A 65,383-nucleotide genomic window follows, 5' to 3' on the forward strand; every position below is an offset into this window, starting at 1 on the left:
ACGAAAACACTGGCGATCACACTCCTTGCCTTATTTGAGTCATCATACTTTTGCCGGCAGTGGTTTTCAGCCGTGAATGTGACATTCGTAACATTGACAGAAGACTAAATGTCAGCAAACATACAGCAGCAGAGGTCCCGCTAGCCATGTACAAAGAACATGTTCATTGTGGTCCTTTGCCATATTAGTGTAGTGTAGTTTAAGTTGTATTAATAAAAAATTGCCGCATTTAAAAATGTCCACTGATATAATTTCCCTCTACTAAAACGAAGGAGAAACGATAAGGCTCCTAACAAAGTATTGAGCAGATCAAACATCAAAACAGATCATTGATTGTGGCCCTTTAAAACCTAGAGCCTCCCGTACCATATAGGTAGCAAGAAACGTTCTTTTCAGTGAATTCTTCAAAGTGTCTAATCTTGCTTCTTTGATATCCCTTTCCTATAACTCTGAGGCTATCAATCTCAACAATGCTCTTTGTTACCTTTGTGATAAAAGTAAGCAATGGATTATATAGCAGTCAACCAAAACTTCTTTTTTGGAACAACCATCATCAGCAAAATTAATAAGTGAGAAAGTCTAACAAAACACACTGATTTTATTTTTACTTTCTTCACTGAATGCCAATTACTGAATGCCAATTTCTCATGCCAACTTTCATCATCATCATGTCTCTAGATTGCAAGCTCATTTGAGCAGGGCCCGCCTCGCCTGTTGTTTCTGTAAGTCTAACTGCTATGTTATATGCGAATCGTTATGGCCTGTTTACTCATTGTACAGCGCCACAGAATATGATGACACTATATAAAATAAAAAATCATATTAATCAGATTTTAGTGTGCAAAACCCCCACTGTCACTAATTCATTACCTCCAAACTATTATTAGATTCCAAGCTTGTTAATAAGTTGATGTTTTCCCATTGGCTATGGAATAATAATAATAATAATAATAATAATAATGGGGCAGAGGTTTCTAGCCCCCAATTGCAGAGATTACTCTCCCCATTTGTTGGGGGCACATTGCACGTTTCTATATATATTTTACGCTTGTGCTCCATAACACACTTATGCTTTGTGAGCCTTCTTTGTATACTCCCTGAAACCCATTTTCATTAAGTACCTCATGTAACCAAAGCAGTGTGTAGTTGGTTACCATTATGGAGATGACAAATTACCTCATAATGTTGTGGCAGATGGACGCAAGCCCATACAAGATGCTTACTGGGATAATTGGCATATCTGCCATTGGTACCTAAACACTAATACAGACGTAACAGTGTTCTGATTATTTTACATTTATGAAGTTTATCCACCAAAATGTTTAGCTCTGTACGCTCTCTACCTGGTTCTCCCCATTTTCAGGCAATCCCAGGCTAGCCCACCTTCTCCGACTCCCTACCGTTCGTTTATCATGAGCTGGTTGAAGGGGAGACCTTGGGGATCAAGCAGATGCCACATGACTAATGCCACAAGGACTTGCAATCAGTTACAAAACTCTGCGGTCATATATGGACCAATACTGTCTCCTTTGCTCTTCCTCTTTCTTTTCTTCCTCCAGCAAAGCAAATAAATAAAGGCTTAAGGCTTCTGCATTTTCATATTTAAATGAAATGTAAAAGAAGTCTATTCTTTTCAGTGCTCACATAAACAAGGACGGCTTCATATCTGATTAAAACAATGTCAACAAAAATCAGATTAAATCAAGAAGTGAATACATTACCGAACCTGAATCTGGCCAAGACCGGTGGAGCTTATCCAAAGTAAAAAAAAAACATGAGCAAATGTTATGATTAAATAATTAAAGATAATGCCAGGACTATTTCAGTGCCAGAAACTCATTCTTGTATGAGCTAAGCTTTTATCAACCACTATGTTGTAACATTTTATTAAGCGCTTCTTCCCCATAAAGCATCCAAATATACGAGCTGAATTCACTTCTCTATAATTCCATATTTTATGGTGCCGTTATACACTTTACACGGTCCTTCTAGTTACAAACAGGTTCAAAAACACCTGACTTTAAAAGCAAAAATGGATCCGTATGATTCGAGTATTGTAGAGACCCTATGTATTTTGATCCAGAGGAAGGCATAAAAAAATCTAGTAGTAATTTCAGGCAATGTTGTCCCAAACTAATAAATTGACTCTGAAGGCAATTTCCCTGGATTAAAAATTCCTAAGATTCAATTGTTAGAATCCTGAATATCTTTGTTTGCTGTTTGAACTCCATCTGCCAAATCTTCTTCACTTGGCAATGAGTTCCACATCTCAACTCTCCGGACCAGGCCCGGACCGGCCACTGGCTGGATATGCCCGGCCGCACGCTTCATGGGCATAAAAACATAGCATGCTGCTGCCCACATCTAGCCGTCGGCCACACTTATGTCATCAGATTGCTGCTGGCCTTAAAGTGCCAGGGTCGCCTCGTCATCTTTGGTCCAGTCCTGGCCCTCATTGTAAACCACCTTTCCTTTTGCTTAATTTTCTTATAACATCATTATTATTATTTATTTATTTTTTTACAATGGCATTCTCCATGGACATGGAGAATGACATTGTAAAAAATGAATCATTTTTTCCACATACACCATGGGTGGTAGAAAGGGCTTTTAAGATAATAGTGAATAATTTTATTTTAGTCAATAGGACTGCCAAGTAAATAAGTATCTTAGTTTTGGTGGAGGACATACAGTATGTGCTCACTTTTTTATGGATTTCCCTGTTCTGGTCCCACCATCGCTACTTACAAGCGATCCAGGTTTATTTTAAAGAGCTCCTGGCACGCAGTTGGTCTTTTAATATGCACGAGACATTGTTAATCATACATTGATGTTCTTAGGAGCAGCATGTAGGAGATGGACGTCACCAAAGGCAAGCACCTCCATACAGCTCGAATTCCCCAGTCCAGCTGCACCTCCTGTTGGTTCTTGGAGAAGGAAGAGGCTGTGGGTGGGTAATACATCCAGAAAGTTAATGTCACCTATGTCAATTGGGTAAAAGCCCTGGCTTTTTGTACAAATAGTACAATCATATTTAATAATAGTACAAATAATAGTTTTATATAAATCATACTTAAAATATTATTTTATTACATTGTTAAATATCTTTGGTGCATTTCATACACTTATTATTATTATACTTATTATTTCATAAAACACAATCAGTCAATTGCCCCCAAAAACCCTCACATTTAGACCGCCCCTACTAATCATTATTAATACCCAATTTCTATCATATATTTTCACATTGTGAGCCGGGCCCTCTTTACCTAATATGTCGGTTCATATTAGAATGTCAGTCCTAATTTTGTCAGAGCCTTTGACTGTAGGAACTATAAGAAGCGCTGCGGAAATTGTTGGCGCCATATAAATATAAAGTAGTAATAATAATAACAAAAGGAGGCAGACAGTACGTAGATACAGCTTTTTTTCCGCCCTGCATGCGATATTCAATTAAAACAATTTCTTCAGGAAATACTTTTTATCTAGGTAAACCAGAACAGATGTAGTTGTCACGAAAATGGACAATATAGTCAAAACATAGATAATACCTGTGGATACAGTATATCTGTGGAATTATATTTGCTTTCAGGTAGAAAATGAGCAATCAATTTATTTCCTGAAAAAGACGATACCGTTATCATCACTACTGATTACATTCCCAGAATTTACGCGTCAATGGTTCTAAAGAAGAAATGGCTTCTCCAAATATAGAAACATATTCACCTATATAAAGCATTTCGATCATTGGATGTGTATAATCCGGGAGATATTTACTTAACAAGCTGCAAAATGATGGTAAAATATACGGTTAATTAATTGCTTGTTTCTGAGATCCCTGTGCATTTAAATAAAAATACTTAGTATCAAAATGTATATGTCTGCCTGAATTAAAAGTATCTGAATTTAGCATTTGCATCCCAAAAAATTATTTTACTACAAAAATGTACAAATATTAGAGATATTAAATCATGGAACAAAAAATATTGATTAATCTTCCAAATGTCTGACAGGTGAATAAATATTTGCCTTCCATTACTTTGAAATTTGGTTTAAAAAAAAGTAGGTTAATTCATTACACACAATTTTATTAACTGGCGCAGTTATAAACATATGACAAGTGGTGATGGTTACTAATATTGCTTTGTGATCATGCTTCTTGTATAAATTAGCACAATAAAAGTGCAGACAGCAGAAATGATCACTTTGTTATCAGGGCTTAAGGGCTTTACCACTTCGCAAAATGGGGAGCTGCCCAGGGCCCAAACATCATCAGGGGCCCATGCTCAGCTACTACTTTCCCCCAGTGAGAGTATTTCAGTGATCTGTCTGACCCCTATGTTTCGTCAGACACATGGCTACAGGCAGAGAAACTTCTAGGAAATTCTGGTAAAATGGAGAGGAATACTTTCTACCTCCCCCACCTCCAGTGGTTTCTTCCACGAGCATTTCCTGATTCACGTTCGAGCAGGGAGTGCTTCCTGGTCTGTGTCTGTCAATGAGCAATGGAAAGGTTCCTTACTTTGTGAGATGCTCCTTTTTTTGTGTTCCAAAACAGGCGAATACGTGAGGGCATTTTCCTTTTTATAAATGTTCCTGACACATTCCTGGCTTGGTATTGTGATGGTAACATTTGTCCTGTTTGGGATGGCCAAAGTGAACAGGAACAGTTAATTGAATTAATCTGTAAATAACAATACAATTAGGCCTTTCCCAAGTCCCTGTGGATGTGATGTCACATCATTTCATTTGGGTTGAGGTCTGGACTTTGACTAGGCCCAGGGCCGGCCCGACAATGGAGCCGAGTGGGGCAACCGCTCCAGGTGGCACTTTTTAAGGGGCCGAGAAGAGAGAGAGGGCACCGAGTGGTTTTATCTTACCAAGTTATCAGTACTCGCTCGGCGCCCCTCACTCTCTCCTCTGTGAGCCCTCTAGCTCGGTTTCGGTGCCGGCTTGTAATGTTGAGCGCCGGAAGATGACGTCATTTCCGGTGCTCAGCATTACAAGCCGGCACCAAGACCGAGCAGGGAGACTCACCGCAGGACTGATGAAAGGTAAGTACGGGGGGGTAGATAATGGGACAATGGGGAGGGTGGCAGGGAGAGGAAGGGTAGCTAATGGTGGGGGCAGGTAGAGGAAGGGTAGATAATGGGGGGAGGGGCAGCATTTTAAACTTCGCCCCAGGCGGCATTTTTTCTTGGGCCGGCCCTGACTAGGCCATTGCAAAACCTTGATTCTTTTATTTCATCCATTTTGTTGTAGATTTGCTGATGTGCTTGTGATCATTGTTGTGTTGCATGACCCAATTTGGGCCAAGCTTTAACTGTCGGACAGATGGCTTCATATTTGACTCTATACAGAGGAGTTCATGGTCAAAAACAAGCCAAACTCATCACCCCTCCAGTTGGTATGAGGTGTTTGTACTTATATGCTGTGTTTGGTTTTCACCAAATGTGGCGCTGTGCATTATGGCCAAGCATCTCTACTTTGGCCTTGTCCAAAGCACATTTATCCAGAAGTCTTGTGGTTTGTTCAGATGTAACTTTGCTAACCTAAGCCATGCTGCTATGTACTTTTTTGAGAGAAGAGGCTTTCTCTGGGCAACCCTTCCAAAGAGACCATACTTTTTCGGTCTTTCTTTACTGTCATGAACTTTAACATTTAACATGCTAACCGAGGCCTGTCGAGTGATGTTTCTTTTGCAATTTCTCTGAGCCTTGCACAGTCTGACCTTGGGGTGAATTTGCTGGGATGTCCACTTGTGGGAAGATTGGCAACTGTCTTAAATGTTTTCCGCTTTTGCGTAATCTTTCTCACTGTGGAATGATGGGCTTGGCCTTATAACTCTTCCCAGATTGATGGGCAGCAACAATTGCTTCTCTAAGATTATTGCTGATGTCTTTCCTCTTTGATATAGTGTTAACACACAACTAAATGCTCGAGGACCACAAAAATACTAAAACGTTGGCTTTTACAGAGGTGGTCACACTGGAGAGCAGTTGATTAATAGCACATGTCTGCTACATAGCATCTTATGATAGCAGTACGGGTGTACTTAGTTTTTTCCACACATGGCTTCTCCATTTTGGCTTTATTTTTGTTAAATAAATCATGACACGTGTCAGGTGTTGTTGTTCATCTGAGGTTTTATTTACCTAATTTTTAGACCTGCTAAAGAACAGATGATTGTTATTATGTCTTGATATGTAAAACCATAGAATTCAAAGATTGTGTACTTTATTTTTCACGCCACTGTATGTACCTTCAAGGTCTGGATAGTATTCCCTGGCTGATTATATTTTTATAACTAAAATTTCTAGTATGAGGAGAAGCCTCAGAGTGGGATAAGTAACTTTTTAACCTTTTTGAAAAGAATTGGAGGTTTATTGAAAAAAAAACAAAACACCATGTAAATCAATTAGGTAGAACAGCATTCTTGAACTTACATGTTGGAAAATTTTTCACCTATTATCTCACAAGGCATAATGTGAAAGAATGAAAACATTGCAGAATGAACTCTTTATATGCCAGAGCAAGAAAACATTGACATAGTTAAACCTGTGCCCTGAAAACTGATCATAAACCACCAAGTAAGCAAATGGATAACAAAACATTGATACATCCTTCTCCAAAATAGTGCAGCGTCTAGTCTAGTTTTTGTTCATCCTATTTTGATTCTGGCCTATGGAAGGTCAATGACTCTTTGAAAAATAAGGAAAACATGGACTGAAGCCCAGCGCACATCCTGCTGATAAAGCAGTTCTCGGCAGCATTAACGTTGCTGAAACATTGATAGCAGTTTTCACAGAGGTCTGCAATCTTTTATTCTCAAATTGCTGGTACATTTAAATATCAAACTAGATATCAGGATCAGCAGACCAGAAAACATTTCTAAATATGCCTATTCTTACTTAACGACATAAAAGATTTTTTTTTAAAGGGGAAATCCCATCATAGTCTTTATACATTGTAGACATCTATAGCTGTTGTAATTAATGAAATTAATTTAATTAAGTTTTATTTTTGATATAGTACATTTAAATAAATACATTTTTAATCACTAGTGTATTATGTTAAATCACTTATTTGTCAATCAATTTAAGTTTTGTCATACCTTCTGAATGTATGTACTGTAAAAGTGCTGCGTATATTGTTGGCACTAAATAAATAAAAGTTAATAGTAATAATAATAATAATAATAATTGACAGTACAGGATCCCTGTACCCTGTGGTGATCCGGATACCCGGAGAAACTGCGATTTTCCCTACTCTCTAACTCTAAAGCCACATTTTGCATCTTTTTCGACAATACGTGGCTTGTGTAAAGACGTTGGATGCCATTTGTGGTATCTGTATTTACGTAACAACTTTGCATGTGACATAATCTCCAGGAGGCTACCAGGTCATGAGAAGAAGGAAAAAAATCCTAACCAGGCATGAAATTCACTGTACCTGATGTGCAAAAAGAGGCAATGTGCAGGACGGATGGTATTAAATGCCAGATGACACAGGACACAATCAGAGGGTCCCTCAGCTGGGTGGTAGTTAAGAAGATTTAAGGCACCATACCTAGGAGGCAACACCTACTACTGTGGAGTTGCCGCACTTCAATGTTGCATACCAGGTCATGAGAACCAGCTTTAAAATTTTAAGAGATTTGTGGGTAGATGAGTACTCACATGAAAATAAGTGATATTCCTTAGAATACCAACTAAGGTATCAACCACACTCCTCACTCCCTCGCCTGCATTTCAAAAGACAAAACGGGGATCCCTCAAAGCAAGCATCCTCGTTAATGCTTGTGACATAGCCCCATATTCACCAGTAGTGCCTACAACCCCGGGAGCTGGTTACATATAAGAACTTCTCGAACAATGACCTTGCGCAGTGTTATAGATGTTGCTCTTGGCAAATGATTTAATAAAAGCATACTGAAAAGTAGCAATTTCCAATTGTTAAAATGTCAGAAAAAAAAACACATTTCCTATGTCCTAATCTGCGCTGTTTACTATTGTATAAATTAGCAACCGTCTGTCTCCAATTACATTAATATTAAAACAAAACAGGAACCGATCAATTGTACATGTTAGCAGAATCGTCTTGTTTATATGTTTTATTATTAGATGCAAAGAAAATAAAGCTGAACAAAAGCGCATAAATCTGTTCCAAAGATCAAGTATCATCATGACTCATGATGCAGCAGATGAGCATTAACCGGAGAATGTGTAGGCAGTGGATGTTGCATCACCCTGATTTCTAATGTGTCTATCCTCTCTCCACTTGAAAGAGGTTGGTGAAAAGCTAATGCAAGGGCCATTTAATAAATCGCCTGTATTTATCGCCTTGATCATCTATTTAACCGTGCCAAAAGACATTGCAGAGTTTGAAGGCACTCTCCAGGAAGCCACCTTAAAACCAACGCACACGAAAATATGTGTTGCTCAAATGGGGGGGGGGGGGAAGGCAAAAAGCAGAGAAATAATCTCCAACTCTGCAGCAGCAGCAGCCCTCTTCCTCCTTGGGCCATAATTGTCATAAAATTACAGAACTCAAAGGTCTTAATTCTTCAAGTGGACAATCGGTCTAATGAGGGTGTCTGTCCTCAAAACTCAAGTGGCTCTACCACCGAGAACTTTGAATGGACTGTGCTAATAATAAAACATATAAACAAGACGATTCTGCTAACATGTACGAGTGATCTGTTCCTGTTTTGTTTTGATATTAATGTAATTGGAGAACACTAAATGTCTTTAATGTGTCCTGTTTTGGAGGAAAAGTCCCTCATTGGGAACCAAATCCCTCTGCCCCTTTTTTTTCTTCCTCTGATGTCCCTCATCTTTAGTAGGTCAGAATGATTGCATCATGTTCTGCAACAGCCCGAAATTCTTAACAATGTCTGTAGAAAAATGGATTATACATTCAGTTCTCTAAATAACATTTATTATTCTTCTAAATGCCTTATTTGGTTATATAAAAAAACTTTTGTTTTTCTCAATAAAGCCCTACCTGCTAGCCACAGCCCCAATACAAAAGTGTCCCCATTCAGTCGTCTAAGCTGTTGGAGATACAGAATGTCATATTGTACTCATTGTAATAAAATATTTTAATATTTTCTTTAATAATTAAAAGATTAATAAAAAAAATTTATTTGAGATAATGCTCTTAACATACAGAAATTGCGTATATATATATATATATATATATATATATATAATACATTTCCAAAAATCAGCTGTATGACACGTATGAGCCCTTCCAAACCCCACAGCACATAGTAGTCTAGTCTAATTCCGTAGTTAGTATTAACTTGTGACTCCCAAAGCCTTCAGACCAAGTCACACATCGGTAAATGTTATCATGAAAAGAAACAATTACAGTGCTATTCTCTAGCAATTAGTGCTATTCTCTGGGGGGGGGGGGTTAAATCCTTATAAACATGCTCCGATATATGAAAAAGTTGTTGGATGAGCAGCCATAACGGAATGGAGGTCAGTACTAAGCAGAAGACAGAAGGCAGGTAATGTAAGCGCAGGTGCTATGTCTTCGCCATAATGTTAAGAAGATATGAGAACATGGCTGTAAGGAAACATGGTCACCCCAGTGATTTCTTTGATATTTGTCCCTTGGACTTGTGGTCATACTCTGTTTGTTCAGCATCGGGAGTCATCACTTGCTGGGTGACCACTTACTTCTGTCCCTGTTGCTGCGACTAAAGCCCCGCCTGGTTAAATAAGTGCAAATACGGCGTTAATAACAGTGTCATGAGCTAACAAGGCTATACAACCTATATTTACTTAACAAGCCTCTTATAAGGGCAATGACTTCCAGTTTTAAAAGGCCAAGGTTACGCATTGAACAAAACAGATAGCCAATATGTTTCTATTATTTAACTCTTCGAGTGCTGTGAGTTTGGGCACATTTTCTGCCATCAGGAGCCTGGACAATTTGTTCTGAGTTTTGCTAAAGTTATATTTAGGTGACAACGCTATACACAGCTTGCCCCGCTATACACAGCTTGCCCCGCTATACACAGCTTGCCCCGCTATACACAGCTTGCCCCGCTATACACAGCTTGCCCCGCATAGATACCTTGTTTAGGTTAAACTGCGCATTCAATCACATGATATATTGGTAATTGTTTTCCCCATAAATCCCAAGCCAAGCAGTTAAAGTAACTGAAACTGAATACATTTCTTAAAAGTCCCCAAACCCCCCTTTTAAATGTATCTAAATAAATTGCAGTCTTTGGGTTTGGATGTTACTATAGTTGAATAGATTAGGCAATGGTTGACAGGAGCGACAGGAGGCAGAAGCATCACCGACTTCAGACCTCTTTGGGATAAATCTGCCACAAGCTTTTGTTTTTCTCCCTCCCGGCTGGGAGTGCTGGGAGAGGGTCCCTGAGGGGTGGGATCTGCGCAGAACTTTGCTGTCGGAGGTACGGCTAATTCGGGTGGCACTTGCACAAGTAGTGGGGGTCCCCGGTGTGCGCGCCAAGCAGCGTGCCCGCTGTGTAGGGGATGTTACATCGGTGCTGCACTTTATTTTCTCTCAGAGACCCCAGACGGTCAGGATTTTGTAAAATTTGCCTGAAAATGGAGCGAGCCGCACGAGTAACCAGCACTCCCAATCTGGACTTTATAAGGCATGCTATCAATAATACAGTACACATTATATGAGAACACTTTGTTCGCCCTGGAGAAAAGCACAAGCGCACGGATTACTTTGAGTACTTGAGTTTGCAACGATGACCCCAATACATTGTATTGTTATGTTGCCTCATGCCCTCACACTTTTCTCATACTTTATTATGATTTATTTTGTTATATATTAAACAGAATTTGCTTTATTATACCCAAATGGCGTACATAGGGCTACCTGCGGGTTACACGGGACAGCACATTACTTGGCCACGCACTGCAGGACTCAATCAGCTGCTGTTGTGGCAGATCGGGTAAGTATGGGATGCTATTGGCTAGCAGTTTTGTGCCAGATGGCCGGTCCAGACTTTACTGCTGCTCATTTAACATCTTTTACTACGGATATATTCACAATAGAACGCTATTACTGAATTACTTACGTCATGTTTGTAAATACCGATTAAAACTTTCCATGTCATGCAAGAAATTCTAAATAAACTTCTTTCTCATCTAAGGTTTCAGTAAAAATCTACTGTTGTGGGTCGTAGACTGATGAAGCAAAAAAAAAATTAATGTAAACTTTTTTTTACTTTAAAAAGGTGATGGGCTTTGCATTTTGCTTAGCGGATAATTTCTGTTTGTATAGATCTTATAAGGTGAATTCAGGCATACTGTACTATCTATATTGAAATGTACAGTGGTGACTAGCTTTGCAAATACTTAATAATACGGGGCAGATGGCGCATGCTTTTAAAACAGCCGAATGCGTGCATACGATTGCTATTTGTTAAATCTGCTTACAGTAACCTTATATGACTCCTCCAAGCCCGGAGCATTGACCGTGGCAGGCTGGCGTGTAATATACGTTGGGTAGATCAGAGCCGTTGTTTTACAGATGGTCATCTAACACCGCTACCTGGATTACCCTTAGAAGGCTTCTTCATGCTACATATAGAAGTATACAATTATTCATAGGTATTCCAACAGGTGTACTCCTCCGGCATTCCCAAACCATAGCTGTTCTAGGTCGTTGACTATATTTTTGACACAATGTAAAGCGAAATTTGGCGATTGCTCCTGGCTACAATTACTGGTCCCATGCATGGGTAACGCAAACTAGATTTCTAGTACTAAGCACTTATATTGCACAGGTAAACCTTTTTTATTTCTGAAAGGGGCCTATGGTTTGCAGGACCGTTTATGAAAATGCCATTTGTTGTAACCATAAAAATAGATTGTTTATTCAACAAGTGAGATGAGAGGTAAACTGCGACTCAGCGCAGAACGCAAACAGCAGGAGCTTGCAGCATGCAGTCATAGCGATGCATACGGTCAATAACCAACAGCACACCTGAAACTGAAAGCTATGCAAAAAAATAAATAAGAGAAGCGACAGTACTCACATCCTACAATAATAATAATAATAATAATAATCATTTAGCAGTTCCAGCAGTGCAGAAATAGGGTCTTTGAGGAGGGGGTTATGACAAAAGTCTAAGGGTTGAGTGGATCAGGAGAGTGGGAACTGGGGATTCTGGGGATCCTCCTCCTCCTCGTCTTGGACTGAGAAACAGGTTGCGACAGCCCCCAAGATCAGGTGGTTCTTGGGAAACCTCAAGTGACATTAACACAACACATTAGGCACCAAGCTTCTTCCATGGAACCTTCTGTATGAGTTCCTGGAAAGAGTCCATACGGTACAGAATGACAGGAGACTCCACTGTGTCTTTTGAACTTGTTTTCCGGGGTTCTCAACAAAGTCTGTGCTAAAAGACACTGTCAGAACAGAAGCAGTGAAGTCTCCTCCGCTACGATGCACATGAAATGTGTCAATGGATTTTGTTTTAGAAAGCTGGTCGGCTGCTCTCTATGGGCAGTGGCGGGGTGGACCAAGCTTAGTTGGGGAGACAAACCTATCTGCGCAGAAGCACAGCTGGGCCACAAAGTGGATGTAGTAAAATACCACTTCCCCGCATGGAAATTAAAGGCTTCCCTAGGCATAAGAGAGGGGTGTGCAGCGCTTTTGTGGTTGTGGGACAGTGTGTGTTTGGGTATGTTAGTGTGTGTCTGAGTATGTCACTTTGGTGATCAAGTTTGTCATGATATGTGTGTGTTTTACTGTAGTGGGTGTCTACTTATGAGTGTTTAAATATGGTAGTGTGTGAGTCTTAGTTTGTTAGTGCGTGTTTATTGGTGTGGGTGTCTGTGTGTTAGTGTCTGTCCAATTGTGTTAGTGTGTTTGTCTAGTTGTGTTGTCATTGTCTATGTGGGTATATTAGTGTGTCTGACTGTGTGTCTGGATACTTTAGTATGTGTGTGCATGTTAGTGTTGAGTGTCTGGTTATGTTGGTGTGAGTTGGTGTGTTAGTGTGAATCACCAGATGAGCTTGTTAGTGTGAATGTATGGGTGGGTGTCTGTGTGTCTGTATATATTAGTGTGTGGGTATGTTTGTGTGTGTGTCTGTGTACATGTGTGTTTGTGTAAGTGTCCAGGTGTGTGTATTAGTGTGAATCTGTGTGTTAGTGTTGAGTGTCTGGTTGCTAGTGTCAATGCCTGAGTGCATGTGAGTTAATGTGTTTGTGCAAGGTGGTAGACTGGGGCTTGAGCCAACTTGATAAAGGAGGGTGGAATGTTTATGGCAAGCTAACCATTTAATGGCTTAGGATAATAGGGCTTAGAGTACATAGAAGCTTGGGGTTATCTATATAAGCTTTTTATACATTTAAAAAATCCTCAACAGCACAATTTTAACAAACGTACATCTTTTTTTAAAATGTTTTACGGATTTATTTAATTTTGCGAAATGGTGATACCATTTTATATTTTATCACTGATTTTTTTTTATTACTCTTTTTTGCAGTTTTGAATTTTTTTTCAATCCTATTATGAACACATGCTTAATTAATAGACCTGTGCAAATGAACCAAAAATGATTTTTTTCAAACTTTTCAGTTTGTTTTTGGCCTAATTATTTCCGAGCAAGGAATTTCGTTCCTGCCCATTCAGTTCGGCTAAAAATTTGGAGGGGCATTTTTGATTCCCCAAATTCACTCTCGCTGACTATGTCACTCACTGACTCTCTCACACTCTCGTTCTTGTTCACACTCTCACTCTCTAAAATGTTTCCCTTCATTATTTGGCGACCACTGCATCTTTTGCATCTTCTAGGCATCTCCTTCATTTTCTGTCTTCTCACCTCTCTTCACTCTTCCATCTGCCTTTTTCTTTCTTTGTCCGCACCTATGCAGACATAACCTGGCGGTAACTTCCCGCGTGTGGCGCTTGTGGTGACCTCCTCTCCCTGGTCCTCCAATCTGATGTGAAAAGGATTATGATAATATGGGAATTTATAAAGCAATAGAGGACGTTTTATATCTTGATAGGAAGGAACTATTAAAACTAAGCCTACAGTGAATGATGAAAAAAATGATCTATTGTTTTGGATTTTAATAATAAAAATCAGTTTCTTAAGAAAATAATTTTGAAGCATTTAAAGATCAGCTTAACATTTAATGTGCATTTGCACACACACTCTCACTCTCACTCGCACACAAACTCATTATTACAACCAATCAGCTTGATTCAAGCGGTTTCCGCTGAATCGGTCCTCATTTGTATCTTAATGAGTGACGGCAGCAGAATGAGGTCATATATCATTAGTTATTAAGTCACATAAAAAAGGGATATAAGATTACTAACAATGGTAAAGAATTTATTAAAAAAACACTATCATTCTGACCCATTTCTGTTCTGGCTCGCGGTTATAATCTCTAGATAATCCCTTAATGAATATCTCTGGTAACCCTTTTTTAATGCCAGAAATTGTCTTTGTACTGCACTGCATTTCCAGAGATTATTCATCAATAGCAATTATTATAATGCGAGTAACTTTGTGTTACGTTTTGTAAGCTTGACCCTATCTGAACACTGTAGACTAATGAAATACAGCAGGCATGACGGGGAGGATTAACAATTGTTGGCAGACTATTTCAAGATTAAAAGCAATTTCTCAGAATATCCATCAGTGAACTCTTACAAAATTCCCACCCTGTATGTTCACTACACAATTACATACGACAACCAACTCTACATGATATGCGCAATGTGTATCATATTTCGCTCTCCCATTACTCTCAGCCAGTCAGATTGGAAAATCATTTTAAGCCCCCTACAGACGTCTGTTTGTAATTCAGATTTTAACATCAAGACTTTCATGAAGCCTCACTGATTTAACTATACATTATACATGGCCAACCAAGCTCTTCGTGCAGCAGAAGGCTGGCCTTTTCGTAATGTATAGTGAAGTCAAGGAGCTGAAACACAACTCTCCTGCAAACTTTCCCTTTAGTGAATAGACCACATTATCATTACTGGGAACTTTTGGGCTACAGCTTTCCGGAGCCTACAATTGCGGGATGACGTTGGTGAGCAGTCCTGCTGACGTCGGTGGGCATTCCCGCTGACTACTGACAATAAAAATAAACCACATACAGGAATAAAAACCATTGACTTTCCCATTAACTCTTCATCTGATACAATGAAGAACATTAAGGCATCTACATCTACAATTGTTACACAAGTGCGTGTAAGCGAAGGGAAATCCCTATTTGTGTCATATAGCTGTTGCAAGAGTTGTGTAAATCTGTTTCAAAAAGCCTAAGGAACTAAAATGTTCCTTATAATATAAATAAGATTCATCAATATAGCTTGCAGTCTTTTATAGACCTGCCAGATATACATGACAGTCTTCAAATATTAACCCCTTTAGTATACAACCACGAATATTCTATTGCAGTGACGCACCAGTGTTGGCAGCCAAAGGGTTGTTTTGAGGACCATGGCTTGTCAAAGGTAGAGATATTCTTGTTCTCAAGCAGGAATTCTAGTTGTGATATCCCGATGAGAAAAAAAAAAATGAACTGTATCCTTAGATATCATTACATCATATTAGAAAGAGAGAAGTCCGGATTAAATATCTGCTCATTTACTCTGAGAACCCAAGATTGGTAAAATTGGCCCCAGGTGTGTCTATCCATCCTCACAAATCCTTTAAGGATCCTCCCTCCAGAGTAAGTGATGCTTTAGACCTAAGTGATACTTTAGCTTAAGGCTTTAATAACACTAACACTTCGCTTTATTCCTCCTGTTTGTGAACTTTGTCCCCCTCTGTCTCTCATCAGCATAAACTACACCAGCACACACTTACCCCAGTCTTACCTTTTCTTGCGCTTTTCATGCGCTAATACAAATGTTTAGAGGGGCTCTTTATTACATAGACAAGACATCAGTAAGCAAGTGGAGAACGGAAATCTAAACAGCCCAGGCTGACATCAGACGGCCCGATATTTTTGGTTCTTTCCATCCTTATCCTCTCTGTTAAAACTCTACAATAGGCACTGCGCATGTGCAGTAAATGAAGTGCCAATCTGGTGAGACAATGGAGAGGACTGTTGGCAAGTGGAACATAATGCCTGGTCTAGACTGTCCCATTTATAGCAGGAAAATGTGGGACACAACTTAATATTTCATCTATCACAACGGACGGCACAAAGTAGCCATTTCAGCTCCTCCGAACTGACTTACAGTGGTGTGAAAAAGAAAGTATACCGTCATTGACTTATGGTTTTACATATCAGGATATAATAACAATCATCTGTTCTTTAGCAGGTATAAGAATTAGGTAAATACATGACATATTACATGATTTATTCAACAAAAATAAAGCCAAAATGGAGAAGCTATGTGTGAAAAGTAAATACACCCTTACTGCTTCCAGACAGATGCTGCTAATCAAATGACTGTGATTAACTGATCATCAGCAAGTGTAACTACCTCTCTAAAAGCGAAAGTTTTAGCAGTTTGCTGGTCTGGAGCATTCAGGTGTGTATTAACACAATATCAAAGAGGCAAGACATCAGCAATGATCTTAGAGAAGCAATTGTTGCTGCCCATCAATCATTCTACAGTGAGAAATAATATTCTAAAGCTCGTGCTCCCTTCATTTTGGCCATGTTAGAAGGAGGTCCATGATCTCTTGCTTCTCCATCAACAGGCTGTCCAGTCAGACTCTGGAGAGAGTCAGCAGGGTGGCAGACACCACAAATTCCAAAAATTGTGTTGACGAACACCACCATCTGTGTGTGGACAACTTGCCGACCCTTGGTCTTTATCCATAGGTGATACCATTTATTGGGGATTGAAGTCAAATAAGCTTTTAGGACCGCAGAGGTTGTTGTGCAGCTACATTCTCCATACTACTATCACTGGCTAATCTTAAAAAAAAAAATTGGAATTGAAATGCTTTATGTTTTCAAAAATAGATCGCTGCTCATTATCTAGAACCTACAATTGTTCCCATACGTCATGCGTATTTATAAATGGCATAATTGTCAAAATTTTAAATTTTAAAATGAAATTTATTGATACGAAAGAGTAAAGTAGGAAGCGCAGTTTATATTAAAACATTACAAAAGGAATCCAGATATGTATTCCCCCACGCGTTTTTAAAAAAAAAAAAAGATTAAATATTCAGGAAAAGGGTAGATAAGGCAGTACATTAGCACCAGATAAATCAGATGTAGTCTGACTTCTCTACTATTTATAGAAAATAATTGTTTGCTAAGCTCCTGATAAAAAGATTCTGAATTCCATAAATGCTTTGCTTGCGGCCCTGGCGACTTACAGATGATCCCGTATTATATAGCTGCTCAAATTCAGCGTAGGATATGTTTTTTGAGGTAAATTAACTTCGGAAGAGAGCTGCACCCACCACAGATTTTATGTCAAAATACATTACACTTTATCCCTTACAAAAAATTACTGCAGTTTTTTCTGAAGTAATACTGCAGTTTTTTGGACATGAAGAACTGCAATACTGCACTTTTACTGCAGTATTACTGCATTTGTACTTCACTGAACTGCAGTTTTACTGCAGTTATTTTTTGTAAGGTACAAATGCAATAAAGCTGCAGTACATTGAATTACAACTGTAGGTTTGCAATATAATGACGTAAATGTGCAGTAAAAGTGCAGTATTGCAGTTTTTTCATGTCCAAAAAAACTGCTGTATTACTTCAGAAAAAACTGCAGTAACTTTTTGTAAGGGTTTTGTCTGCTAATCGCTGTATTCCAGACACTGCGTTACAAAATTAGAGACCATTTTACCTCAGGAGATCTCTGGCTACTTACGGAAACTTACTGATAGTATTTTTGTGAGCCAATTCAAAATACCCCCTTTTCCTCTTGTGGCTCACCCCAACGGAACATAAAGGAAGGAATCTAATCTAATAAAATCTAATAATCTTCTTTTCTATGATAGGCCATGAAACAATCATCAATGCAGAGTCCTTTTGTTTCGGTTGGCACCATTGGGGGGGATAGTGTAAGGAAAATGTCTGCCGGTAAAACACGGGACATTTTCATCTTGCACTTTTGGATTGAACTCCTCAAAGAGGATGTCTATCAGTATTTTTAATTGGAACTCTAAGAATGCGTAATTCTTTCCAGTTCTGAGTAAATTAGAAATATAAGCATTGGCACACTGGCCAAGGCAACCACTGTTAGAAATGGCTACAGGCAGGTTATTGATATTTTGATGGCATCTGGGTTGTAGGGTGACGACATTATATACCATATATATATATATATATATATATATATATGCAGTATGTATGGTGTTAGAGTGAGCTTCCGTCTTATTTTTTTGTGTGTATTAGATAAAACTGGAATGCCACAGAAATACTGTACCCAGGCGCCACTAACTCCAGGCTTACTCCTGCCTCAGAGGTCTGTTTTTCAGATTGCGTCACCACAAAAGCTTATATTTTTTCTATATTGGCCTAAGAAAAAGTTTAAGGACTTTATCTTCTCTTAGACCAATACTGCTATCCATTTCCTATACATTACATACTATGAATCCCATGGAAACCCGCAGTAAAACACTGTACAAGTAAGTATCTAGAAATAGAGAGGCTCTTGAAATTCCGACCCTATAAGTGTTATTTTATGGCTCCAAAGAACATGTACAAAGTTATCCTGGAATATACAGTCAATATTCGTGAAAAATTCAGGATCTACAAGAACAACAGTTTCTATGTACTAAGGAGAAAAAAGAACAAAAGTTATAAAAGAGGTACAGGAAAAAAAAAAAAAGATTAAAAAGTAAGAGTAGACAAATCTCTCCAGAGTAAATACAGATAAACTGATTAGTCAGCTTTGTTTAATCCCCCGGCTGTTCATCCAAACGGCTATCATTCCATAAAGGGATTTGTGAGATTTAGTAATGCCTGTACGGGTCCAACACTCTATAGATCATCAAGTGTTTTAACTTGAAAAAGCAGGAGAGGACATGAGGTGTGGATTCTACATATCATTACTGTATGTGTGCAAACCCCTCATCCATGACCATTTATAAGGTTTATAGAGCAGCATAAAATGCATTGGGAGCTGCAGCGTCCTCGGATCAGCTTGTTGTTTATGTTATGTATCATTGCAAGTCGAGACATAAAAGCCCAAGTATATATCTCCTATGAAATATATCAGGCTGCTGGCTGTGTAGGTGCCACACATTAAGGGACTGCTTTTCTTCCATCGATCTCTTTTGTGTGAAATGTCTCATTTTTTAATGCCATTTTGTTAAATCAATACATTTTCTAAGAAGCTGCATTTGGATATCGATAAGACTAAATAAAGATGGCTCCTGAGGATCCCACGAGATAAGCAGCTTAATTAATTACGTCAGGGTCAGTGTTCTTCTCCTGCACCATTTTATTTCATGCAAAAATAATTTTATACCTGGAAGATTTTTTTCCCCCAGTCCCTTGTTAAAATGTAGCGAGTCATGACATCTGTTTGCGGAATATGGCGATGGTATATAAACCAATTATTAATGATAATAATAATATGATGTCTGGTGTTTTTTTGTTTTGTTTTTTCAGAGAGAGAATTGCCGCTACAATCACTTGCTGTTGACTTACAGAGGTGGCTAGCTTTTCTAGCAGCACATGTGGCAGCCCGCTGACTTGGAGGCTTAAGTGGGCATTTATTACAAATACTGCCGCATCCCGGTATGTAGCGCAATCTCAACTCATGTTACAGTTTCTAATTCTTAATCCGTGCCACCACCAGGAGGGTAAGCCTGGTACTTGGCCACAGGGGCGTGCTAAGAGGATGCTGCAGACCAAGTAACCAAAGCGCCTAATGGGTACATGTAACATGCATTACACAACCCTGATAATAGTAGAGCGGCAGCTCTCATAGAGAGAGCGAGCTGCGGTGAAGACAGCACTTCACAATGTAAAGGGGGGTTGGGAGAGTGAGTAGTGCGTGTGCGTGTATATGTATGTTTTGTTTCCAAATGGGTTCAGAAGGAAGCTTGAAGCCAAAAACTCTAAAGGAAGCCACGGGAGTAGAGATGGATAGCAACTTTTGCCCACTGACGGGAAAAACTGAGGAATGTAGCACTTTTGGCCAATAGTAAATGCCGTCAGAAAAAGTGTTTCTGTGGTTGTTTCTGTGGCCATTTGTGATATTTAGGCTGTGACCTTTCCATCACGTGACCGCCAGCGAGTTACTGGGAATTCCAAGATAACTGGATTAGGCTAAAGAAGACTATGAGCCAGTTCTTAGCCAACTTTCTCTCCATGGCAGGTGAATGGAGCTTGGCTCGTGCAACCCAAGGCTGAGGTCAGGGCTGAAGTTAGTGCCTAAATCAATGACCATAGGGACGATAATAAAAGTTTGTCTATTCACAATCGCATCACATAATGGTATTAAAATGAAAGAGGGTGACTCAGGAGGGTACAGAAATAGAATGCTTGTGTTGGAATATCTCTTTAAATATTCACGTGAAGCGTTAACTTTTAGTTTTGTTGAGATCTCAGTTGATGAAGCAGTTTATGAAAGTAAAGAGTCTTTCAAACCTCCCTGAGAACATTGCTGGAATGGAAATCCAAGTGGAGATTAAAAGGGCGGCTTAACATAGCCTAGCTACCAGGATTGCATCACAGATTGTCACCCAAGTGGTTTGTGAAACAGGTCCAGATTCAGGGGTCAAAAAGAGTTCAGACAATATTCTTCATTTCACGGTGAGGGTTTCAGAGCAAAGTGAAGCTTCTCGATTTCCAACAGAATAGCAGAGGAACATGAGTCATTAATAAAACAAACGTAGAATCCATGTTTAAAGCACTCTGTTTGGAAAAGGTAACCCTACCTCTGTGGAGAACAAACACTCAGATAAGGTTCAATAAATTCAGCCACAGCGCACCCACCAAAATCAGGTTTTCTGACGTAAAGTCTTAATTTTTGAACATTCTGAATATTTCCTACAAAACAACACAATGGTATGTCAGTTTGTTGCCTGCATAATAGTATCTAATATCATTATCTATCTCACTTTAACTTGGACCTATTATCCGTGATAAAACATGTTTTAAATCTACAATCACCCATTAAAGGAAAAACATTTTTTTTTTTGAGAATTGTAGTGCTCTATACAGTAATGTAGATTAGCGCTGAAGAAAACTGATTTTTATTTCATTTTGTTCCAATAAGAAATACCTGGAGGCGGCCATTGTTGTCGGTCATGTGATATCATGGAAGACTTCCCCCACTCAAACACCGCACTAGGCTTATTCTTTATGGCAATGCTAACGAAGTCCACAGTAATGCAATACTGTTTTAATGCGGTTTAATTTTTTTGTGTTTTTGTAATTGTTTACCTAGTGGGAAGGGTCGGGGCTTCTACTAACTCAATGCAAAATAAATAAAATGTAGGAACTGCAAATGAATTGCACGCCGGAGTCTTCTGCGTAACAAGAAATGTTTGTCCATTTAATCGAGTGCCAGATCCTGGCTCAGCAGGATCATGTGTGGCACGGAGCCAGGCATGAAGCAATATTAACACGTTCGTATACGGCAGAACAGGTGAACTCCTAATTAAAAGCTTATCGGCTAAAACACAGAAGAAAATAAAGCAACCATCATTCACATCAGTCGTCGGCCCGCTAATCCCCCTGGTACTGAAACGGATAAACCATTCCATACCTTTCATTGTCTCATTCAGCATACAGTTACGTTTCATATTGCGCTACATGTTTTATTCACACATTAAAAGCACATCTAAAAGTATCAGGATGTCGCCGCTATACCTTTCATATAATTCAAAGGACACGTTTATCCGATCTAATAAGCTTTTGTAAATATAGGTATGTTTTCGCTTTTAGTCTTAGCGATCCCTGACCTGCGTCGGTTCTGTTTGTGGTGCGTTTCACAATCTAGATAAGAACGAACAATGAGCACTCTGTCAATACGCACCACGATAATGCTTTAACAGCCTGAGCTGGGCGGACGAGACGGGCCGAATGGTTCTTATCTGCCGTAACTTTCTGTAGGAACATCCCAATCGTCGTATATCTTGGAAGTCTCCGGGGTTGACTAGGAGTCTCCAGGTCTCTTTCCGCTTTCTTCGGGCAGAGCAGTGATCACACCTAGTCGCCACCCGCTTAGGGTTAGGGCTAGCTCTCCCATATGCATGACTAGCTCCTCCTTTCACAAAGCCACGTCCCTAGTATGGTCATTTTAATTGGAAAGCTTTCAACCCCCTCTGCCACAGGGACTGGACTTAAATCCCGTTTACTAGAGGAAATGATGAAAAAAAAATCAACGCGAAGGGAAGGAGAAAGATTCGTTTTTGGAGTATTTGCTTGATTTAACAAATTAATATATTCGCGTAGACAGAAGCTTAAGGATCACATGGGGTACGTTAAGCCCACATTTGTAAAATATCAAGCTACACAAAATCTCTAATACTTACAAAAATACGCCAACTGCCCTCTTCGAACGTCTCATGACCTTTGTCTCTCTTCTACCGTCATGACCTCTTCTCACTCCTGTATTCAGGATTTTGCCCACGCTGCACCCCTCCTGTGGAATTCCCTTGCCCGTCCCGTCAGACTTTCCCCCTCGTACGCCCGTGTTCTTCTGAGCATCACAGGACTAGCTATCTGGCAAACAGGGCAAGCGTCCGATGGCAGTGCTCACTTAGTCCTTTAATGTGTGACTGTGGGTTGGATAAATAGAAAGTGACAGCAGATGAGAACCATTCGGCTCATCCAGTCGGCCCAACAATGCACATGGCGAGCACTGCAAGAGCATAGCGCGTGGCTGTATCAGCTGCTGGCCTTAAAGCACCAGGTCAATTTTATTCCCCATCTGGCCCTGACTTTGAGTAGCCTGGACAATGGCGGCTTAGGTAGGTGCACCAATCACAAGCCAAAAGTTGCTAAAATACAGTTCCACTAAACAGCAGCAATGAACATATTCCTTTAACCCCTTCGCGACCTTTGCCGGTTCAGGACCGTCATGACAAGAAGGTCACTAAATGACCTTTGACGGTCCTGAACCGTCAAAAAATTAAATAAGCTTAGAAAGTGATCAACGATCACTTTCTTCGCTTAAACGGCGTTACTGTAATGCCTCGATGTCGAGGCATTCAGTAACGCCGAGATTGGCATCGGGGGCCATGTCTGGCCCCTCCCCGGGGCGTCAACAGCCGCCATACATTGTATGGCGGCGGACGCCCGTTTTAAAAGCGTTTAGGAGGCGATCAACGATCGCCTCCTAAACTTAAATGGTGTCGCTGGAATGCCTCGATCAGGAGGCATCCAGCGACACCAAACACTTACCTCTGGGTGGGCTGTGACCGCTCCGGAGAGCGGTCACAGCCGCAGCTGCCGGTGATCTTTGCCATCAAGGAAGATGGCGGCGGCCCGGGAAAAAAAACAATAAAGAAGAAACAGTTCGCTAGACGGTCTCCTGACCCTCTAGAGAACTCTGGCTCCACTTGCAGGTTGAATACAGGTACTGCATTCAACCAAGCAAGTCAATGGAACCCAGCTTTCTAATCACTATGTGATTAGTAAAATATTCAAAAAAAAAATAAAAAAATGTGCTAACATTTAAAAATAATTATGCAGTGATGTCACTTGATGAACCATCCAGTACCAGCAAAATGTGTAAAAAAAAATATAAAAAAAAGTATTAAAAAAAATAAAATAAAAAAATAAAGTTTATTATTTTGAGCAAGTGCTAAAATTTCTCAAAAATCTCAACAAAGAGTTAAAATAAAAGCACTTCAAATACCCAAGGGGTGTCTAATATATAAAAAAAATGGCTGATGGGGTAAATTGGAGTGGCCTAGCTCAAAGATAGGGCATAGGTACAGACTGACCAAAATGGAGAAAAAAAGCGCACTTCCCAAATGTGGCATTTTAAATCTCAAACAACCCGACAAACCCATGCATGTCGGGTATCACTGCACTCAGGAGATGTTCCTGAACACACATCGGGGTGTTGTTTGACAGTGACATATACCAGAACCTGTATATCTATAACTAAAGTACAATTTGTGTGAAAAAAAAATAAAAAAAATTACTATTACAAAGTTTGACAAAGTGTAGTTCTATAATTGGTGCATGGAAAGGGTTAAAATAACAGCATTTGGAATACCCTGGGGTGTCTAGTTTTCAAAAATATATGGTTTGAATGGGTTAAATTGAGTTAACCAGCTTCAAAGGTATTCCAAAGAGGAGATGGAGGCAGACTGACCAAATGACCACCTGGATTACGCATGCCCCAAAAGTAGCCCTTTACCAGCCAAACAATCTGACAAACCCATGCATGTGGGGTATCGCTGTACTCAGGAGATGTTCCTGAACACATATTGGGGGGTTGTTTGACAGTGACATATACCAGGACCTGTATATCTATAACTAAAGTACAATTTGTGGGAAAAAAAAAAATTAAAAAAATTACTATTACAAAGTTTGACAAAGTGTAGTTCTATAATTGGTGCATGGAAAGGGTTAAAATAACAGCATTTGGAATACCCTGGGGTGTCTAGTTTTCAAAAATATATGGTCTGACAGGGTTAAATTGAGTTAACCGGCTTCAAAGATATTCCAAAGAGGAGATGGAGGCAGACTGACCAGATTTGTTAAAAAAGATTTGGAAATCATAAAACGCTGCTTGTACTTATTGCCCTATAACTTACAAAAAACAGAAAAAAAACATAAAAACATTGGGTATTTCTAAACTCAGGACAAGTAGTAGAATCTATTTAGCTAGTTTTTTTTCTTGCTTTTTTTAGGTGAGTAAAAGATTTTTCAAATAAAAGTCATAAAATGTGTTTTTTTTCAATTTTTCACCATGTTTTTTTTTATTTTATTTTTTATAGTAAATAAGATGATACGATCAAAATAATGGTAAAGGCCATCTTGTCCTGAAAAAAACAATATATAACTTATGTGGGTACACTAAATGGGTGAGGAGAAAATTACAGCTGAACACAAGCACCACAAAAGTATTAAAACAGCCTCGGTCCCACAGGGTACAAAACGAAAAATGAGCCCGGTCCTTAAGGGGTTAACATGATTCAAACATTTTGCTTTGGGTATGTGTGTGTGTGTGACAATGTTCTATAGCCCTAAATGTCACAATAACAGGTAAACGAGAACTATCAAAATGTAGCATTAACTACGTGTCTCAGTTGACACTAAACATAAAAATGTCCTTTTTACCATTTGAAATATTAGTTTTGGTGGAAATGTTTTAGGTTTTTTTGTTTAGTAATTTAATTATTTCTAACAAGCCTGCAGTGTCACCTGTAACACACTGAACAGGTGATTTCAGCTTTTTTTTCCCCCCTACCTTCGATGTTGTTCAAGCAGCATCTAGTGGTTATACGTAGAAGCACAGAATTCCCTTTTCAAGAAATATTTATATTATTGCAGTCTTCTGTTAAAAAGTTACTAGTTTGCTTTTGTACTCTTTTTAAATAAATTAGTAAATAAATCTACAACCCCATTCAATCCATGGGGTATCTGCGGGAGCTAAACTGGAAGAACACCCACAGTCTTTAATCGTAACTCAATGCAATTTAAAGTCAAAGCTTCACTGAAAGCAAAAAAAACCAAGAACTGAGCAAGTTATTCTGCGCACATCTGGATTTTTGTACATGTTTCAATTTCTGCCAACCCCAAGATGCACTGTATCAGTTGTAGATGTATGGCTTGTCCTTCTATGGGACATTCTGCTCCACTCCACAAAAGATTTAACATTGTAGAGGCTCTAGAAATTGAGATAGATGGAAGTATCCACCGTGTACAACCAGACATTCCCTAAATTAAAGGGGCACATTGTGTTCCAGATTATGCCTGATCGTAAATACCCATACACAATATGATAATCTTGTGTTATTTTCCCCACAATATACAAAAATGACCTGGCCCTGTTGTTCCATATGGGAAGGGCACATTGTCCATACCCTAGGTTATTTGCGGTAGTCGCTTTAGAGAGAAACTGTATGCTCGGACGTAAAACAGAGGCTCCATGCTACAAAAAAAAACAAAACAAATCAAACTTTCTTTAGTACAGCAAAAAATATCTGCAATAAAACTGGCAAAAGCTAAAAGCAGAGGTAAGGAGATAGGAGGATGGTATGCATTAATGCACACATCGGGCCGGCACTAACTCAAGAAGCAAGCATTGCAGAGACCCTGGCCGTCTATACGTGGGCAGGAGCCACCGACACCAGGTCCATTAATTTCCTGCAGGGGCCACGCATGAACCAATCAGCAAAAAGAAAATCCGGGCGGAACGCGTCAAGCAAACGCTCTTGTTTTGCTGCTCCAGGTGGATATGAATGAAATGCTTACAAGCATTAGATTGACACTCTAGGCTTCTGTAGTTTTATTTTCTTCTTCTTGTTTCAGTAGAGAAATTAATTATGAGTTGAAATAAATCATGCTGGACCCCTGCAGATAAACCCAATACGGAGAGAAATATCCCTTTCATTGTTATTAGATTAAGACGTGGAGTCACCCGGATCTTCGAGCTAAACGAACATCTATAACCAAATTTCATCAACATAGAAGGGGGGGGGGGGGAATTAAGACTAATTTATTATTTTTAAGTTTTTATTGTGAAACTCTGGATTTAGAAAAAGAAAAAAAAAAATTATACAAAATGCCAACAGTAATATGTGCATTTACAGATTCCAAACAGTCTATACAAGTGATAAAGCCCAAACGCTTCAGTTCTAGACCGCAGATTTGGACAGATATACATTATTCGGTATGGACAGCGCATATTCACAAGCGTCAATGCACAAAAACGGCTCTCACGGGGTAACATTACTGGACATTTCAAAACAGGCTGCAAAGTACGATACATCTTATCCATTCCACATTAAATCCATCCATTATTTCAGTTTCAAGACAGTCGATAGAATCCATATATATTCTTAAAACAACGTTTGTTAAAATTCAAATTAAAAAAGGACGAGGTCATTGAATATATAATAATTAACCTGGACTTAATACTGTGAAGCCCCTAAAAACCCAAGAACGGATAGAGATTCTCCGGAAAGCTTACAGATTAAGACAAGGGGGGGGGGGGGGGGGGACGCAAATCATTCAAAAAAAAAATTGTAAGAAAGGTGAAATCATACATATTCACAGAAAAGCTCAACTTTTAAGTCTAATGCTAGCAGAGTGTGTAGAAATAAAAAAACAAAAAAAAATACAGCAGGTAATGTCTACAGCTTAAACCTTTGGCAGTGGGGAGAAAAAAAAAGAGCCATCAGAATACATTTAGGTACAGTGTCCAGATCAACAAACATTTTTAGCCTGGCTCGTCTGGAGTGAAAAAAATAACGAAGAGCAACTTATAAAAAATGTGAAAATCAAGACACTGACGTCTTTTAATGTCCAGAGAACAAGATCGAGGTTTTTTTTTGTTTTTTTTTTTACCAAACCCCATGCAAATAATGTTAGCAGGACTACCACGGCATGCGGAATATCAGAACGCCCCATCACTTTGGCCTTTCTGAGAAGTAAGAGTATGTGAGTAATTACTTAAGCCTCACCCAACACACTTTGGCTATCAATCACTCCAAAGAACGCACTGATAAGATGATCAAGTACTTCCCAACACATCGGTCCGGAGTATAATACACTCCTAATTTCCAGAGACTACAGCTTTCACAGACGGCAAAATAAAAACCTGCAGTGCGGATCCCACGCATTTCAAATTTCATGTCGCATAATTCTACGTTAACAATATCCCTGATAAGGATGTAATCTCAGCCAACATACCCGATATGCAAGAACAGATGTAATAAGGCTGTCATAACGGGGTTCAGTAGAAACATTCGCCGCCAGCATCCCTCTCTCTTTGCTGCTAATCAGACGCACTGGGCAGCATCAGCGCATGAATGAGACTGCTAATGAGATTCATGCACTGGTTAACAAGATGACCATTTATGCAAGTGTTGGGGTTTGTGTAAAAAAAAGTATTTTTCACTCCTAATAACCTTATTTCTGTTACCTGGAAAGAAGAGTTTAAGTTAATGATGCTAAAATTGATATAAGTGATCAGTCACGGAACTCAGCATTACTTATGACCTGGGAGAGCAGGTTTAAATACCTTATTCCTCCCGGTATTACTGGTGTCGGATATATATAGATCTCTCTTGGTATGTGAAGCCTACAGTCCAACTCCTATGAGAAATACAGATACTCCTCACTGATTTCCCCAAATCATCTATCATTACACCCTAAGCTGTATGCAGTTTCCTTATTTTGGAAAGAAAATGAAAAAAAAAAAAATCCCTTACCTATTTGTAGAAGTTATTTAATATTCCCCACAATTAGACTAATTTAGAAAGGAATACAAACAGATCACAGCTTGCTCACAAAACATAATTAACCCATACTTGCTCATGCTGCGAAGCCTTTATAAATGTAACTTGATGTGGCCACACATCGAACCTACTCTACGACGCAAACAATTCCAGCCATTAAGCAACATCTTCATCACAGAGGTCTATTACTCAGACCCAGAATGACCCAAGTCACATCAGTCGGCCCCAACGTGTTCTGCACATTACTAAGCTAAAGCTTGGCAGCCCAGAAACATGCAGGATGTATAACAGAAAACTCATTGGGAATTTCCAAATTTGCTCTACCTGTACATATGATGTAGAGAGGGAAAAAAAAAAAAAGCGGTTTTGATAGACAGGAAACAAACCGTATGTACACAATCCCACCCAGACACATTTATAAATTAATATTAAACCAAAGGCACTTGCAAGTAAAAATCAACAGATATTACAAAAGCACAACTTTTCCTGCACACATTATACAATTACGTGAGAATTTTCATTCATAAAGTAAAAAGTTAAAACGATTTATTAGATCTAATTACACAGTTTGTTGGGTTTTTTTTTTTGAACCCCCTTAAATGCTGAAGAGAGCCGCAACATACTGGATGTGGACAGAGTCTGGGTTTCAACAGCATTAACGTTAAGCACCATATAGTTAATCCTGCCATGTTGTAATAAAAATATATTAAGGTCTAAAATACCTACCCAATCAAAGCTAAATTTGCCGCATTAGCTGTTCGGCGCCCGTTAAAAATGTGAACACCTGTTTGCATTTATTTTTTTTTATTGCCTTAATTTCTTCTTTTTTTTTTTAGAAAAATGAACACTGTTGTAGTGATTCCATTTCCTCCGGAGACGTGAAATAAAAAGGTCTTCAAGCCAGTTGAAGTTGGTTTTGTCCGAGTAGTTTAAAAGCAGTTTAATGTGGTTAAAAAGTCCGGTACAAACTATATATATTTTAAAAAATAAGATAAAACAGAAATAAAAAAAAAAAAATGTACTAAGGATACAATATGTTCCCTTCATACCAAGTATTTTTAAGGGCTTCACAGAATTACACTGTATCCTCCTATTAAAAACACTCCATCAAGGAGAGGTCAGTATGCTGCCACTTTTATCAAACTTTTTACCCTTGGATAAAGCGGCAACCTGCTTCAGCAACTCGCGGTTCTTCCCCTAGAAAAACAAACAAAAAAAAAATTGGCGGGTCATATCGTAGTAAGAAATATTACACGCATCACTTATACGAGGCTCCAGTATAACATAATCGAATTATAGAGCTAAACAACAGGTATATGTACACACAAACACATTAACGCACTTTGCTACATACAGCGCACGTTGTTATTACACAGGAACTCGTTGGGGTGATAAATTCAACTGCCGGGTCAAGAATATCAGCTAACAGGACGGATATGTGTGCAAAAAACGTGTATATAGTTACATAGGCTGAAGAAAAAAAAAAGAAAAAAAAAAGACATGCGTCCACCAAGTTCAGCCTTTCCCATATCTGTTTATTTGTTGCTGTTGATCCAAAAGAAGGAACAAAAAAAACAAAAAAACAAAAAAAGTTGCGGCTCTAATTTTGCACAAAACTCCTTCTTGAATGCAGAATGGCAGTCAGATCTCTCTGTGGATCAAGAAGCCGTTTCCCCGTAGTTTAAACATTATATCCCTGAATATTATGTTTTTGCAAGTATACTTAGAACCTCTATTACTGGCAGCTGCAATAGAAATTTGCCTGAAATGTTGCCACTAAGTCAAAATGCTAGACGTACCTATGAAAATTATTAGGGTCTAATCATAGAGATCAATGTAAAGTACGCTCCCTTACCTGCAATTGTTCAACAGCATCTTTGTGAGCTTTTTCCATGCCGTTCATCTTTGTCCTCAGATTAGATTCTTGGTACTGGAAATCTGCTTTCAGTTCTGTCAGCTGATGAAAAGATCAGAATCTTGTAAGCACTTGAGAAACGCGTCAAAGATCCACATTCTAGGTCTGTTACTAAACAAGTCCTTTAGGTGGGATTTTTAATGAACGTTATAAGCCTACCTGGGAACTTCTGGGCTCCGGTTACCCAGAGCCTCCCCTCGCGGGGTGCAGCCAGGACTGCCCGCCGACGGCAGCGGGAAACACCCCCATTTAATGGGAAATGGTAGGATTCGGGTCTTGACCCAGAGAACCGGTGCTTCACCTGGCAATCTCCGGGCAAACCCAAAGAGTTGCCAGGTATGATTAGAAGTACATTTACAGCACCATTTAAGAGTTTGGTCCTTGCAGGCTTCTAATGCATGCAGTAGGGCGGGTATTAACGTTGGAATCTGCGTAATGCCGCTTATAAATAAGCGAGCGCTCACACAGGTTCAAAAGTTTTAGAGAATTTCATAAAAAATATGACCACTAAGTTACCTTTTTATCTTTCTCCAAAATGGTTTGATCTCTTTGCTGCAGAAGACGCTTCAGCGACATCACCTCCTCCTTCAGCTGGCTGATGAGGACGAAGTTGTCTGTGCCGCCGCTGTCTGCCGACTGATTGATGGAGCTACTAAATAGATAAATAAAACAGTCTTTTAGACATTTTTACACCCCCCATCTTGCCAGGAAAGCACTTTGTTTCCAAATTAAGGTTTCTTGTTATAAGTTGCAGCCCTCCATCCAATGGCTAACAAACAGAACACATAGAAAGGAGTACGGGATAACATCAGTAAATTGTTAAGGTTTTCGTTGCGCAAGTGCGTTCCTGGTAATTAAAAAAATAAATAAGCAAATTCTTAGGATGTAATTAATTTCCCCAAGGTTAGTATTTTATTGACATAGTGCCCCCGCAGGACTGTGTACCAGGCATAACATGTCGCGCATCCCATCCCAAGATCCGAGGAACCCTGCCTGATAAATGAACTTACAAAATAGAAGCTCTGTAACAAGCAATGTACCTGTCTCCATTCGATGGCTTGGATTCCAGTTTGGGCTTTTTCTTTGGAGTTTCATTCTGAATCGCGGTAGTTGACTTATGACTGCAACAAGACAAGAAGGTCAAGCAGCCATATCCATACAAACACGAAGCAAGCACATGGCCATAACCCTACTTGGACGCTCCTGTAGCCCTGATGCGTTTCACCTCGTTCTATGCACACAGTCCTGGATGTAGACACAGATTGTCTACCATAGAAAATGCAACAAAATCTATGACTGAAACAACCACTATTTGCCTTATTATTTGGTGTTCCTGTATGCCTAAGCAAGCATTGGGGAGACTGGGCGAAAACAGGACCGTGGAAGCAGCGGTGGGCTAAAGGCAAGAGATTTATTTTTCCTACAGCTACATAATTCACATTAAAGCCCTTTAATATACATTCATCATGGGGACGTTACCATATGGGACACTAGACTGTCCCTTTAAGGGGAGAATAAGAGGAACTATTAAGACATGATGTTTCTTTAACGTGAACAGCAGCGTTGGAGAATCAGAGGCTCACCTTTGTTTCCAAATTCCCTGATCTGGTTCAGGACTCAGACTACTTATTCTGTAAAGCAAAAAAAAAAAACAAAAACAAAAAAAAACAGGACTTTTAGAAGCACATCAACAAATTATGGTCGAATTCGGATATACAAAGTGCTAAACCCAGGATTCTATTGTTTCACTAAATTGTACGTTATTATACATAAAAAAATAAACTGTAAAATGAAGACGTCAAACACTCTTCCTCCCGTCCTGTAACACCGAAGTGTTATATATATAGATGTATTCCAGCAGACCGCTGTAGGACTTTGTACAGCCAATCCCCAGTCTCTGTCCATTAACCGAATAAAACTACCGGGTTAGTCACGGGAAGGAAAAAAAAAAAAAAAGGGTAACGCCCGGCTGAGCTGACCCCGGAGAGTCATTACTTGTGGTGGCTGCTGCCGTGTCTGTGGTGGTGGTGATGATGGTGGTGATGGTGTTTCGAATGATGCTGCTCTTTCTCGAGAGACGACGAGTTGGAATGGGAAGAACCCAAGCTTTTCCGTTGTTCTTTAGTTTTCTGCAGCACTCTCTTGTAAGACAGAGTACAAAGCCAACACAGCAACTTGCCGTCGACCTGAAAAATAGGGAAACAAAAAGGATGGCAAAAATAAACGTCCAAATAATCAACAGATCAGGCTAAGTGCTATTATTTTATTTACAAAAAGTATATCTTTTTTGTACAAGATGCGCATTAGTATAGGGCAGGGGCGTCCAACCTGCGGCCCTCCAGCTGCTGCAGGACTACATCTCCCACAATGCTCTTTCAGCTAAGGGGCTGGCTGAGGAGGATGGGAGATGTAGTCCTGCAGCAGCTGGAGGGCCGCAGGTTGGAAGCCCCTGGTATAGGGACACTGGAACAGACAATAACTCCAAGCACCCTAAATCATTCCAGATTAAGAAAATAAACCCCACATACATTTTTTGTAACCCCTGAGATCCAGCAAGAGCCAAATGGGAAGGCAGGTATCTTCAGAGGCAGGACGTTAAGATGCCTGTACCTAAGATTAAGCTACGAGACGGGAAATATTCATCACTCTAAGGCAGGGGTTCTCAAACTGCGGCCCTCCAGCTGCTGCAGGACTACATCTCCCATAATGCTCCTTCAGCTAAGGGGCTGGCTGAGGAGTATGGGAGATGTAGTCCTGCAGCAGCTGGAGGGCCGCAGTTTGAGAACCCCTGCTCTAAGGGGAGACGGGCGAGGGCGCTTCATATGCTTACAGCCAAGATTTATCGTGCATGCATCTCGCTAATGCAATATCGCTAAGCGCACTCGCTCGGCAGATGGGTTCGGCATTTGGTTTTCATGCACTCACCTTTCTCCTTCCCTCCTCTTTACGATCGAACGCACACTGCTGCTTGCACTGCTCGCACGTCTGAGGGGGGCCATATTTCTTCTCTGAGTTGGTGCAGCGCTGACACTTTGTGCCAATAAAAGCCGCTATGATGTTACAGTATTGACAAGGCTTAGGCTGCGGGACAGAAAAAAATGGAAAGTGTTATTCATTAGTAACATAAAATGTAATCTAACGGAGGGTTTCGTATGAGCTCGTCTTTCACAGCACGACAAACCTTAATTAAAGAGGGTGAGATGCAGCCGGTCGGGATAGTTTACCTCTCTACATTAACTACGCATTATGAAGGGGTCGACCCTGCGGAGCGTCTCCTGCAAGGACCGGGACACACGGCTAAAACGGAGATTTCTTAAATGACCTCATTGATTAAACGATGAATAAAGCGGGGCCGGCTCAGCCCACGCTGCGGGAGAAGCGCGCCGGGTGCGAACTAATAATGCAATTCAGTCGGGGGTCTCGCTGTGTCGGGCTGCAACCGTACCCCCCTCCGCTCCCATCCCGCTGCCTGCGCTCTGTTAATGTTCATATGACGGCTGCTGTGGCCCGTTATTGGTTTTTTTTTGTTTCTTTTTTTTAGACGGGACTGACAGTTTGACCCTTATTATGAATTTAAGATTATTTAATGAATTCCATTTGCAGGAGTGCTTTTTGCCTTTTTTTTTTTTTTAAACTCATTTTTTTACCATTATTTATGCTCTATAATTTATTATTATTATAGCGACTCATTTTTTCATATATCTATTTCTGTACATATTTATTTATTGATCCAACTAGTGAGGAACTGAGTCCATTCCCATTTCAGGTTACCAACCATACTTTATTCTACATATTTATTTAACCCCCAGGGTACTCCACCTGGACTAATTGACTAATTGCTTTAACGTGCGCTTTATCAATAAACTACTTAAACGAGGCTACAAGAGTTTAGGTTTCTGGAGAATCGTATTTCACGTTAACTTACCGTCCCAAACTGCTTGACGTTCTGGGCACATTTCTTGCAGATCGTGTTGGTTTTACTGAGGGAAACAGAAGAAAGAAATGAGCTTTCATAGGGACTCGATGCCCTCGCAATACGAATGAAGGTGGTATTACAGTTAAGGGAACCGCTCAATAAAAACCCTTTAAAATATTTTCCTGTCTGAAATAAGCTGTAAGAATATGTCTCTCAAAGTGCTCGCCTGCGCCATCCCTGAGCCCCAAACTGCTCGCCTGCGCCATCCCTGAGCCCCAAACTGCTCGCCTGCGCCATCCCTGAGCCCCAAACTGCTCACCTGCGCCATCTCTGACCCCCAAACTGCTCGCCTGCGCCATCCCTGAGCCCCAAACTGCTCGCCTGCACCATCCCTGAGCCCCAAACTGCTCACCTGCGCCATCTCTGACCCCCAAACTGCTCGCCTGCGCCATCCCTGAGCCCCAAACTGCTCGCCTGCACCATCCCTGAGCCCCAAACTGCTTGCCTGCGCCATCTCTGACCCCCAAACAGCTCGCCTGCGCCATCTCTGACCCCCAAACAGCTCGCCTGCGCCATCTCTGACCCCCAAACAGCTCGCCTGCGCCATCTTTGACCCCCAAACAGCTCGCCTGTGTACCCAAAGTCTGCAATGCCCAAGGGCAACAAATACAGATAAAATCCATTTACCTCTCTTGCTGGAACTCTGATCTACAATATGTGCACTTGACTATGGGGTGAGCGATTCGGCACTCCTGTAACAAGAAGGTAAGAAAATAGTTTTATTAGACAAGTCACCGATAACGAGCAAAAAAGTTCAAACATTAGCAAGTTATACATAAAAAGAACCAGAGGAACGTTGCAACTACATGTGACCGGCTGAACAAGCTGCTCAAACTTCAGTTACCAAACAGACTCCTCGGTGGACTAAAATAACAAGCAGACGCCGCTATGTACGACCCGCGGCACGAGGTGGAAAATTCTTTACACGGCAATGACAGTGAACCTTCCGTGCAGCGGGAACACTGAGCCCGCATTAAGCCCCCGCCGACATTCAAAGGGCATTTTATCTTCTACAGGCTGGCAAACGGGAACAAATAAATGACACCAGGGGCCCCGTAGCACTCAGACCTCACGGGAAGCACTCTATTCACATTAAACCAAGCCTGATGCCATGGGGCCCTAAGGGACACTTTATAAAAGCCGCCCCTGGGGCTGCTGAGAATGTAAGCCACCAATATATCGTTTTATAAAATTGATTATCCAAGCAGCAGGGTTTAATATCACCCCCATTGTCAGTGTCACGGTACAAGTAAAGATTCTTCAACAAACGGGGACGGCTACTGGATGCAAATGATGAATAACCAGGAGCCTCATCCACAAATTAATGTTCCTGCTGGGGACTAAGGTTTTGCGACATATAGTAGCTCAGGCCATTACTGGTTAAAAGGACTTCAAAAACCACCTATGCTCAAGCAGGGGTGCAGATCAGACCCATTCAGCTGCTCTATTCGGACCATTCCTTGGTCTTGTCAGATTCAGGATATCTTTAAGTCTATCCACCTCTACCACTTCTGATGGGCGGCTCTTCCATTTATCCACCACCCTCTCAGTAAAGCTTCCTAACATTACATCCAAGCCTCCGACCTGCCGGGCTTAGATTGAGACCTCTCCTAGCGTTTCTCCCCCTCTGATGAGGATCTGATCGCAGGGCCCCGAGGCTGCGTTTTGGTTCAGTATGGTGGGAGTTGGGGGGGATGTGATTATTAGGGCTCCTCCTATAGTCACAGCCCCCCTCCACATCATTATATATCGCGTTGCGATGAGATTAATAAATCTGGCGAAACGGAAGTGTCAGGGCGGTATAATCAGATGCCGGGATGGGGGATTTATCCGCCCACGGGCGCCGTTGTGGCCCCAACATAGGGCACGGACGGACCTTGCATAATTGCTGTCCCTGGGAGAGCTCCTCGAAAGGGTACCGCTGGTTACACTTGGTGCAGGCGTACAGAGCCGAGGCCATCCTCCGCAGGCAGCGCCGGGGAACACACAGGGATGCGGGGGAGCCCGAGGTTCAGTCCGAAGGCTCGGTTGGGGATGGGCTCGCTGACACCGGTGACAATGGGTGAGAGAACACAGAAGGCGGCGTCCGTCAACACGCTCTGTCTCCGCCTCTGCACCGGGTGTGTGAGCGTCTCGTCTGCCGTGTCGCGCCCGCGCTGCTTGCCACTTCTCCACCCGACCGCAGCTGTAAACCGTGTGTGGAAAGGCGTAAATAAACCGGGGCTACGAAACGATTTAAGCCAACTTATGCTGCGTTCCACTCGCTCCTTTTTGTTTCCTCAGCGTCACATCAGCCCCACTGTTTCAACTAATTTAAAAAAAAAAAATAAAAAATGAAATAAAGGTAAAAAAAAAAAAAAACCCTGTAACCGGATACTGACAAAATCTGCGTCACAACAAAGGAAGGGCCGAGGAGACCAATCAAAACCACCTTTAGAGAAGCGGGAAACTCCCGTTTGAATAAAAGCAGCCAACAGAAGGGTTTCTTGTTGTTGGCTTCACCAATCAGAACGCTCCCACAGCTAGTCGATTAGGCCACGCCTTAATGTTTTTGATTGGTTGTGAGAACTTCCTGTCGTAAAGTACGGCAGACACCAAATGCTGCTTCCTCTTCTGTAGTTCTGTGTCTGGTGGGACTACTGATTATCGGTCTCGCCACACGGCCGTTTAGGAAGGAACGTAGTTACGCGTTTGGTTACTAGAGAGGGCGAGCTTGAGATGTCTGCAGGCGGCCTGATCAATGCAGAAGACAGAGTGTGTCTTTGTCCCTGTGCTGTGGCCACGCCTCTGTCACCGAACCCCTACGCTGGGCGCCGTGGTTTGGAGGGGCGCATGCGCTTTCGGCGCGCATGTGACGTCACCCGTCTCCCTCCCACACACCCCGGGCAGTCCCCTTACTGTCAGTGTTCCGCTGCCCCAGTAACATGGGCCAGGTGGGCTGACTCGGTATAAGGGCACCGGACGAGCGCTCTCGGTACACAAAAGCAAAATGGCTGCTGCTTACCCGTCCAAACCGGTGAGAACGGGGGGCAGTGTGTTACCCTCACGGGGGCAGGAGAGACCGCTACTAGTAATAGGTTATTAGTCCTTCCCTTAGCCTGGTGGATGACCGAGTCTCACGGGAGTTATGTTTTCACATCAAGTGTGTCCCCGATCACGGAAAATAAAACCGCTTCTTATAGCTGCTCGTTTTCCACAGAATGGGTGTACAATGGGTAGACATAACAAGTAATATATAACGTAACGGCTGAGGAGGGCTCTGCTCAAAGATCTTACTATATACGGTATATATACATGCATATATGATCTTACTATATATATATATATATACACATATAAATGTGTGTGTGTATATACCATATATATAATGTGTGTGTGTGTGTGTGTATACCATACATATATATATATATATAATGCAGGGCTTGACAAATTTGTTGTGAATCTCGGCGCCAGCTAAAAAAGTTAGGAGCCAGGATTTTTTTTACACTAACAGTTGGTTAGGAGCGATCTGATCATCATCAGCCCACTTACTAAACTCACAGCGTTTGACCTGGAAGCACCCTGGACTTTCAGGTCAGTGCTGTTTTTTGTTGTTTGTTTTTCTTTATTATTTTTTTTTAATATATATATTTATATATATTAACTCTTTCAATGCTGATGTTCCATTGGAGCACAGCATTGACTGATATTTAGTCCCCACAAGCTTGTGGGGACAAATGTTAACCCCTGCAATGCCACGAATGTGTTATACACAATTGTGGAATTGAAGGGGTTAACGCTGCACTGTCGCTCTCATGGAGCGATCAGGCAGCAGGGGGTGTTGGGGCTGGTCTCCACACTCATGGCAGCTGGGACGCAATTGCTGGTCTATAGACCAGCCATTGCAGGGGGGAGTCTCTGATGACTGCTCTAGGCTTCCATGCCTACAGGAATCATCACAGGGCTTGTGGGGGGGCTCGTTTTTGCTGTTGCTGGGCTTCCAGGCAGACCACCAGCAGCAGAGCCCCGTACAAAACGGGAATTAACCCCTAAAATTGAAGGGGTTAACGCTGCCCTGTCGCTCTCATGGAGCGATCAGGCAGCAGGGGGGTGTTGGGTCAGGTCCCCACACTTGTGTGGGGACCCAATCAACACTGAACCCCCTTTCCTGAAGCTGCCTGTGGCAGCTGAAAACGCTATCGCAGATTTTCCTGCAATCGCGGTTTCAGCCTACAGGATCACTCCGTGGGAGGGATCTCAGGCTCGGGCTCTGAGTGGCTGTGCTGACGCGGGGGCATTTTTTTCTGAGTCGCCATGGCGACCTGGCGCCTGGGATTTGTCGAGCCCTGATATAATGTGCACACGTACAAGCACAACCTAATAAAACATTGTTAGGCTTAATCACTCTTAAACCCCTCATAGCGCGTTAATGATAATATAACATTCCGGTTCAAAATTATTATTTTTTAATAATAATTGTAAAAAATCTACGGCTCCCGTTTCCGAAACATTTTCTCTGAGATTCAATAAACAAAGCGTTAGGATGAGGATAACGGCTGTGTTATTAAAAAGGGATTTAGTGTTCTTGCTGTTATTTTCGTATCTGATGGATGCTGACACTTAATACTCACATATAATAAAGCGGGAGCGAGAGCCTGCGGGATGTGAACCTCCGATGGGGCATGAATGGGTTACTGTGTGTTCTTCATTAATATACCGGTGAACGCGGTGCGTGTTACTCCATTGAGTCTAATTCTGTCTTCCTTTGTGTCGGTACAGCTGCACTCGCCGCGTCCTGGAAACCTTCGCGATTCTACCCAAGACACGCACTCTGCGGGTTCGTACGCCGCCTACCCCAGAAGAAAACCTTTCATCAACTCGGACGTGCAGCATCCCCCCGGCCGGCCGTCTGCAGCCTATCCCGAGAGTAATAGCAGAGGTACCGCGTTTCATACGGGACGGAGGGAACGTTTTATTTGCGTTGATGATATACGTTGTGTATATGATGTCACAGTTTTGAACACTAAGTATCAGGAATTGTCAGCCGGTAGCCTATGATTCTCGGCAAGATTTTGGCCGTCCAAAGGTTTGTGAGAGGGGAAGGAGAAGAGGCGACATCTGATGAGACCTTCCATGCATTTGGAAGTCTAGAAACGTTAATATAACATTAATTTAAAGCTATAATATACACTTCAGGTGGGGGGTGTCGCTGTCACGATACGGATGAATCCTCCCAGTTTAAAGGCCGTTTGACACAAGCCTCTCAGTTGGCTTCCTGGAGATCCCGGTGGGTGGAAGGTGTATATAAATAATTTGTCGCTGCTGGATCCGGATCCCGTCGGTGAATAATTCATTGGCCACCCTGTGCGTGGAACAGCTGTACTGTCATGAAAGCGTGTCGAAGCCGTGTGATATGACCATTGTTTGGAAGGCTTGACACGTGCCGTGTTCTGTCACCTTAATTATATTTTCACAGCCAGCCTTATCCCCTCATCCAGGCTCTATGGACTTAGCAATTGTTTTCATTTTTGTAAAAAGAAGAGAATATAAGTTGTGATCATCAAAGCGGATATCAACCCATGCGTGGCCTTGATGCACATTAGTAACAGTAAAGTTACCCTGTAATGAAGTTGTTAGTACATAAGGGGTTAAACAGACGGGGTGTTTAAATACATTAGAACAGAACAATACTTTATTTGCTGGAAATGTCCCACTTTGCCCCATTATCTCCGCACTTTTTTTTCCCTTGGTACGTATGGACTGTAGTGTTCTGTGAACGTAATACTTCGACGCTGAGCTTTGCCGCTCTGATCTAAATGTCGTCTTTTTTTTATTTTTTTTTGCCCAGCTATATTCTCTGCGTTAAAAAATCTTCAGGAGAAAATTAGTAAATTGGAGTTGGAGCGGATACAGGCCGAGGATAACATGAAACGTCTGTCCGAAGAAACCCACGAATATAAAACCCTCCTCGAGAAACAAAGCCGCTCCAGAGATAGCGTCAAGGATGCGTCCAAACAAAATAAAGGTATCTATTATTATTATTTATTGTGTATTTCTTTACATACAGTCAAGGTTTTTACATACATTTACACATTCTTATCATTCTGCTGTTTTATAAGCCTGTTACGTTTTGTTATCTGCTGTCGCTGCTGCAGCCAGTTCCATTGATAAAGTCTTAATTTTAACTATTATCAGATCTGTCAAGACAGCTATCGGCTGCTGAATCTCGGTGCAAACTTTTGGAGAAACAGCTGGAGTACATGAGAAAAATGGTAGAGAACGCAGAAAGCGAGAGGTCCTCGGTCCTTAAACAGCAGGTACGGCAGTCAGGGTTCCTCAAGCTGACCCCCCAAACCTGAGGTTTTCAAGTCTGGAGGTGAAATAATTAAGGAACAAGAAATAAAAAAATAAAAAAAATGTTCTTCGTTTCCATGTTATAATTTTGTTCGCATTAGTTTTGTGGAATAATCGCAATATGTCTAATTTTCTTCTTAACCACTTTTTTTAAGGTCTTATTCCTTGTTTATTAGTATAATGCCCCCTTGATTTTAAGGTGTCGCTGGAAGGGGATCGAACCCATGAAAAAATTAATTTAGAAACAAAACTCGAACAGTTAGATAAGTTGGAACAAGAATACTTGAAGCTCACAACCATGCAAGTGCTGGCTGAGGTTAGTCATATATTTTTATTGTCGTTCAGAACACATATTGGTGGCGGTCAGATTTTAACAGCAGTCACGAGTCTGGATCTTGTACTGTTTGTAAGCCCACAGGCCATGTTTCCGTAGTCTGTACGGGGAGAACGTAAGGCAGACGGATTGTTGTGAAAATTGTGTTCATTTTAATTTATTTTGACTTTTCGCTCCTAAAGAGCAAAATCCATGAACTGGAGCAGAAGCTTCGGCAAGAGGAGCATCAACGCAAACTGGTGCAAGAAAAAGCAGCAGAGGTAGTGTTCTGACTTTATCACACCTTCAAATAATCTAATAACCGCTTCGCATGCTGCATGTCCGCCAGTGGAGGAGAAAAAGGAGACCCTGCAAGCAAAGGGGCGTCCCAGTAGGGACATGTTCATTGTGCACCTCTATGTGCTGCATGCGCATGATGGGATCCAGACATCTTTTTTTTTTTTTTTACGAAGGGCAGTGGTCTTGGTAGTTGTATTTTTTTTTATTTTATATATTCATGAAAAGGGGACTCCTTTGCCCCATCTTCCAATTCTTATTAAAGTACTTTGTAAGTCGAGGGGTGTAGCGCAGCGCCTCCTTTGCTTCCATTACAGTGGAGTGCTTTCTGTGCAGACTCGTCCTGAAACTCTCACGGAGCCGGCAAGTGAGTACACTGTGTGCTTGCAGGCAGCAGGAGATATGTTCAGCCATACAGGTATCCTGCAATCCTAGGGGGTCTGAAGAATTCCCCCCCCCCATGCATTTGCAAGCAGGACCACGACAAAATGTGCAGTGCATATGATGGCTGCAGGGTCCCTTTAATTGTGGGAAATACACGTCATTTTTTAAATGTCAAGCCAATATCTTAATTTAATTCTGTTGAGCATAGAAAACATGCATCACTTAAACTTGCTCTTACGTGTAACTGTCTTCCATTGTAATTGTAAATGGCAAATAAGAGTTTAAATCACTTTGATTTGTGTCATTTTGTTTCTTGCAGCTACAGATTGGTTTGGAAACCAACCGAATATTGATTCGGTCCTTAACGCCTCCATCCAAACAAGGGAGAGTGAAGAAAAAAAAGGCAACGCAGTCTAACAAGGTAATAGTCTGATGGATGTCAATCATTTTATCCATCCAACAAAATACTGCATTCTCAGGAAAGCCAGTCGATATTAAACATATTCAGTTCAGTTTGGTTTATATATATTATGATTTTGGAGGATGTGGTTGCTGCAAGTCGGTTAGTTTTCAACTTCAGGTCTCAAAGGGCCAAAACCAACGCGGGAATTCTATATATTCTTGCCTGAAAATAAGTAATTAAATGTTTGGGGCATACATCTGTACACATCAAGGCTTAGAGTTGAAAACCACAGCTGTGTTACTTAGTTGCGTGGGGGTTAAAGAATCATATTTACCCATGCTAATAATTGGGAAGAAGGCAAAACCGTACTCTTACGCACAGACATTCATGCGCACATACACTCATACATACCCCTGTCCTGTTTGAGAACGGGAATCCGTCAGTCTTACCCCTGATTTGTGAAAAAGGCAACTCTTGTTTTTTTTTTTTTTGGACGTGGTAACATTTCTCGCCTACAATTATTCCCAATTCCATCTAGTTTCGTGATTTTCCTGAGGCAACCTCGTTTAGGGTATGCTTTGCACATTTACCCCCCCCCCCCCCCCCCCATTGTTTTCCAGTTGCTGTTCAGTTCCCCGGTTACAGTGAAATAACAGTCTGTAGTACCGTGCAAACACTCAGGAGTGCTTCCTACAACATATTGATTCCTACTAATAATATTCAAAATAAATTACCGTTGTAGCACCCGGCCATACGGCTTTATCAATCATATTTCCTCACTTTGTAACGATTACCGGCAGGTATCAGATCTTCAAAGGTATTTCTTGGAGAATCTGTGCCGGCATACAGGGACTTGTAGGTTTATTTGACGTACTTTCCAGTTCCAAAAGACCTGAAGCTTCCGCCTCACGCGATGGCTGAATGTTTTCAGTTGTATCCTTGAATAGCCATTTTTCTTTTCAGAAGCCGACCCAGTCATCAAACGTACAACCGCACTACAGATTAAGCCTTGCGGACGTACCCTTTGTTGCAGGAAAAGTAAGTACCCTTATGGAAGAATAAATATATGCAGCTAGCGGGTTATTGAAATTTTTTTTATCATGAACCCGGCTGCAATTCCCAATTCCACAAGAAGCGCTTTGTTTTGGTTAAAATCCCCCTACGATTCGATTCGTATTTTTCAACATCTTGATGTCAGTTCTCTCCCCTGACCTTTTATTTACCTGCAATCGCTTAGGGATCCCAGACCTGCGGACGATAACGATTTCAACTTAGAAATCTTGTGATTATAGGTCAGTCTCTGGTATGACTGATGGCGATTGTACAATTTTATTGACATTTATGAAACTTTTCAATTGCTCTGCAGCTTTTTGTGTTCATTGCTGTGTTTTAATAAAGCTCTGTCCAGAGCTCTTATATGCATATCTAAGGGGTTTATTGACTAAGTGGAGAGTTGACAGGAGTGTTGCGTTGTAGCTTGTTGGCTTCACTATACGTTATAAAGGGCCAACCCTGTCCGGTGAGCTTCTGATGCAGAGCTTGGCTGTCCTGGTATAATGTTTGGAGAAATCTCGCTGGTTTAAGCAGTCTTCTCACCCATTGAACCAGGCTCAGCTTAACCCTTCTTTCTGTAAACGTTCTAGTGATGGCTCTTCATAATGAATAGTGAAGGGAAGGAGTTAAAAACCACAACTCTCTCTTGACTTGAGTGTTAATGGGGACAATACAATATTAAATATATAATATTTAACAGACACCTACACAATGAAATGGGCAGAGGCCCGCAGTATACATATCCCAGGCGTCATGGTCATCCAGCTATTTGTCGGCTGTAACTCCTGTCCAGATCATGGAGTTCCACAGCATCACAATCCTGCTGCGCGTTTCCGATATTTTAGTTGTCGAACGTTCTATAGGTGATTGCTTTGATTATTCCATGCATTCAGTGTAATTGCCAGGAAGAACAGCGTGGAGACGGGTGGATGTCTTCTTCTAGTGGCCATTTTGTTTATTTATATCTGAGCCTGTCTATTGAGCTTGACCAAAACCAGGTGGGCCTGCGATACTCGCTAACGAACAGTCCACTGCTACAAAAAAACACAGACGCATTGGAGTTGTGCCTAAAAGTGACTCCGGGTGTTGTTTTTGGGTCCTCTTGTTTAGTCTACAGGTGCCAGCCATTCAGTAAGAGCCAATGTCCAACATGTCATACATCTGATGAAGCAACACAGTAAGGCCCTTTGCAATGAGCACGTGATCAGCGACCAGCCCATAGACGGGAGGGAAATCGGCGTGAGGTGGCCATCTGATTCCGGCGCGTCCCCCGGCTGTTATCAGGAGCTTTCAGAGGTTTTGCTTACGCTGGAAGATGAATTTGGACAGATGGGCTTGTAAGTTAACCAACGTTTCCATACGGATGGTTTCATAAACTCTCATCACAAGATTCCTTTGCGTTCAGGCTTGAGATATAATTAATAGTTATAGTATAACTACAGAGATAAAGCCTGAGCACCCATGTGGCAAACGCAGGTCTATGGGTCAATAAGTAACTTTTTGTTTGTTTGCCTCGCAGTGATCACCAAGAGCTGGTAAAACAAATCCAAGAGGCGCGTTCCTATCGACTGAAAGAAGACCTGGAGAGGGAACTGGAGGCCCTTGTGAGGAAGATGGAAGTGAAAGCCGATCAAATAACCAAAGTAGGTGAATCAGTTGTGGTTTCTACACGTGGAAAGTAGAAATCCTTTTTCAGTTGCGTAGTTAGTAAGGCAATCAAGACTATAATCTTTCTCTGTACACAAATATAGAAATCGGGTTTCCTTTTGTTTTTAACCCCTTAATGACAAAGCCCGTATATGTACGGGCTCAAAATGCATTGTTTTCAATGGGTTTAGGGGACCGCCCATTGTCCTTAAGGGGTTAAACCATTTGGCCCCGAAGAGTTGGGACTCGCACGTTCTACTTGATGATACAGAGGCAGATAGAGCTTAAACTCCGTTGATTTGTCCAGTGGGGTTTTCAAGAAGAGGGGGCCCAGACCCCACCAGAACATATATAACAATGTACAGGGAAGAAGACATATGTTTGAGATAGACCGGTTAATGTCGATGCCAAATCTAACAGCCGGAAATTATTCTAATTAATGAGAAAAAAATATATAATGAAATCATTAGTGTTCTGTAAATGTATTCATTGGTTTTCCTTATTAATATATTATTAACAGCTGGGAAAACTGGTGAGAGAATCGAAGGCCAGAGAGGAAGCAACGAACGAATCACCAACAAAAGACCAAAAATACTTCAAAACTAGAGGAGAGACGAGCGCGACGCGAGAGAGTCCGAGAAAGGAGAAACCCGGAGAAAAAAGCAAAAAGAGCCTTCAGCTGTTACGGGACATGCAGTCCCTACAGACTTCTCTCCGGAGAGACGACATCCGATGGGACTACTGAATGCCGCCAAACTGTTTAAAAATGGCTCAGGGAAAATGATTTATTCCGTTTTCTTTTGCACTCTTTGACTGTTTTTTTTATAATATTCTTCTGCTTTGCACAGGGGGTACATGGCCTTCCGTTCCCGGAAACCTTTCTGCCTTGACCCCAAGAACAAACTTCTCCTAAGCTTTAACCCTGGACAAGGCACTTGTGTTTTTTACTTGTAGGCATGTACATGTCAAACTGATATTTAATATTAAAGGGAATCCGTCAATGGGGAGGGGGTTTGTGCAGAGCGCATCATGTGATCTATACAATGCGCTCATGAAATGATTAACAAAACTCCAGGATCCTTTGTGATCAATTATAAGCCCATGTAGTAAGGTATAGATCAAACATGGAGCTCCTTAAAGTCACATGACACATCAACCTTAAATAAGCAGCAATCAAAGAACACTTGAACAGGACTAATGCCTTTTTTATTTTCAAACTACCTATACATTTTTTAACTATTTAAATGCGGAAAGGCGTGCGTTACTTTGTATATCTTGTATGAAAACCCTTGTGTCCAATTTCTTTTTACTGTCAAAATGTAAAGTTCCAAAATTTATGGAAATATTAAACATGGAGTTCTTTTTATTACGGTGTCGTAGGAGCGTGCTTTATGTGGTTGTAGCTTTTATTTGGTATTGAGCTAAAAGATTGTCTTTAATATATTTTTTTGTTGAAATAAAATAAAGAAGCCGTGCTTTACAGGGTGAGATACTTAGTTGAAACCAACATTGTTGAGGTGGGGTAAGTAAACGTGTGTGGTTTGTATCCTCGTGGTATTTGTGAAAAGGCTTGGGTGCCTTAAAGGGCCGGTGTGATGGTCCACGCAGCCCTGATAACTATTTTGTAGGAGCTGGGGCGACTCAACTGCAATATGGGGGATTCCGCAGAATCCCAACATCAAATGGGGGACCAAACAAATGTAAAGGGAGTGTATGTGATGGCTGACGTGTCCCTTTAACAAGACATTTTGGGGAATCACTATTGTGTAATGAGGAGTTTACTTGTACGCATACAATGTATGATTGCATTCATGGCTCCAGGCAGCTACTTTCTGTACATCAGTGTCTTGAAATCCAAGTAAATGGCTACTGATGTCTTCATTTCACATTTTCATGCTTTTGTAATATACAGAAATAAAATTTACTAAATTTAGTTTTCAGTGTATTTTCTGTAATGTAAAGTTATTTCACCATGTACTCGTTATCCGGCCTTTGTATTTTAAAGCGTAATTCTTTGATGCCTTTTTAGTGGATAATGCCTCGTACGTTTGACTTATTTTCTATAAAGACATTCTTATGCTCCATCGATTAATTCTCAGATAGTGTTACCCCTTCTTTCCTCTTTTAAGATTATCACAGATAAGCAAAGACATCTGCCTGTTCTCATTAGGGGGGATACTGAAAAGCCTCCAATGCTTAAGGAATGATGCTGAGAAATACTGGTATAAGCAAAGCGAGACAATTTAGTGCATTAAATATTTTGTATGCGAGTATCAACGTCTTGTTGACCCTGTATGTTTGTGTATAAGGGCAGTGCATGCGTGTGCGTAAGGGCAGTGTATAGGGGTAGTGTATGTATGTGTGTGTAAGGGCAGTCAGTGTATATGGGTAGTGCATGCGTGTGCGTAAGGGCAGTGTATAGGGGTAGTGTACGTGTGTGTGTGTAAGGGCAGTGTATATGGTTAGTGCATGTGTGTGCGTAAGGACAGTGTGTCTCTCCTGGGGCAGTTCCTGGGTGATCTGGACCCAGAAGTGAATGACAGTGTGGCCTGGTGAGCGCAGGAGGCCGTGGTCTGTCTGTATGCCAGAGACCTGGAGCGGTGCAGGAGTCTCAGGCAGCTGGAAGAAGGTGAATGAGCAGTGCTGGCGGGATGTGCGGCAGGGGTGGCAGGCCATGTACCTGTATGGGTGTTTAAGGCCCTTGGGCTGTGCCGGAGCCCGGCTGGGGTTAGCAGGCAGGAGGCCGTGCAGGCGTGTGACGTGAGGCTGCTGATGGGAGCCCAGATCATAGATAACGTGCTGGGCACGGAGGCTGCTTTCAGGAGGCGTTAGGACAGGAGCTGGCATTAGCCAGGATCACTGCCTGTCATGGACCAGATTAACCCTGACTCGATATCAATCACAGACCAAACATTGTATCTGTCTTCTGCATGAAGAATGAAGTTGTTTTGCCTTCATATCGGTAATTTGATTACCGAGTGTTTTCTCTCCTGACAGAAAATACATCGTTCACTCATTCCTGCCATGGGTTTAGACTGCGATCCCAAAGCTCCACTGCCCATCTTTAGAATAGGAAAAGAAATTGACTTTACAGAACCCGGTTCTTCTAGAAAGCTTCATTGACCTTGCATGAAGAAACGGGGGTGGGACATATTTAGTTTCCTAAAATAACATTCCTTTGCTTATATATAAAAATATATACACTTTTGGTGAAAAGTTTGGGGTCACTTAGACATGCCCTTGTTTTCAAAAGAAAAGCACATTTTGTCTATTAAAATGAAGATCAGAAATCCAGCGCAGACGGGGTTAATGTTATAAATGACTATTGTAGCCGGAAACAGCTGATTTTTAATGTCATCTCTTCATAGGCACACAGAGGCCCTTTATCACTCCCATCACTCCTGTGTTCCAATGGCCCTTTATCACTCCCATCGCTCCTGTGTTCCAATGGCCCTTTATCACTCCCATCGCTCCTGTGTTCCAATGGCCCTTTATCACTCCCATCACAACTTTTATTCAAAGACTTGCTCTAGATTGTAACTACGGGTCCTGAATGTGCCAGAGTCTTTTCCATCACCCAGATGTGATTTATTGTATGATAAATGAACAAAGAAACAAGCAGGAGAAGTTAGTCTTTGGTTTATTGAGGCTGTTCCTGACACTCTCCAAGATTAGGCATTTAAAGTACACGCACAGCATATAAATAAATTACTAGCCTTAAAACCTACTATTTTTTAATACCAAAACATAAAACAATATATATTTACTTTTATTTTATTGCATAGTGTTACTAATTACCTTGTTTTTTTTATTAGTGCATCTGGCTCTTCCACTTGTGTATAAGCAGTAGTTCACCATAATGGGAAACTGAGAATAAACAGGCAGCGATTACTTAGATGAGTCTAGGAATTAAAGGCAAATATTAAATAATCGACTCAGCAGAGAAGATCCTTAAGGCCTGCGCTGCTGAGGGTACTTGACAATAGATGCAGAGAAAACTTACTTCACTGATTATAAAGCAGCATCCAAGGGCCACCAGTAAATGAAGAAGGGGGGGGGGGATTTGCTTTATCGTCTCTGCGCGGACCCAGCCTGTCTCGTAGCAGGTTACACTCAGGTATTGAGTCGCTGATTCTTTATTCTACTCTGAGACTAAGATACAGGCACCAGCTGCAATGCAATAATATAATAATGCAATGTAATAATGTAATAATATAATAATGCAATGTAATGATGTAATGCCTGGGGGGAGGTCCAATATCATCCCATTCTGTTGCCACTGCGTGTCTTTCTTGGGCTTACCTGTCCATCAAATATTACTTTTTTTTACTTTGTCACATAAATATAATCCCTTGGTTATTGTACGACGTTCACTTTAACGCAAGCCGTCCCTACGGAGTATTAACGCACACCAGATAATATCCTGAAAACTTCGTCTGTAACTTAGAAATTAGTACAAAAATGCTAATTCAAGTTCATTTTAGATACGAGCCTTTAACAGGAGCACTTATGAAAATATATACTGTAACAATGCATTCAATGTATTGCCGCATCTGTTATAAAGTGTTTAAGGGGTGATCTGATCCCCCTAATGTAGATACTCAGCCCGTTTTAATGCTTCAGGCTAGATTAGAAGACGAGATGCAAGAATAAAAACTTTTAAGGCCTTGGCTTCTAAGTGAATTCATTTCTTTGGTAAAACTCATTTAACCCAAAGGCACAAAAGCGTATAATCGCCCCCTAAATACACACTAATGTTAATTTTTCTGCCGGCACATCTATTATGGAAGGCATATTCAATACACCTGACAGTGGGATTTATTCAGTAAAGGGAGAGTTGTGTTTCAGCTCGTTGATTTATACATCATAAAGAGTCAGCAGCAGTGCGGCAGGAGGTGCTTAGCTGGCCCTGTATAATGTATAGTTAAACCAGTGAGTGTTTCCTCGCCTATAGAATTATGCATTATGCAGGGTCAGTAGGTCATTTCATAATGAATAGTGAAGCGAGGGACTTGAAACCATAACTCCTCCTTTTATAAATAAACCCAATTGTGACCACGAGAAAGAGTCCTCATTATTCAGGATGTTAGCTGAATATAAATTCATAAGAAAACTTAGTTCAAATATTTATAATGATGCCAACGACAACGGTAGTGAAATTCAACACTTTTAAATGACGCTGCCTGACATCCAAAAGGATAAAACAAAAAGAGTGCAATTAAAATAAGACAGATATATCCGTTAAAAGATATCATTAGTTGTCTAAATAGTTATATTTCTAGTAGTCAAATCACCCAAAAAGTGCATTTATGGAACCCAGTTATAACGCGTTTCTCCTAATCAGTGCATTTAGTAGTGTTTACCATGCGCATGACAGCTGCTTGAGTAACTCCAACTCCCATAACGTACAGGCTATACTTGCAGATCGTCATAGGAGTTGGAATTTCACAATACCTGGAGTGTTACCGGGCGGCTGCCATGGCGTGTAGCGATATACGCAGAGAAAATAGCATTTTATTGCATTGACGTTCTCTCCGTAATGGCGATTGCCGGCTTCTCCACCACAGCTGCCGGAGACAAGCATGCCTTCTGACCGGCCTCTCTCTGTAGTGCTTGGAAATCATGGCTGACTGAGCAGTGCTAAACCTCGGCGACACACTACTACACGTGTGGCCCCTGAAAAGATAAGCACCGCCACATCGTGCCAGCAGCCCAGACAGCCAGTGCCTACACCACCGTCTGCACCGGGGTAATGGAGTGCGGAGAGCCGCCTCGGTCTGATGATGAAGTGGAGCGATTGCTCGCCTCCCTCTGGAGTTCTTCCAGTTTCCTCTGGAGCTCCGCACGCTTCGCAAGAAGCTCCTTACAGCGGTGGTTGATGGCCTCCTGGCGGAAACAGTGAAGACAAACAGAAACGGTCAGCAAATGTTAAAAATAAAAAATAAAATGCTCATTTCCTTGCCGAGTTCTACAATGTAAGGGGCAGAACATCTCCAACGACAGACAAAATATATAAAAATAACCTACAAGAACAAGTAACCACACAGGAAGATATACACTTTACTTCCGGCTCTAGACAAGGCAACACTAAACTTTATACAGCAGGCGTGTGATAACCTCCCTTATTAGCTTTAATGGGAGAGATTACACCAAGTGGGACGCCGGTTCTCTCGCACACAACTTATTTAGCAGTTAAGATACGTGAAGCCGCGCGGGCGGTTTCTGAGCGGCTGACGTTCTACTATAACCACTTCTACTGATACTTAAAGCAGAAATTCATTTATAATTTGGTTTATTCAATATAAATAATAATTGAGAGAACGGCCATGAAACAAATCATCAGCTTGTGATATACATAACACAACGGCTAGCAGATTCAATAACTCTATATAGGAATAAAAGTTTATACAAAGGCTTACACTATACTAGAAGGCTGACACACACTTGCAGCCCCCCCCCCTACATAATATTATCCTTCCCCCGGTAATTTAAGTTAGATGGATTCAAGTTTCATGCATTGGTTACGGAACGTTAAGACCCCAAATCTTTATACCGTACCTGAGGTTGCGTCCTTGGGTTCCACCGTATGTAATAGCCGGTCCACAGCTCCAGGTGCCTGCTGCTGGCCACCGGGAATAAGACGTGATTGGCGTAGCTCACGTACATCGGATTGCTGAAATCTTCAAGCTGGCTGTTTATGAAGGACCACAGAGACGCCGTCTCCTGCTGGACACCCTACATAAAAACGGAAAACAAATAAAATCAGACACGTCGTAACATTGTGTCGCTATGGCGAGTTCAATACCGAAAAGAATGATTAAAAATATACATATTTCTGTCAAAGAGTGATAAAAAGCGCCTGCCAAAAAGGCGAGGTGGCCATCAGAAAAACTACCTAACAGGGCAAAACAAAAATGGTCGTTTCCCCCCATTGTTGTTTCCTTAGTAATGCCCTTTTTATAAGAGAAATAAACCAAGCAGGGCCTTATCTCACTGCCTCCTAACTTCAATAGAATCCTTTCTTCTACGCCGTGCCAGTCTATAATCTTCCCCTCCCCATTCAGCGCTGCTTTAGATTTGGGGTCTATCCCCCGTAGTACATTTAATGTAGATTGGAAAATAAATGTATTGTCCAGGATGATCGCAGCAAGCGTGGGGCAGATACACGAGTCCCGAATCCTCCCCTTGTTTTTAGTGACGGAGATCCTACCTCGATTATTCTCTCCTGTTCGCTGTTACAGAGAAACGTCCCAAACAGGCAGCTATAGAGGTGATCCAGAATTGTTACGAGAAAATGCTCATTGAATTCAAAAGCATTGGGGAACTGAGGAAAAGAATACAAACAGTTTTTGTTCACATAAACAAACTGGACAGAGGAACACAAAGATGATTGAAAGAAAACTACTAATTAACATCCTCTCTTCAACCCTTAATCTGCATGTTCTTCTCCACCCTTTTCTCATCCTTTCCCAAGTAGACTGCTGTAACTCTGTTCACGTCCTTCGCGCTTACCTGCCGGGTCATTTGCCAGACGCAGTCAATAAACTGCGGAAACACCGGGGATTTATCCGCATCCGCGTGGTTTTTATCACCGTGGCCAATTCTCTGAGAACGAAAGAAAGGTAAACATTTTGATATTATTATTATACAGAATCTTGGCTATTTAAGTCAAGGACCCTGAGAAACTCTTGATTCTGTATAATTTACAATTGAGGTCATACAGCACCCCCACACAGGAGGGGTTTTGAGAATCTCATTATATGATCTTATTGTAGGGTTCATCAATCGGTTTCTGTTCATCTAAGGCGATGGAGGCGAATGTTTTCGGGCTGAGTGCCCAATTTCCTACATGAAACCAAGTTGCGGACCTCAAAGTGACAACACTGCATATTCTTGACTACCTCTGGTGTAGCGCAGTGTTGTTTTCACCTTCCAGCAACACACAGGCATATACTCACGTTCACATACATGCACAAACACACGCATACACACACTCACATGCATGCATACACACAGCTTGGCAGATGGAGTTTACTTTGACAAGACATATTTATGATTCTGTTGGGGGATAAATGCAGCAATTTGAAGAATAATCTACATTATGTTTAACCCTTCTTTCCTAATATTTTAAGGAAGTAAAGGGCAGTGACAGCAGCACACGGGTTCCATATGAGAAGCCGAAAACCTTAAACCTATCCTGTATAATCTAACTATGGCTTCTCAGATGGAACCCATGTTCCATCACTGCCATTTGTTTTATTATCTCCCCATTCTCTGTATCGCTCCTCTATATCTTTCTCCTAACCTCTTCATTTTCTTACTATCTCTACTACTTTTTTCACTATTTATCTCTCCCCTTTCTCCCCATCTGTTACCTTTCTTAATTCCTGTTCCTACAAACCTCTGTTTCAGTGCCCCATGGCGGCGCCTGCGGCTGCAATGCTGAGCATTGTGATAGGACACCATAACCCGCTACTCAGCATCGATGGCCGGCAAAGACCTGGCACTCCCTTTACTTCGAATAACCTATTCTACTAACCTACTAAGAATAACCTATCAGTCGGCATCCTGCCCATGCTCCACAACAGAGGACTTGATGTGAAGTTGGGGCGCAGGTTCCCGTCGGTGAAGATCCTAAAAACCTACACTGCTGATTTGGTTTGAGTATTACGTCTAGCAATTATTGCTTTTTGTAACATTGTTTATAGCAACATAGAGCTTGCTTCTCTTCTCTTTAACTCTATCAATGGCCAAGGGCCGCACATAGGCTAAGCCTATGGCACATCGGGGTAGAACTGCAAAATTTAGAAAAAAATGAAAAGGAGGCAAGACTCTCAACTCACCAACATGGCAACCTAAGAGGATTTCACACCAATAGTACATCGAGAACATAATAGAACTTCAGGCCGGCATTTCATAGCAATTTCGTGTTATACTGCTCAGATTAATGGGGTTAAAGGCTGAAAGCAAAAATATTTTGACTGAGACAAAACGTACAAGACGGAATCTGTGTCCGAAGCTGAGCCATTCCTTCTCGAGCAGGACCTCGAACCCCCGGATGGTCCTGTAGTAGCTGTCTAGCATCAGCATGGCCAGGGACGTGAGCTGGGCAGTGCGGTCCCAGCCATCGCTGCAGTGCACAACCACCGACGTTTTTCCCGACTCCAGTTTGTCTGCGATCCTCAACGCGCCGGCTAGGATTAGCTTAAAAAGACAAAAACATCAAGCGTGGAATTATTAGAGAATACAGAATCTAATTAAAAACACAACACAACATTTTATATATTTTGGTTATTGCTGATCATATTGGTCCAAGAAATAATGCAGGCTTTGGTGAAAAGGGTTACCTTTTATTGGACCCTCAAAGAAGAAGATGGGCTTTTAAGATATTTTTATATGTTGACCCAATAAAAAGGTATGACCTTCAATTAAAGACTCCATTATGATTGACCTGGCTCAAATATATATATATATAATTTTATTTTTTTTATAGAAAAAGCCCAGAGACAAGGACCATCTTAAAGCAACCCAAATTATACCTAAACCTGGTGAAAAGGCCAAAACCAGATTTACAAGTCCTGCTTTCATTACTTTTTATGTGTATTCATGTATTGTGCACCAGTCTCATGGATGAGGGAGACACTGCATATAATGAAGCATGTAGGTCTTATGTTCACCTCTGTGTCTGTATGGTACGTATAAAATTGTTCTTTTTCTTATGAAAAGATCCATTTTTTTTTTCCAAGGGGAAATCCAAATAAATTGAGAACCGGAAGAAGTAGTATCACATAATTACTTAGTGTGATATTTATTTTCTCTTTGTCTTGAGTGGTTGAGAAGCTATTGTTTCCAAGCGGGAAGGTTTTCCAAGACAAGTTATAAGGGTCACAGACTCTGAACGCTTCTGTAGAGAAAACTAGTCCAGTTGCAATAGACAGAAAAACGGACAGACAATTCGTCTCTGCCAACAAATTCTGTTTCTACATGGGAGAATATGCTGGCTCTGACCTTAATATGTTCCAGCCAGTGGGTGGACTCCAAATTAGACAGCCAGTTTGACTCTTGAATGCTCGGGTAGGCGATCTCTTTCAGTTTCCTGAGAGACTCTCTCATGACGTGAATGTTGTGAATGTCCAGGAACACCAGCTCTGCGTTCTGATACGCATCTTCACTCTCAAATCCTCCACTTTTCGCCTACGGGCATGCAGATAAAAGAAGTTCATTAGGTCTATTAATCAAAAGCTAAGCAAGGAGACGTTATACAGGACTCTGAAATAGGTGGTATAGTACAGATGTATTAACTGTACATCTGTGACAGTTCTGCCCGGCTCAAAAATATCCCACAATCAACGCCTAAGATGGTTACAATGTGCTTTGCTGGTCAAGTCCTGGTGCGTTAAGGCTTAACCACCGGAAAAAGGACACCGCACGGAAACGGTAATTCATTCCATCATAAAGTCCTCACGGAGCCTTTAGCAAATCAGGGTCTTGAAGTGCCAGCCAATGCCGGATCGGCGATCGCGTCCAGAGATTGGTGGGTGTTTGATTTAGATACTCGCCGTCGCTTCTATCTGCGGTTTTTGGTTGTTTACAGAGCTAAATAAAAGCCTTTCTGTGTCAGTCTGCCCCCTCTGGATTCAATTGCCTACACCACCGATTATGTTACGCCTCTCTTTTTGTTAACTTATTGCTTCCCTCTGGTGGAAGAAAGTGAATTCATATGCAACTCTGTGGCGCAGACGTAAGCGTGCCAGGGGTACAAATATCTCCAATACAATTACCAGACTAAAAATCAAAAACAGGGTCTTGAGAAAGCTAAAACATGATTTTAAATATGCAAAAAGCTGTCAAGGAAATGTTCCTCCATTTAACCCTTCATCACAGTGCCGTGTAGAGTAATATTGACAAAAATTGGCTTTATCTCTTTTTGTTCCAATAAACGTCCTTTATCTCAAGACGATGTTTATTGTTAACCAGACAGTATGATAATGAGTCTAGAATATTGGGCTAAGATATCAGAGCTAGCAAACATACAAATGGCTAATAAGCAGCTGCCTGGAAAGATTATATCATGCAAAAAGAAAAGCACAATAAAGCTGTAAATGTTTTTTTAAATTTGATCCTAGTATTAAAAAAAATGGTTCCCTTTATTTAGTAACCACCGGACAAAACCAAGCGATGAAGGGTGGGGAACAGCAGGGTATTTAAAGACGTACCTTGTTAGCCACAGCATTCACACTAGGCCTGGCATCAAATATAAAGATTTTGTGGGACTGCGCGTTGGCATCCATAATGGACTGCAGATACTTCTCATCCTCTTTACACCTCTTTCCATTAACTCCAGCCATTGGCTGGCTGCAGCGGACTATAGCAGCTTGGCTTTCGGGGTGAAGCCATGACAGCACCTGCAGGGAAAACAAAAATGAAAGTTCTATATTAAGAGGGACAGTTTAAAGTCCTAGGACGCTACTCCGAAGAATAGTGCATATTGCATAATAAAGTAGCAGCGTGATAAGTACACCACACTCCAAGAGACGGGCTCAGCCGAACACATCTGCTGCACGTTTAAATGCCCTTCCTGAATTAACCTTTACCACTTCTGCTGGCAAGACACTTCAATTACCTACCACACTCTCCATAAAGTAAAAGTTCCTTACATTACATGACTCTAGGAACATCACAGTTCCCTTGTGAATTCAGATGAGTTTCCAGTTTTTGTAATACTTTATTGAATCATTTCTTTGATATGTAAGGCAATCAAATACATTCACACATCACTAGTAGCTCACCCTACCCTCTTACTTACCGGTACTCGATCCCGGGCTCTGAAGGCTGCCACTTTCTTCAGCTCCTCGTCAGAGATATTTACTGGTACAACCAGAAGGGCCGGATAAGAATCACACAAATCATACCGATCATTTATTTTTGAAATTCTCCAGCTTTCATTAGGAATACCCTAAATAGAAAGGGAAAAAAAAAAGTCTTAAAGGCAGAAGCACAAAATTCGACATAAAAAGTAACATTTGCATTTGCCGTTTGATAAATGAAAATGCAGCGAGAAAAAGAAATCTGTTCATATAAGCCACTCTATCTCATGCGATTTGGAATTCGGTTGCGCAAAGCCGGAAGCGGAGTCTTCTCTCTGGTTTCTAGATCTTCTGGGTATAGCCCGTCGGCTTAAGAGAACATAGGGAATTGCACTGCATTACCGATCACAAATGCTGTTATTCCTCATGGTGTGGACTTGCCGCTGGTTTGGGAAGGAGGTTAATTTAAAGCTTTCCCTGGTACTTTCCGGAATTTCTTGTATTCCAAATCTGCCAACATCATTAACGGTGAAACAACAAGGAAATTGTCACCTGAAGAACTGGACAGTAAAGTGGATGTAATCTGTCAACAACTCAGATGCTGCTACTATTTGGATATATTTTTGTTGGGATTTGTTTTGCTAAATCTGGGTTAAGAACGTGATGATTGCCTGCTCAATAATTAGAGACTTAAATAGATAAAATGCACCCGCGTATCGCCGATGAACTAATAAGAAAGGAAAGAAGAGGAAACGTACCTGTCGCCTGTATTCCGTTATTGGGTCATATACTTTCCAACCATCTTCAGGAAAAACCTCTTTGTATTCAAAAGCAAACAAAGGCTGCGTGGAAAGCAGTTATGAGGCGGGTTATTATGCTACATCTGGGGAAGTCAAAACTGCTTAAAAGTAAAAGCTGCTAAATAAAGCTATTAGTAGGAAAAGAAAATATTTAACACTGACCCAAATCATCACAATGAAAAATTTCAGTTTTCAAAGGGATTTAGATGCCTATTGAAACACTAAATGTGAGCCGGATTATCACATTTTATTACATAAAATGATCAAGGAATAAATGTGAATGAACACTTAAACCAATCCAAACACCCGGGTGAAGCTGACGTTCCACCTACTATGTGGGATTTCAAAGGGAAAAAATCCTTCTCGACTCCAAGGCAGTTTTACTCACCCTGGACCAACATTCCCTTATCTACTATTACGCCTGATAACCCTGCATGCATTTCATGTCTAGAATAGTTTTTTTTTGGATACATCATCAAGAATGTGGTAAAAATGTCCCTACAAATCCTCTGTGAATATTGCACTAGAATCCCATAAATGTACATAAATGTACATACTATAAATGTAACTTGCTTCTAGGATTCAAACTGAGCGAGCCTCTACAGCTAGAGACTTTTCCCACGGGGCAGTTGCTCTGTAAAGCTGTTTTCCCAAATATCCCAGGGCAAGCCAGCAGATGTATTTTACACGAAAGGAACAAATACATTGAAGACAACTCTATCAATTAGTCAGTTATAGTAGTGATCCTTTGTCAAGGTTCACAATATGTTAGACACTGAGAAAGGAAAAACTTCCCATACATATACATACCAAACTGTGATTTAATGGAAAGGCATACTTCACAAGGTTCTCAAATACTGTTTTACGAGTGCGTGCATCTTGTTTGTAAGCAAATCGTATATTGCGCATGTCCTAGAAGAAAAAAAAAAAGGGAAAAAAAAAAACTTCATGAACACACAATACGATTGCCAGTGGCTTAATTTATTATTTAATACAATAACGACTCCTTTGCGTTAACATGAAGGCAACTCAAAGGCCTGTTTACAAGAATGGTCCAATTGTGTTCTTCGATGTGACAGCCAGGGATTTTATTATCCTGTCACGTCAGACCAGGGAGCTTATTCATTATGAGACCAGCTTCCAGTGCCAGTAATTGAACAATCTAAGCACTGATAAGGAAAGAAAGTAGATGTTTGGGAAACTAAGTGCTTGAATGGATAACTAAAGCTTAAACCAATGCATGCAAAGAGTAGGATGGAAGATGCTCATAATAAAAATACATTTTTAAAAGTATCAGTGACTTCTATGTTAGGCTCGCAAAAAGCATTTTTCAAAAAGCGAATGCAAGTGGAAAGGTAAAGCTTCCCATCCGGATTAACTAAAACCATTAAAAACGGTACTTAAATAATCTTCTCAGGGTTTTATTTACTGATCATTTGAGTTTATATGCACTAAACTGTACGTATATGTGATACCTAGGTGGATTAGCCATGGCCCTAAGGGATCACCCAATCATAACACAATCATGATACGGGTGTACTTAAAAATAAAAAATAAGCATCGGAACAGCCACCCCAAAACATTTTCTCTCATTGAAAGCCAATCTGTAGGTTCCCACAATCAATAAGCACTCAGAAAGCGGGAATTCTCCTCATAGAACCTGGCAGCAGTTACAGGGCGGCAGGTTGGTGATGCTTTTTAACACTTGCCTTTGGGTACTATTGCATTCTCCCCATGTAGACAAAAATATAAGCCACAGGCTCTATGCTTCAGAGATGCAACAAACACAATATTAGCGGAACTTACCTTACACACAATTTCTATGCCATGGGAATTTTCCCCACGGCTTGCGGCTCCCCCTATTTTTTCTATTCTGCTGATGACTCCAAGAGGGGCATCCAGAACTAAGCGATGGTCCTAAAGGAACAAAAAGTAGTAAACAGTATGAGTTATTGTAACAAGCTAAGCAAAGATGAAACTGTTATGAGGGTGGAAAAAACATGCAAAAACAAGTGAAACCTACAGATCATAATAAAGCAATGAAATTATGGTTCAATTACATACAGCACTTTAAAAAAAAAAACAATAAAAGAAAAATGGGGCTGCTTTAGATATATCTGTCGAACCATTTACAGCGCTACGGAATTTTATGGCGCTATATAAAACAATAAATCATAATAATTTCTACCTTAGTGAAATAGTTAAGTCATAAACCAGTATTTTTTTATTCTGTAAAATGCACAATATCTGCATAAATATAATATTGCAGCGTTTTGATACGGGCAATCAGTCAATGACTGTAAGCTTCTGACAGTCAATGAACGTTTATTCAAACACGGCAATAGCGGCAGCGTCATTTCTTACCCTTTCCAGACTTTTAAAATACAGCCTGTAGTTTGTTACTGTGAAACTTCCTCGAATAGCGCCGGTGAAAGGGCAAATGTAAGTGACATCTTTGGCTGCAAAAAGTTACAAAGACAACATTAGTAAGAGAAAATAATATTAACAAAAATAATTATTATTTATGAAAAGTGGTCTAAAGTTGTAAAAGTAGGCCAGGTCAGTATGCATACCTCTCTATACCATTTGAGCTGGCCTTACATTATTTACATAAGAGTGCAGATATATCCCACGGCACACATAGATTTCTACTTTAAATGCAAATGATAGCTATGAAGGAAGGACATCCACAGCATTCTGATTATGTTATAAATCAGAATAAAGAAATAAGCTAGTTTTCTAAAAATATTTTAGGAATTCAAAAAAGGTACAAAGCAATTGGGTCTCTAGCCTATTAAAAGCGCCACCCATGAAAGATTCTCGGACGTCAGCTGTTGAGACGTCTAGGTGGAGGAGAGCAGAGGACAAGCAAAGATCATCGGTATTCGGGAAACGGGGACATGCAAGCAGGGGTACCGCTATGAAACAAAGTGTTGAGCGTTAGGCGTGAAAGCATGAAGAACTAGTTGACATACCCATGTCTTTGACACTTTCTCCCGGTAACAGTAGCAGCTCCTCCATGCTGGCTGCTAAAGCTTATTCTATTAAAAAAAACATAAAAATGAGTTAATATAATGCTGCAAAAGAGAGGATTTATAATACACTTAAAGTCAACATTTTGGAAAATCCTGTTTAAATAAAATTACAACAGCAAACCTTACAGATTTTCCATCACATTACCAACCCCATTAAAGAAAAACATCTTCCTTAAACACAGGGGTTTGGTTTATATTTTACCACCAAAAACACTGTACTTTCGCTAATGTCTGGAGTTGGGGGCCACCGATCTTTCCCTGTACAGCTTCTATATCCAGCTCCTAAAGCAGCGTTGTCCAAATGCAATACAGAAGGGCCGGGGCGTTTACTGCATTGGATAGCCAAGTGTCGCCTTTAATGTTTTATTTCCAGGCAAATGTACGGAGGGTTTCATCAGAAACTTCTCTATGCATCCGCCTTGTTTCGTTGTTGAAACAGCCAATCACTGGCAAGAAACGTTGCACCGGATGGAGGAGAGCAGCTGCAGCAACAGGACTGCAGCTTCTAAGTCGAGTGTTTAGCGTTGAAAAATACATATCGAGGTTCTGAGAGGGTTAGGGTCACCCAGCGAGTGCTTTAATACGCGTTTTTCTATAAAGGACATAAATCTGTTCTACCTAATGGACGGGAGATAAACAAGCGGATAAAGACTCCATTTATTATCTATTCTTCACGGTTACAACACGGTAGTGTACACAGCACTGCATTTAATACAGATATACAAGAAATAAAAAACGTGACATTTTATTGTTTTGTTAACTAATTTGCAATTGATTCTGTAATAATTGTGCTTTTCCCCCACAATACACGTCTGGAGCTACTTTATTCTTAATTCGGATTCTCCGCAATCTGGTTTCAGACTGGAACAAATAGGAATAGGGTACAGGTAGGGGAAGTGATTCCTGTTGAGTTAAAGGTATTTCCCGCTCATTAACCTGTTGCCCTCATGGAGCCTGCGCAGGTAATTACTTCTCCCCAGCAGGGCCACGGCCTTCCTTTCCAGGTGATGTTGTTTATACAGAGTTCAGAAGGATTTGTTACACGAGGGACCAAGAACTTGCTCGCCAGCTGATTCACGTGGAGGGTGTATGGCCAATGACCGGCATCTTAACCACAGGGTGTTAAGAAAAACGGAACAAATTCCTAGGACCACAGCTAATAATACCCTCACCGGGGGAATAACTATGGCCGCCCACACACTCAGAGACAAGCACCCGCCGTCTCCAAACACCTCCTCACCCGGACAGATAAGGAAGGGGACGCGTCTGGCGGCTCTCCGCAACTTCCTGTCTCGCGAGGGGGCGTAGGCGTCACCCAGGCGCGTGCATGGCTTGCGGGTATAGAGCGCGTGCGCAAGAAAGGGCGGGGCCGTACTGAGCTGTCACTCATGCCAGTGTGAGGGATGGCTCTTCTCTGGCACAGTCGTGTCGGGTTATGGTATCCCATAATGCTCCACGAGCCAGTAGGCTCCTGGGAGTCGTAGTCCGTAGTGTACATTGCGCGGGAGATGGTATTCATCGCGTGACATTGCATTTTTTTGTTACGTGCCATGGCCACCAAAATAGCATTAAAGTCATGAGTGGCGGTAAAATACCAGGAATTCCACATTCCACCAAAAAAAAAAAAGATGTGAGATTCTGGGAAATTACCCTTTGAGTGTTAGAGGCCGCGTTCTTTCGTTTAAACGCGATTCCCGGGAAGGGTTTTCGGTGTACCCGGAGGAAGCTATATGTATTGCAGAAGTTAAGCTTTTCATTGGTAATTGATATGAGACAACTTTTGCCCCAAAGGATATGAAATGAAGTTTTAAAAATCCATAAAATTGTATATTATTTTATCCTTTGAAACTACCAAAATGCACGAAGTTTGTTCAAATAAAAAAAAATTGTAAAATGGCATCTCTTGAGTATGTTTTTGTTGAATGTGTGTATATATTTTTAATAAATGTACTGAGAATTGGATATAACACAAAATTGTCGTTTATGCTCCAGGCAGGAATAAGGGGCTGTGGAGGGTTGGCGTGGTGGTCGCGGTAGAGTAATTTAGGGGTAGGCGCTGATATGCCATATGACAGTTCTCAGACTGAATGGCATTTGACTAGTACCGGCGACATTTTTTTTACAGAAAACCTCCACGAGATATATATTTAAAGTCACTCCATGGATTTCAGGAATGCAGGATTTTGAGAATTCTTCGACTTTTTCCCATTTCTTGCATGTATCAGGATGCATGCTTCACATTAAAGTCCCTCCTAACTACACTTTCTTTTTTTTGCAAACATATGAAGGTTTTTGCTGGGGTTCCTTTCATGGATTTGGAGGCAATTTATTAAAATGTTTTTTTGTGGTCTCTTCTCTGTGGGAAGCAAACTAAAAATTAACACAGTATTAACACCTAACACCTAAAGTTTTTTGGCCCCCGGGCAGATCCTGTATGTGGGTGCCCCCCACAAAAAAAATTCACTGCACAGATATGGAACAGCATAACTCCTATCACTATATACTGAGCCAGACATTGATGGTGGTACAACATAACCCCCATCACTATACACTAGGCAAGATATTGATGTGGTATGTCTCTAAAACAGCCTGCCTGTGCCATCGCTGCCCCTGAAGCAGCCTGCCTGTTACACCTCTACCCCTTTAGCAGCCTGCCTGTGACACCTCTTCCCCTTTAACAGCCTACCTCTGTCCCTGAAGCAGCAGTGTATGGCTGTCACTGATGCAGAGGGATCACTCCTATTTTGCCAGTAATCACGGAGTTATTTTTTTTCTAAGACACATGCACATTTTTATTTATATTTGAACCTGACCTGACTTTGCTAAAACTCAGGACTGCACATAACTGGGTGTATGCCCTAACCTAAGAGTTCCTGAAAGACATAAGCTTTACAACTACTTTATATCACCATGCATTATCATACCCCCTTACCATCCTGTATTTTGCAGGGCAGTCCTGATTTCTGGGCAACATCCTGCTGTCCCAGGTTTTTTCAGTAGAGTGCCCCGGGTAGGTAAATGCCCAAGGTAGCTGGGTTACTATTTCATTATTTATTCCATTTCTTTATTGCCATCATATTCCACAAGGAGAGAAAACGCTCTTCAAAAAATAAAGAATTAAAAGTATGTACTGTAAATAATTATACATAGCCCAAGGATGCTACTGTGAAGAAGAAGAAGAAGAAAAATAGCATCATCAGGGTTATTTTCTGGTTATAGAATATATGATTAAGGTCTATTAAGACTTCAAAGGGATGAAATAAATGGAAACGGAAGAAAAAAGCAAAAACATTTTTTTTTGCCAGGATATACTGTAGGTATATTTAGTATATAGAACTGACAAATGTAATGTTTCGCATCATTGACAGCTCCGCTTTTATACTTATATCAGACAGCTGTTTCGGTTTTAATTTCATTTATTTAGTGTAAATTCCAAAGCCCCCACCATATTGGCTTCATTTGTTGATCTTTTTATATTTCTCTGTTGTATCTCAAAGCTCACTCACAGGTATATCGACCAACCATTGGTAGGCCAATTGGGACTATCCGCCGTTTAGAAACAGGCCCAGACTAGATATTGGTGGCCAATAGGGCCAATTACATAGTGCCAACTCTGTTCCAGCGGGAGGTCAGGTCCTGCAGTGTGTGGCCGTGGGCTGGATACGTGTGGCTACACCCTGCCAAAGCACAGAAACGTAACATGCATCCAGCCGGTGGTCACACGTATGTAACATGGTGGTCTGGGTCATCCCCGGTCTTGCCCTTATCAAAAATAAGTTCATGGCTATAATCTGCGCGGTTGCATCCATTCACCAAATCGTGTTTGTACTTGCCTGAGAGTTCAGAGACGATATCTTTAAAGAACAGTGTTATTTCTAAAGAACAAACGTTATGTATCACTTTATTGATTATTAAATGATACGTCAAGGTTGACTTTCTGGAAAATCTGAAACTGAAGCCAAAATGGTATTATCCAAAAATCAGCTCCTGGAAAATTTTCAAAGGATATTAACTTCAAAAGCATAACTTTTCAACCTGTACATAAACAAAATTAGTACTGGTTACATTTTGTATTACAAAATGTTGTCCTGGCTGGAGTGTTCTATTATTAATGATCTGTTTCATGTTCCGTCTTTAGATGTTTCAGATGTTACTGCTGTCTTTTAAGCGGACATGTTACTCTAAAGAAAATAACTAACGCGTACCTAATCCAGTGTCTCTTGTCTACATCCTCCTTACATTATTTATGTAAAAAATGGCAAAGTAAAATTATAATGAAATAATGTAAGTTTATGTATTAGTTGGTGACACATGGAGCATCCTAGCCTGGGCCTAGGGTTACAGGTCTGAGCAGTGGCGGCCCCTCTGCCACGTAACAGGGAGCCAATAACCCTATTGGACCACCAGGCTCCATATTGCGCTGCTGATCAATGAGCCGGTTAAAAGAGGGATCTCTCCATCTGACCCATTAATGTTGTTGACGGTGGACTGTACCGAGTTGGAACAGCCTTCATACCCTTCCTGGATCATACATCCTTACAGACCTGCCACCCTAGAATACTCTACTGACAACAAGGTCATTAATAGAATGTTTCATACAATTCATACACTATTTTTGCCATTAAAGATTGTGTCAACAGTATACTCCATACTATACCTTTATGATGTGTGACTAACAGGGGCGTAACTAGAAACTTCAGGGCCCCGGTGCGAGAATCTGTTAAGGGCCCCCTCACCCCCAACCCATCTACCCCTTTTCACTATCTACCCTCTCCCTACCCCCCTTCTTACTATCTACCCTCTCCCTCCCTAACCCCCTTCTCACTATCTACCCTCTCCCCCCCTCTCACGATCTACCCACTCCCTCCCTACCCCCCTTTGTAGGTCACTTACCGTGCAGTCCTGTGGCGGGGGCGCGAGGCCTCTGTCTCGCTGAGCACGGCTTCACTGCTGAGCGCCGGCATATGACGTCATATGCCGGCGCTCAGCGTGAAGCGCCGGCACCCGAGACAGACGCCTCATGCTCCCAACACTGTAGTCTGGGCAGCGCTGAGGCAGGCGGCGGGAAGCAGAGGAGT

The 65,383-nt window shown here is 41.2% G+C and overlaps 3 protein-coding genes across 5 annotated transcripts; 1 reads left to right on the forward strand and 2 right to left on the reverse strand.

Annotated features, from left to right (window-relative positions):
• Nucleotides 1-29,449: 29,449 nt before the first annotated feature.
• On the reverse strand, nucleotides 29,450-36,193 carry LOC149288804 (protein FAM76B). Its single transcript, XM_089491228.1, has 10 exons — nucleotides 36,110-36,193; nucleotides 34,861-34,925; nucleotides 34,183-34,237; nucleotides 33,183-33,338; nucleotides 32,253-32,443; nucleotides 31,841-31,888; nucleotides 31,298-31,378; nucleotides 30,774-30,909; nucleotides 30,198-30,299; nucleotides 29,450-29,539 (listed from the first exon to the last, which is right to left on the reverse strand). The coding sequence occupies exons 1-10, from the start codon at nucleotides 36,191-36,193 to the stop codon at nucleotides 29,450-29,452; spliced, it is 1,008 nt and encodes a 335-aa protein (XP_089347354.1).
• Nucleotides 36,194-37,222: 1,029 nt separating this feature from the next.
• Nucleotides 37,223-45,408, forward strand: LOC149288805 (centrosomal protein of 57 kDa-like). The gene is made up of 11 exons (XM_089491156.1): nucleotides 37,223-37,249; nucleotides 38,992-39,151; nucleotides 40,061-40,237; nucleotides 40,408-40,529; nucleotides 40,766-40,882; nucleotides 41,083-41,160; nucleotides 41,880-41,981; nucleotides 42,927-43,001; nucleotides 44,127-44,353; nucleotides 44,536-44,659; nucleotides 45,184-45,408. The coding sequence occupies exons 1-11, from the start codon at nucleotides 37,223-37,225 to the stop codon at nucleotides 45,406-45,408; spliced, it is 1,434 nt and encodes a 477-aa protein (XP_089347282.1).
• Nucleotides 45,409-50,390: 4,982 nt separating this feature from the next.
• On the reverse strand, nucleotides 50,391-60,291 carry LOC149288806 (phosphatidylinositol-3,5-bisphosphate 3-phosphatase MTMR2-like). 3 transcript variants are annotated; one of them, XM_089491117.1, is made up of 13 exons: nucleotides 60,246-60,291; nucleotides 59,635-59,729; nucleotides 59,077-59,187; nucleotides 58,081-58,182; nucleotides 57,229-57,312; nucleotides 56,470-56,619; nucleotides 55,880-56,068; nucleotides 54,672-54,857; nucleotides 53,661-53,867; nucleotides 52,176-52,268; nucleotides 51,874-51,987; nucleotides 51,222-51,398; nucleotides 50,391-50,549 (listed from the first exon to the last, which is right to left on the reverse strand). In XM_089491117.1, exons 1-13 carry the CDS (start codon nucleotides 60,289-60,291, stop codon nucleotides 50,391-50,393), a joined length of 1,713 nt encoding a protein of 570 aa, XP_089347243.1. The 3 variants fall into 3 exon arrangements, with proteins under 3 accessions (XP_089347243.1, XP_089347244.1, XP_089347245.1); XM_089491118.1 differs by lacking the exon at nucleotides 52,176-52,268; XM_089491119.1 differs by lacking the exons at nucleotides 57,229-57,312; nucleotides 58,081-58,182.
• Nucleotides 60,292-65,383: the final 5,092 nt, after the last annotated feature.

This window comes from Sceloporus occidentalis, unplaced genomic scaffold, assembly GCF_023333645.1.
Source record: "Sceloporus occidentalis isolate IW3139 unplaced genomic scaffold, rSceOcc1.0.p SCAF_49, whole genome shotgun sequence".
In the NCBI taxonomy this organism is placed as follows: domain Eukaryota; kingdom Metazoa; phylum Chordata; class Lepidosauria; order Squamata; family Phrynosomatidae; genus Sceloporus; species Sceloporus occidentalis.

Coding starts and splice junctions, on each gene's coding strand:
- LOC149288805 (XM_089491156.1), top strand. CDS start 37,223: ATGGCTGCTGCTTACCCGTCCAAACCG. Junction 41,982..42,926: donor AGGCAACGCAGTCTAACAAG/GTAATAGTCTGA, acceptor TTTTCTTTTCAG/AAGCCGACCCAGTCATCAAA. Junction 44,354..44,535: donor GAATTTGGACAGATGGGCTT/GTAAGTTAACCA, acceptor TTTGCCTCGCAG/TGATCACCAAGAGCTGGTAA.
- LOC149288804 (XM_089491228.1), bottom strand. CDS start 36,193: ATGGCCTCGGCTCTGTACGCCTGCACCAAGTGTAACCAGCGGTACCCT. Junction 32,444..33,182: donor AAGAGGAGGGAAGGAGAAAG/GTGAGTGCATGA, acceptor CCTATTTTTCAG/GTCGACGGCAAGTTGCTGTG. Junction 29,540..30,197: donor ATGCTGTTGAACAATTGCAG/GTAAGGGAGCGT, acceptor TTGTTTTTCTAG/GGGAAGAACCGCGAGTTGCT.
- LOC149288806 (XM_089491117.1), bottom strand. CDS start 60,291: ATGGAGGAGCTGCTACTGTTACCGGGAGAAAGTGTCAAAGACATGG. Junction 59,730..60,245: donor AGAAAGTGTCAAAGACATGG/GTATGTCAACTA, acceptor AACTTTTTGCAG/CCAAAGATGTCACTTACATT. Junction 58,183..59,076: donor GCATAGAAATTGTGTGTAAG/GTAAGTTCCGCT, acceptor TTTTTCTTCTAG/GACATGCGCAATATACGATT.